Raw genomic sequence first — 59741 nt, 5'->3', positions numbered from 1 at the left:
CGTTGCATCCGTAGCACCGCGTCCTCTACTCTCCGTAAGCGTGCATATGTGGCGTGGTCTAAACGCACAGCGCGATAGGTGCGCGGTGCATGTTGCGGCACCCGTGGCTGACATTAAAATGATAATTAAACGTTAATATTTAGACGAAACAAATAAATGTAAACGAGCTATAAAAGTAACCTGAACCTGCTCCATTCCATCCGCCGCCTCATCCTCCCCCTCCCCTCTGTCGTCTTCCCCCGATTGCTCTTCGTGGTTGTCGTCGACGTGCACTTCCGGAGCAATCAATGGTGGAGGCTCGACTAATGGCACCGGTATGTACGGTGGTTTGTTGAAGTCCGTAACAAGACGGTCTACTCTTCTCCCGTCGGGGTCCTTAAACTTGAGAACAATACGCATGCCCTGGGCGCTACCACGGGCGAGCTCGCGGGGGGATAATGTCGGGATCGTAAGGGTAGCTAGTTGTGTTTGAAGTCCCAAATGATGCGCGATGCGCGTCACGTAGGGGCCACCGAGCAACGATCCTCGTCCCTGCTTGTGCGGGTATGTGGCGATGTAGTAGGCGAAGCCATGGGCGAGGTTTCAATGGATCCCCGTCAGAAGGCACCGCAGAAAAAACAAGTCTGAGAGTTTGCAGTGGTCAGCACCCTGATGTCGACCTTGTGCTGACGAGGCTATCAGCCTGTGTAGGTACCTGCACAACGAAATATAATATAAGGTAAATATAATATAATGTAACGTAATATATTACAATGTAACGTAATGTAAAGTAACATAGGTTCACGTACCTGTACAACGGGTCAATGATGTAGGAGGCTTTTTCTTGGCTACCGGATGGGAAAGGCTTACTCGCAATCGCGCGCCACCAAACGCACAGATAATCGTCGGCGGCCCTGCGGACGCTCGTGGTGTAGATCGGCTGCCGGACCTCCTCCTCGGTGTAAAAGCCGATCGCCACGGCGAACTCCTCCAATGAAAAGTACCGGTCGACCCCAAACATCTTGAACGAAACCTCCCACGCCCGACCCTCTGGGTTCTGATCTCTCATCTGCACCTATGGCCTCCCCGCCTCCCGTGGCCTGAAATAAAATAAACAATTTGTTTTGAATATATTAAAGGAATGTGTAGGCGGTAAACAAAGTTAAAGTAAAAAAGAAAAACACCTGAAACGGAATGTCGAATAAACCTCTAGCGTAAGCTCCCGGTGTGCGGGGTAGTTCATCGTAAACATCCTCATCCACGGCGTGTCGTTGCCGACATACTCTAACATCCTTTTGACCGCGCCAACTGACTCCATAAAACCGAGGCTTAAAATGGTATTCGGCATAGGGTTCATCAATCGGAGCTGTATGTACCGGTCGTGCTCGAGTGTCCCGAGAACAAACTACGTGTGTGGGTAACCCACCAACACATCATCCCCTTCAATAGGTTTTGGCGGATGTTCTCTCCGCCGCCTCCGTCGTGGCCGCTGCTCAGCCTCCTCCTCCTCATCCTGCTGGTAGATGATATCTCCTCTTCGATGTCCATCTGTTTATCATATATATATTAAAAGCCACATTTTAGTTTTCTCAAGAAACACAAATGTTGATGGATATTTTAAACAAATAAGATTACGGTTTCAAATTTTCAAACCGACCGTATAAAACCGTACCGGACGAAAGATTTAATCGTATATATTAACTGTTTAATATTTCATAATATATAGTATTTCTTTAAGTTTATTAAAAAAAGGTGCATTGTATAAACCCCAAACCGTGAAAACAAACCGGAACCAAACCGTTATTAACGGTTCGGTTTGGTTCGGTTTTAAATCTCAACGGTTCGGTTATTAGTTTTGGATAATGCCAAACCGTTTTGGTTCGGTTTGACCCGAAAACCGTCAAAACCGGGCCTTGAACACCCCGAGTTGAGTCGTCTAACTAGGTCAACACAGTCATGATTATCAAACCTATATAACCTGATTATCAAACCCTTAAATAACCCGCTCAAGTAAACCTATATAACTTGATTATCAAACCCTAACCCGATTAAATACTCTAATATATACGAGAGTGAACCCATACAAACTTCAACATAATCATTTAACAAACTTCAACATAATCATTCTTACTAATTGTAAATTTAGTAAACAAAAAAATAATAATTGAACCAAAACATTAAAACATACCTTATTGGTGAAGACTGGAGTGAAGGAGAGATGGATAATATGGATTGAAAGGAAGGCTGCGGACGGTGTGGTTGAAAGAGAGACGGTCGGCGGTGGACTGCGGCGGTGGTGGGGGTTAGGGTTTAACCTGGAGTTGTGGTTGGGAAGAGAAGTTGTGTGATGTTTTTGTTATTTATCGCTGGGTAAAAATAAATAACCTAACTTGCTGGGTAAAAAAAAGGAAAAAACTGGAAATAAAAAAAATAAGGCGCTGCAGATGAGAGTCGAACCCGGGTTGACAGGAGGGTTGGCTTGATTAAAGGGAGGAATATAACCACCAGACCAGAGTTCCAGATTGTATATGGGTCCACTCTCAAAATATTTATGGGTTAACTCTCACATATATGAAACAAATTTTGAGATGAACTTCCTTTGTATATTAATTATGGAAACCGATTCTTTATGCACGTCGCCTTATTGCCTGCTGGTTAACACTTGAAGCTTTGTGGGTAGAGGTCTCGGGTTCGACCCCTGTGCACCCCGTTTTTGTTGGAAAGTTATGTTTTTATTTCCTTTAAGCCACAATTAATCATATTAATAATAATAATGACTAAATATGAATTATTTCACTAAAACCCGACTTTGTGCCACAATTAATCATATTAATCATCATCATAACATCATCATTATCTTATCATCATCATCATCATAATATTAGTTTCATATCATCATCATCATCATAATATTAGTTTCATATCATCATCATCATATCATCATCATCGTTATCATAATATTAGTTTCATATCATCATCATCATCATCATCATCATGAAATCATTATCATATTGTCAACATATCATCATCATCATTATCATATCATCATAATATCATCATCATCATCATGATATCATTATCATATTGTCATCATATCATCATCATCATCATAACATCATCATCATCATCATAACATCATCATCATGATATCATTATCATATTGTCATCATATCATCATCATCATAACATCATCATGATATCATTATCATATTGTCATCATATCATCATCATCATAACATCATCTTCATCATCATATCATCATCATCATCATGATATCATTATCATATTGTCATTATATCATCATCATCATCATCATGATATCATTATCATATTGTCATTATATCATCATCATCATCATATCATCATATCATCATCATCAACATCATCATAATATTAGTTTCATATCATCAACATCATCATATCATCCACTACAATTGAGAATGACCGACATTATTTATGCAACATTTGTCATTATACCCCACGTTAAAGTTTATACGCGACGATTGGTGTGTACCACATTATTATTGAATGAAAAAAATGTGGTAAGCCGATTTCGAAATTGGAGTAGTGGCCGTTGTCAATAGTACTGTTTAGATGTTATTGTTATTTTTATAATTTTTAGACTATCTTCATTCACAAACCAACCAAACCACAATTTTTATTATAAAACTAATATCTCTCTTTTCCACCAATTTAATCCAACAAAACCAAACTTCATTATTTTTTATTAAATAAATATAACTTATAAATATTTTTATTATTAATTGTTGTGTTTTTTTTTAAAAAAAAGTGTTTAAAATAGGTTAAACTAATTTCTTCATTTAAAAATAAACAATATATATTTAATATAAAATTAATTTAAAAAAATATTTATATTACTTAGTACAATTAAACGAACAATTTCATTATCAACATCATCATCATCCTACGCCGCGGTAAACGCTTACCGGGGCGGTGAACACGCTTCTCTTGTAGTGGTTGACAGCCTTTTACAGCTTTATGGGATTTCGAGTAACCTTGATAAGCACCGTTAAGGTTGAACCGCGGCGTGTAGAAGACCACAGAAACCACTATATAAAAACGCGATATCTATAGGCTCCATACAACAAAAAATTGTTAATCCCCCACCCATATATCACCGTAATACTTTGGAAAATAATAAGAATGGAGCCCGAAAATAGCATCTACACAGCCATGAAAATTTCGATCTGAAATAAACAAGAAAATTGTGGCTGTGTGAATGCTATTTTGGGGTCCATTATTATTAGTATAGAAAACGGTCTCATCGGTCTACGATTTAAGTCTGCTCATCAATATATTACCCTGGAAATTAATAACGATAAAGCCCGAAAATAGCATATACACAGCCACGATAAATTCGGTCTGAAATTAAGAAGATAATTGGGGTTGTGTGAATGCTATTTTGGAGTCCATTATTATTAATATAGAATACAGTCTCGTCGGTCAGTTTAACGTGGTTGGTCGAGCGGATATTGGTGGCTGTGTAGATGCTATTTTGGAGTGTTTATTAAAATCAATATAAAACGAGGGGGTGAACGTGCCTAGAGGCCCCCCTTCATGAATCCCAACAGTCCCGAAATCCCAAAAGGTTTAAGGGATTTTGGAATTCGGTCAGCTAGGAGTAATGACTGGTGTGCGTCATTACTGTTAATCGATGAACAAAAGGTTGCAGGCGGATTTTGACAATTGAAGCAATTGTCGTTAATGTTCTTGTTGTGTAGATGCTATTTTAAAAATCTTAGGACTAGTTTATAATTACTCGCTCGTTCGTTCTAATGTAATCGCAACTTGTGTAACACTATTATTATATTTCGTATTTTAAAGATTACATTATCATTGTATATTACGTAAAAGACGAAACGTTTGAAACAAGGACATATTCATCGCCATTTAATATTAGTATACTTTGTATATATATATTTTATATCGAAAATGAGACGATATTATTGTAACAACTCGTAAACATCCCCTTCATTGTATCCGTAACCCGACCCATTTTGATTTTCTCAGAGAATTTAATCAATGAAAAACCGCGTTTATCGAGTAAATTAACTATTTATTTAATTAATTATATAAAACATATTTATAAACTTTTAAATCTTGGCATTTTTGACCAAAACATAAACTACTACCCCAATTTACTTCCATCTCTATATTCAAAGGACCAAACTGCAATATTATGCCTTTTGATCCATAAACCCTTACCCGTTTACCCGTATCCATTTGACAACCCGCGACCCGTTTTGTTATCTTGGACCTTAATTCTCGCCTCAATTTTGGAATCAAATCATTCATCATAACATACATTCCTAATTCGGCCTTACCGACAATCGAATTTTGGAAACCATGATCAATATTATGCTTATTGCGTATATAAACGATCTGACCTAGCATGTTTATCAATCCATAACATATATATATATATATATATATATATATATATATATATATATATATATATATATATATATATATATATATATCGTATGATATACAGTTTGTCTTAAATTAATTAATACAAGTTGTATTTATATGTGTACACAACATCAAATATGTTAGAAGTGTTTGGTTTGTTGTGATAGGGGGTTCAGGGTTTTATACACAATTTTCCACGTGACCTATATACGCAATTTTAATATTATATGTTAAAATAAATATAAAACGAGGGGATGAAATAGAATTACAAAATAACACATACACGACAACTATCTGGCACAGTGATATCATCTTATTAAATAGAATTAGGTCATAACATTACAATCCGTACGTCGCTGCGTGTTTTATAAAAGAAATCACCCAACATATATCCCACTTGTAAGATGGTAGCATTCCATGTGAAAACACTTCATGCTTGTATTTTTGAGGTGGCACCGAATTCATTAAAAGCCTCGGTCCATCTTCGTGAAGTAGTAGGTAGTTTGAGCTGGTCCGTGCGTGGTGTTCCTCGCTCCAAGGTAGAATGGAGTTTAATGTGCCTGTAATCGGCACTGATGGGATATATGAAGGTGGACTAATTAAGAGTTCCACTTTGCCACGGCTACCCCTACGACTACATGTCACCACAAAATAGCGTCTACACAACCACTATATGGTTTTAAGCATATTGGCTTGAATAATATAAATAGGGTCGATGATTTTTGAATAAATTGTAGGTCGAGAAGGAAATATCGTTGGTAAGAAACATTTTTGAGGGGGATATGGTAGACTAAAGTGTTTGTGTAAATGGTTGACGGTAGTCATTTTTATAGTCAAAAGTTAGGCGCTGCGTTAAGGGCTTTAGGGGACGGTAAGTGTTACCGATGATATCATTATATGCCACGGTTGTGACTTAACACAAAGGTTATCACCGACATTATTTTTGCATGCTTTGCAGACTTTTTAGAGTTGTTTCAGTCGTTACAGGCTTTACAGGCTTTTCAGGCCTTAAACGCCGCGGTCATGCCTAAACGAATCGGTAAGAGCCACTTTAATTTTGCATGCTTTGCAGAGAGGTTGAATACACTTCACACACTTTGTAGATTTCCATGTTACCCATATACGCCTAGGTGAGATCTTAACGCAGAGGTTAACACCCCTAGAAACCATCTATAAAATATATAACAAACTACAAGGTAGGTGCAAAACTAGTCAATCCCATACATCACCACACCCATACAACACGATTTAATTCCTTATCCTAGACATAATACCATGCCAAAAATAATATAGAATATGGTTTCGTTGCTCAATATAACTCGGTTGGTCTAGCGGATATTGGTGGTTGTGTAGATGTTATTTTGGAGCCTTTCTTCAAACACGGAAATGATGAACATGTTTATTCGTCATTGATATCCCCGAGAGTGAGATAGAAGGGATGTTTAAAAAATATCTCGATCAACGAGGAGCGACGATTGGTGTGTACCACGTTACTATTAAAGGAAAATATCTGGTACGCCAATTTCGATATTGGAGCAGTGGTCGTAACACTTTTATTGTATTTGTAATTTAAAGATTAAATTATGATTATAATACATTACATGATGATTGGTTTCGAATAAGTAAATGTAATTGATAGTCCTAAGAGTGAGATTAAAGGCATGTTGATAACATTCTCAGTCAACGAGGATCGAGGATTGATGTGTACCACATTACTATTAATTTAAAGATTAAATTATGATTAAATTTACTTTTTCATTTAGTTGTTTACTGTAACACCTTTATTATATTTTGTAATTTAAAGATTAAATTATAATTATAACACATTACATGATGATAGGTTTCGAATACATAACTGTAAGTTTAAATTATTAATAACACCCTACCAATATTATATTAAAAAAATTTCTAAAATTGTTGTTGACATCTACGAAAGGTTCTTCTATCCTTTCGGGTGGTTCTTTAGAATGTCGTGTGGATGACGCCTGGCACGACCGAGGAGAAGAAGTATGACAGACAGGTCTCCTCCGTTGATCCGTCTGTTGGAACACAAGTAGCTGACGGCTGGCACGACCGAGGAGGAGAAGTACGATAGACAAGTCTCCTTCGTTGGTAGCATTACTAGTTGAGATCTACGATGACCTCAACTTGGCTGCTACATCGGGCCTCGACAACCCTCACCACCACATGTTACCCCAAAATAGCGTCTACACGGCCAACATGTGGCTTTAATAGTAACTGACTTCGTGAGTAAAACAGGAAGGTGTTATTAACAATTTGGGGGTGCTGAGATAAATGTTGTATAGAGCAAACATGGAGGAGGGTTTTATGATAAACATGGAGTAGTGTGTGTTTTATGTTCAAGTTTTGTGTTAGAAAAAATTGTGAATCGGAGGGTGTGTTTGTAGACAAAAAAGTTTAGTGTTTGAAATAATGGTGAATGCTAGTGGGGTTTTGTAGACAAAAATTTCGGTTCACTAAACGCCGCGTTAACAGAATAACGTTACGTATATATGCGCTGTAAGTTTGCAGGATCTCAGATTATTTGTCATTCCAATACTTTGTACTAAATCAATATAATTTTTTAATTGTTTTTTTATTAATAATAGTTGTTTTAGTTATTTAAAGTGTTTAGTAATATAAAAAATAACTTCTTTATTTAAAAATAAACACACTTAACTAAAGTTAACATATGTATTTACATATGTATAATAAATACATAAAAAATAACTATATTAAACATATGTATTTACATATGTATAATAAATATATACAATAGTTAGGCGCAGTGTTAAGGGCTTTAAGGGACGGTTAGTTTTACCGACGTTATCATTCTACGCCGTGGTTATGAGTTACCGCAGCGGTTGTCAACGACATTATTTTTGCAGGCTTTGCAGACTCTTTGCAGTTGTTTCAGGCTTTTCAGGCCGTAAACACCGCGGTCATGCCTAAACGCATCGCTAACAGCCACTTTAATTTTGCATGCTTTGGAGAGAGGTGTAGATGTTGTTTTGAAGTCGTTAATTCTCATTTAGTTGTTTACTGTAACACTTTTATTATATTTTGTAATTTAAAGATTAGATCTGTACTGTTTAATTTTATATAAAGAAATTATTTTTTATATTTTTAAACACTCTTAATAAAAAACACAACAATTATTAATAAAAAACAAATAAACACTTTTATAACTGAAGATTGGTTTAGGGTTGGTTTATGAATAGGGGTGGTAAACATATGTCAATAAAATGTTAACATAATACTACAATCAAATACAACGCCATCTATAAAGTTGGTTTGCCATGTGATGACGGTATCTAACACAAGCCTCTTCAACGTCGTCTTCTATCAGCAGAGATTTGTTTCTAACAAGGTTTTCCATCATCATGCAAACAAGAACCCCTGCAGTAAAAACATTACCGTTATCCTGAGGAACATCTACCTCAACCAAACCAACAGACATTTCATACTTCATGTGGTGAGTAGACCTGGTCCAATAGTGAATAGCATCAAGAAACCACGTGAAAAACAAAGTTATCATCTCAATGTAGTACGCAACATAACGTCGTTTTTCATTCCTCCACCTCGTGTCGGTCCAATATTGGGTAATTACCATGGTCTGCATATCAATACGAACAAGGAGCCAGTCCGATTGTTGAATCCATAATGGGAGATAAACGTAATCAACCTCCCAAAATGGAGGGTATGGTTCTTTATCACCGGCCATCTCCCTAGCGGCTAACGAGTTCGCATCTTTCATATGAACGTAGAAATCAGGAGGCAACACCGTCCAATGTTGTTCTTCGCTTGGATATTTTAATAGCCTTGATTGTCTAACACGCTTCATTCTAAGTGTCCACGCTTCAACATGCTGTACAATTTCGTGACATAAAAATAATACGTAACAATAATACATGGTCTATATAATTTGTTGTAATATAATTTAAATTTAAATAGTCACTCACAACAAATGACAAACACCTGTTGGAATCGAAACCTAGCAGGGCACCACAAAATTTACGATCTAAAGGTTTGGTGATGAAACGAGTATGGCAAAAAACGGTGCATCCCCGTTGTTATAAAAATCAACGGCATCCTTCGACCAACTCCTAGACTCTTCAACTTCAACCGCAAATATCTTTGTTTGTTGGGGGCGTTCTACAGGATCTACATCTTCTGGACCTCCCGAATGAGTACTTGACGACGTGTCTGAAATGTCTACGATAGATGGCCTCCTAACACGCCTCCAATTTTTGTCCGCCATTCTTGCAGATTTTGGAGCCGGTTGAGAACGGAAAAACCCGTCGTTATTTTTCTCCATATTTTGCGTAATTTTTGGTGTGTTGGATGTAATGGTCATGTTGGTATATGTTGTCCACCTAAACCCATACCTTAATCTTTATCGGGACAAATAAGATCCGATAATAATATTACTTAGTGGTTTACACAATTAAGACCCGCTTATTTTCAGCTTTTACCGGACCAGACCACCCCAACTTGACTTAAACCTCAAAGTTAGCAGATTTAAAACTTTGTTGCTCAATATTTATGAATAGTTAAGACGATCAAGGGTATTGTTTATCCACCTAAGCTTAAGCATCAAAGTCTACCAAGCAGCCATTAGATACGATTAAGGTTCAATTTATTAATAGCTAGTGTTCCCCACAACATGACATAACCCCGTTATCAAGCAATACCCCAAATCCATCACCATAGGTGAGTATGCAAAATTTCATCTGTAGGGCTTACATGTAGCGTGTCCCTTGTGGTCCGTTTCTTAATGGTAATGAGACGCGAGCAAGGGGACCCCACATGGCTAACAGCGTGGATGATCAAGTCTGTAGTGTATTTGTACTTTTGTACTTTTTATGATCATGTTTATAGACTTATAAGGGTTTGCACTTTGGCTTTATTTTAAATATCCACAACCCCACTTAGGAATTGTGAATACCCAAATGAATAGATTGCATACAGACCCATGGTCTCCGGACCCGAAGCATCCCATCAATACAGGATTTAAGGTTATAAAACCATACGCCAATGAGGTGCAAAACACTAAACTAGCAGTTTAAGATTTATATCATAGGCTACACGGCATACTCTAACGTTAAACCTACCCAAGCATCATATGATAACGTATTCATATTTTTAAAAACTCACGATACTTCTACTTTTTCATACCAAAATTTGAGGCTTGAGTATGGCCCGACCTTTCATTGCTTCTTTTCCATGGACAAAACGCTTTACCCACAAAAGATTTCCGTTTTAACCGTTTTATCAAATTTGCCCTTTCATTTTCAAGGCTGAGCCTACCGACACATCCCAAGTTAAGTGCGTTTTATTTTATTTATCTCATATTATTAGTAGTTTGAAAAACCGATTTCCGATAAATTTCATCATCTCCCACTTTAATGCAAAAGAAACTAAAAACAAGGGATATTTTTTTTAAACAACGTACGAAAACGAAAAACAAGTGAAAACTTTTTATTTATTTTTTTTTCAACAACTAAGTAAAATAAATTCTCATCCCCACACTTAGAACGAAATCGTCCTCGATAAGAACAAGGAAAAGAAATAAAATAAAAATAAAACGTAAATCATAAAATTAAAACTTGAAAGAACAGAAATTAAAATAGAGAACAGGTTACTCCCCTGGTTTAGATGCGGATTCTTCATCAGCTGTGTATGACTCGAACGAACGACCGTATAGCATTTCATTTGCCCGCAACCTCGGGCGAACCAGTTCCAAAACGCCATCAGAGCTACCATGCGCATAATAATACCTGTAAAAACTCAAACTCGCTCGCATGTAGCGGCGTACAAAATAGAAAACAAAAACATAAGAAATAAACATATTTTTGTGTTTTTGAATTTTTTTAATTTTTATTAAATATTTAATTTTTTTTTGTATTTTCTATTTTTAAATAACAAAAATAAAAATAAAAAAAACAAAACTCTAAATCTCGGGCTGCCTCCAGAGAGCGCTTAGTTTAACGGGTCCTCAGCCTGACCCCAAATCTCAATTTCAATCAGGTTTCTTTATCCGTTTCCCACTCGACCCGTTTCGTTTTATTTGTCTACTATTAGTTGGGAAAAACTTACCAGAAAAATTTATAGAAATTTTGAAAAACTGAAACGGGTCGGACCACCAAGACTTATACTTACCCGGACCAAACTTTATACGAGTCGTGTAATGAAGGAGGATGTCATCTTTGCTGTGTGTCAACTTTTTATTTTGTTTCATATGTCGTATCCCCACTTTCAAGTTCGTTTGATCCAAGTATACATGTTCCCTCTTCTGTGATGTCTCCCTGAAAATTAATCTTCCTATTCCTTCAATGTCACTTCCCGGGTCAAATTGCGTATCATCTACTTCCATAGAGGTATCCTCCACAAGCTCTTCATGACAACCCTCGATATCCAAGATAACCACATTCGCCTTCTTAACCTCCGTCAAAGTAGATGCAATGATAGCCGGCAGCTTCCTCTCTTCATCTAAAAACGCATACTCAAGGTGGGCAGGCGAATCCTTAATCTCTAAGGAAGAAGGAGGAATCTCGACCGAAGGTCGGTCCATCGGATCGTCTCGTACGATCTTAGCAGACACGCCAGATTCAGAGGTATGCGACTCGGTATCGTCATCTAAGGACTGTTTAGTTATGGCAACCATCTCAATCTCTGGAATCTCCCTATCGAGAATCTGGGTGTCGGAGGCAGATCCTCCACAGATTTCGCTGAGAAACTCCCCGACATGCTCCATGATGGTATCAATGAAGTATAAGGAGTCATCAGCAGACTTAGGGTGTTTCATTGACTGTCGAACGTCAAAAGTAACGTTCTCATCCCCAACTCTTAAGATCAACTTACCCTCGCAGACGTCGATCAACGCCTGTGCAGTGGCAAGGAATGGTCGGCCCAAGATAAGTGGGACACTATCATCATCGTTCATGTCCAGGATGACAAAGTCCACCGGGAAGATGAACTTGTCGACACGAACAAGCATGTTCTCGACCACCCCTCGGGGGTATTTCACAGAACGATCAGCAAGCTGGATACTCATACGAGTAGGCCTCGGTTCGCCTAGACCCAACTTGCGATACACGGAATATGGAATGAGATTAATACTGGCACCAAGATCCGCCAGCGCATGGACGACCGTATTATCACTCAAGATGCAGGGAATTGTGAAACTCCCAGGATCGGACATCTTTTCTGGTAACTTTCTCTGCAAGACTGTAGAGCAACCAGCACTCAGAGGAATGGAAGAGACTTTGGCTAACTTCTCTTTGTTCGAAAGAATATCCTTAAGAAACTTTGCGTATTTGGGCATTTGCGTAAGTGCCTCAAGGAAAGGAATATTAAGATGAAGTTGCTTCAGAAGATCAAGAAATTTGGAGTTCTGCTCCTTGTCTCTATCCCTACGGATTCTCCCAGGATACGGGAGTCTAAGTTTGTAGACTCTCGGTGGTGTGCTGGGTAGTGGCTGGTTCTCGGCTTGTGCTGTACTTCCTAGGTTGTGCCTCTGATGCACCCTGGCCGGTGGAGACTCCAACCGAATATCCTCGTCTACCTTCTCCTCTACATCTACCGCGGGCTCATTAACGACTCCTCTCGTCGCCTCTTGAATCACGGGCTCGCTACGTGCCCCTGCACCGCTCCTTGTCGTCACAGCCTTCGCGAACGCCTTCGGATTTTGTTCAGTGTTACTTGGAAGTGTACCTGGCGACCTCTTATTTAGACGACTTTCTATCTCTCCCATCTGACGCTCAAGATTTTGAATCGACGCTCCTTGATTTCTCATGAATGACTCGTGCTCCCGAAATTTCTCATGAGTCTCTTTGTGACGGCCCCGAGTCATATACTGCGACAGCATCTGTGTCTGATATGCCATCATCTCCTCTAATGTGGGCTTCTTCTCCCCACTACTCGTTCCCTCACCGGAATCCTGGAATAGGCTCTGACGTTGCTGGAAGCCGGACTGATTTCCGTTCCTCCAGTTGGAATTTTGGTTACCTCTCCACCCCGAATTATAAGAATTGAAAGAATGTTGATTTCGGTTTGGATTATTAACGAAGTCGAATGCCTCCTCCTGGAAACCTACGGGGCATTGAACAGTATTATGTCCCCCTCTACAGATCTCGCATAACTTACTTTTCACCTGCAAGTCCTTCACGATCTTTGCTAACGCTTCAACTTGTGCCGCAAGTGCGGTGCTCGTGTCGACCGAATGCATGCCGCGTGATAGGGAATCAACGGTTTTGGTACTCTTAACTGGTGGTCGCTGGTATCCACTCATGGCTAAACCGTTAAACAAGGCAATGCACTCATCCGTATCCTTCGTTGTCAGTAGGTTACCTCCTGCAGCTGTGTCGAGCATACTCTGAGTTGCGTACGTCACTACGTTGTAGAACTTCTCAACAACCGCCTAGTCTTGTAGGCCGTGGTTTGGACATAACGCAAGTAGATTTTTGAACCTTTCCCACGCCTCGTAGAAGCTCTCGGTGTCCTCCATCTGGAAAGAATGAATTTGGTTACGCAAACGAGCGACCTTAGCCGGAGGATCGTATTTTTCAAGAAATTGGGTCTGCATGGCAGCCCAAGTAGCAATGGATCCCTGTGGGAGGGACTCAAGCCACAGACTCGCATGATCAACGAGGGAGAATGGAAAGATTCGGAGTTTGATGGCGTCTTCGGATACGCGGGAAAGATGAAACGTGTCGCAAATTCGTGTGATGCGAGTGATATGAGCATGTGGGTTCTCATGGAGTAACCCGTGAAATTGAGCAGAATGAGCAATCGTGTTCAGAAAATTAGATGGAATCTGCCAAGTCGTTTGAACTCCTATAGCTGGTGGAGCAATGCTATATCTCGCGCCAGCATCGACCGGACGGGCCCGATCTGCAACTGTCCTCCTCGGTGGTGGATTCGCGTCGCCCATAATCCTATCCCTAATGACGGGTTCAGAAAAAGTAGGAGAAGAGAACGTATTACCGACGGATGTAGATGAACTGGAAGACGGTTTTGTACGACGTCTCTCAAAAAGCTCTCTCTCTGGTTCGGGAAATCCTTCAATTTTTGTGGTCCTAGAGATCGAGTACGTCGCATACAACTATTAAAATAAATAAAAGAAACTATAATTAGCTAAACTATTTTAAACTAACAAACAAAACAAATAAGAAAGACAAGTAGTAAACAAGGCAAGTCCTAACTCGAGTCGTTATTAATACGCCTCAAACCGTGTCCCCGGCAACGGCGTCAAAAACTTGATGTGTGAAAATATATATATATATATATAAATAAAACACAAGTCGCAACTAAGCTTTAAAAACCAAACAATCTATCCTAGTTCACACAAACGGCAAGTGTACCGGTCGCGTATAGCACAGATAAGGAAAGTCCGGATATCGAACTCGAAGACACGTGAAAACGTTTATAATCACTAAACTCTAACCAAGACTCACCAAAATATTTAATTGATTTTTTTTAGATTTAATTTAACTACTTAACTTAACTAAATGAAAACTTTTGACAAAACTTCGGAAACTTTGACTGCAGTGATAAAAACGTCTACCTATGTAAGAATCATATTGAAGGAGATGACAAGACAATGGATTGAAAACTCTCACGACACCGGTTCTAAAGGATGACACAACTAAGGTTCGCTCAAGAAGTTCAGATCACCTCTCGGTCTCACTAACAAACTCTAACTTATCTTAGTTGATTTTAAGAACAAACCGGAAAAACAAATTATTAACGTGTTCTAATGCCGACTCTCCTCTCGGTCTCACCGACACACTAGCCTAATGGAAACGAATACTACGCAACCAAGGATAGAGGAACAATTCAACTTAACTTAAACTAGACCAACTAATCGCTCACACCCAAACCCGACAAGAACAAAACCCGCTCTCGCGCGATCTTAATTCTAACAAGTAAAAGTAATGAGACGAGTTTACTTCTTATCACCTCTCGGTCTCTAAGAAGGTGTTTCACAACTGATTTTATCTAATTAATTTACCCACTTATCCCTACGGTTGTACTTCCCGCAAATAAACCCTGAACACAAAGTAAAGAGCCTTAAACATGCAACAACTAATCAAAACCGATTCAATTAATTAAAGCACAAGGTTATTAGGTATAATCAAACAAAACACAGCCACTTAACACAATCTAATTTACTGTTAAATCAAACTTTACATTAACAATTTAAGCCATGATCATTAACAATCCATATTACTAGTCAAAACCTAACAATATTCATCAAACCTAGGTAGAACAAACAAGATTAGCTACTCATTAAGTTTGGATAGCCATTAACATTCAAGTAAAACATCATAAACATCAACATAAACATAATCAAACTCATTCAAAATCCAAGAATAACTAAATCAAAGTCAAACAATCAATTACTTGCAAAACAATCCAAAGAAAAAGATCAATTCAACTAGTTAGGGTTCTTGAACAAAAAGTAAAGTTTATGAATGATTACTTAGGGTTATATGGCTGAGATTATAAATGTATTTGATGCCTAGCAGCTGCACAAGACTCTCCTTGGTGTTCTTCTTCCTCTCCAGCCGTCACAACAGCCACCACAGCCGCCACAAGTTCTTTTTTTCTCTTCCTTTGCTGCTGCCGATCGCAACCTTGGCAGGAGTTAGGGTTCTTTTTTAATTCGGGATTTAGGGCTGGATAATGGCAGAAAATTAAGTTAATTAACTTAATATAATATCATGTAAGGCTTCTAACTTGTGGGCTTGGGTCGGGCCTTGAGTTGTAGTTTTGAAACTTGACCAAAAAGGCCCCTAGAATCTTCCAACTTAACTCTTTTTTCACCATCTTTTATAAACCTACAATTAATATTTAAACTTTGTAAATTATTGCACTTAACCCCCAATACTTTCATAAAATAAACAATTAAGCATAAAAACCATGATAAAATCATAAGGAAAGTAAGTGTGTTTTACAACACATCAGTATATATGTTACACACAAAAGTCGGGGTGCATAAAGTATGTTAACATACTGTACGTCGCGTTAAAAACTTACCGTGAGGTTAAACGTACATCAGACAGGCTTTGAGTACTGGAAGATTCCTGACATGTCGTAGACAAGTTGACCAAATATACGCAGCGTTATGTTTTATACGTAACGGTTAAATGTATTTTGTCCCTAAATGTAAATCAACATCTCAACATATAAACATATATGCAACTCGAAAAAGTTGCTAGTCCCTAACGAAAAAATGTGGTACGTCGATTTCGAAGTTCGAGCATTGTTGATGCTATTTCAACATATAAACATATATGCAACTCGATATCTTGTCAACAAATTTGTGTTGATGCTATTTTGAAGTTGTTAATTCTCATTTAGTTGTTTATCATAACACTTTTATTATATCTTGTAATTTAAATATTTTAAATATTAGATCATGATCATAACACATTACACAAGAACACAATAATATTTTCTTATCAAACGCAATTCTTTCGTACATATTTTGAAAGTGAAGTCAAAATATCATCGTCTTCACTATCATCAATTCTCAGTTATAAAGGTACAGGACCTTAGAAACACTCTTAATTTAGAACACACTACAAATATTACATTCAAAAAATAGCATTTACACAATATAGTATTACATTTATAGATGTTGTTGACATATACGAAAATGTTCTTTTAAAGGAATTCACTCATCTTTACGGCGCCTCTCGGGTGGTTCTTTTAGATGTTCATTGGAACCCGTCTGTCGAAATGCCTAAACTCTTCCCTCCATCATTTAATGGCGGCCACAGTGCCTGTAAACGGCACTGTTGAGATTTTCGACGAGGGAAACCTAACATTCTGATCGGGCCACGACAACCCCACCCCTGCATGTCACTCCAAAATAACATCTACACAGCCAACAATAAGTTTTAATAGTAACCGACCCCCATGAAACAATGTGAAAGGCTTAATTGAAAACATGAATGAGGGTGTGGTTGAACGAATGGTAATTCGGAGAGGCTTTTGTAGACAAAATTTGGAGGTCGTATACGTCACGTTAGGTACGAAACCTGGCGGTTTAGGACGACAGGTTACTACATGTTGGCAGATTTTATATGTACTTTGTTATCTTTATACGCCACTTTGAGGACTATACGCGCCTTTGTTTCACAAAAAATTCCATTATAAATTAACCCCGAAACCTCACTAACCCTCTATCCATCCAATACATAGATAATTATTATGATCACCCCAACTCTAATTTCAATGATTAAGAGGAAAATAAGTGTCAACTGAAAGAGATAACGTTGGCCGTGTAGATGTTATTTTGGTCTAGTTATTATTCTTTGGGATAGAACCTGTCATTAAGATCAACAGTGGAGTGTTGGCATTAAGTTGTTGGAATAACAACAAGAAAAGAAGAACAGAGAGAGTGTAATGCCACGACCCCGTAATTGGCGTGCCATTAGATTATCAACAAAAAAAGGTGGCGAGACGAAGATGCGTAGATGCTATTTTAAACTACAATATGTTTTAATATCTTGTTGTACTAGTTTTATCTATTGTAATCGTTTGTAAATTTTAAGCAAGGATTATGATGTTTTTTCATGCCGGTATGATATATAAATTTTTAACAATAGTATTTTCTAATGTAATCGTTTAGAAATTTAAAACAAATGTTTTTGCCGAGCCGGTTTTATTCAATATTGGAGTAAGCGTTATACGCCGCGTTAATAGCTTACCGCTGCCCATAAGAAGCTCCTGCTGCAGCCTTTTCAGACTTTGTCGATTTCAAGTTACCCTCATACGTCACGTCAAGGCCTTTACGTGTCAGATAAGGGACTCAGAGACCAACTATATAACAACCGATAATCTATGGCTCAATACCACAATAAATCGTTAGTCCTCAACACCACTCCAACCATTCAACACGATAATAACATGCAAAATAATAACAATGTAGCCCGAAAATAGCTTCTACGCAGCCATAGAAATTTCGGCGTGCAATAAACGATAAAATTGTGGCTGTGTGAATGCTATTTTGGAGTACGTTATTATTAATATATAATACGGTCTCGTCGGTCAACTTTACGGCGGTTGTCCAGCGGATATCGGTAGTTGTGTAGATGCTATTTTGGAGTCTTTATTAACGTTAATATACTACTAGGGGATGAAGATGCCTAGATGCCCCCCTATATAATACACAAAAGTGCCCCAAAAACCCAAAAAGAAAATCAAAGGAGGGTATCTAACATCCAAGCCCAGCTAGGAGTAAAGACTGGTGTCTGATATTACTATTACTTGTTGACTAGAAATTTGCAGGCGATTTCGAAATTTAAGCAATTGTAGTTTGTCTCCGTCATGTGTAGATGCTATTTTGTTACTGCAATGTCTATCTCAATGTTTAATTTGTTTGAAAACTAGTTTGCACCACCTACCCGTTTGCTTCAATTTCATTGTTTTTTAAATTTTTTTTTTCAAATAGTGAAACAAACTACTCAAAGTTTGCTAATGGGAGTAGTCTAAAGATTACAGTATCGTTATATACTACGTAAAGGTGGCATCTTGAAACGAGGTCATGTTTATCGGCATTTATTATTGGAATACAATGTGTATATATATTGTATTAACAATGAACGATATCGATAAAAATACCCAACAAATATCATATTCGAAATAATATGTTGTCATACACTGTCATCAAATCTGAACTACAAATTTAGAGGAATATCTTTCTTTGCAACTTTTTCTAAGGGTCAAAAATTTTATTATCATTTCACCCCGCGTTTATGTCTATACGTGACGGTTAAGACCTACATTATTTTCCGTATGCAAACACAGGGTTTCTCTTCAAAGTGAATAGGTGAGTTACAAGCTTTTCAGAGTTTGTAGATTTGCCCCTTACCAACATACGCGACGTTAAGTTCTTAATGTAGCGGTTACAGATATTTAGACAATCAATATACGCAAAGGTAAGTGTTATACGCAGAGCTAAAGGCCGACAATATTTTTTGCATGCAAAGGCTTTTCCAGGCTTATCACAGTTTCTAGAGATCCACGTTACCATTATACGCTACTTGAAGATATTACCGTGGCGGTTAACACTTAAAAACCCTAGCATTCCTATTAGTTTTAGTTTATTATAACTCTATTATTATATTTTATATTTTGAACATTACATTACCATTATATTACCTTATACAAGAACTTTATATGATGGGTTTAAAATTTAAGATTACTTAAAACACAATAACAATATTACATTGAAAAAATAACATTTACACAGCAAAATATTACATTTAAAATTGTTTTTGGCAACGACAAAATATTGTTCTGAAATAATTCATCTTTATGGGGCTTCTCGGCTGGCTCTTTTGGAACCCATATGTCGAACGGCAAGCTAGTAGCCAAGCATATCGGTTTGTAAGAAGAACGAGGCGTAATTCCAATCACGTCCTCCTCCGCTAATAGCATTTAAGGTTCCGAAGTTTTATAACCATGGATAACTTGGGTGTACCTTCGGGCCAACACAACCGCCACCCCTGCATGTAACTCCAAAATAGCGTCTACACAACCAAACGTTGGTTTTAATAGTAACCGATTACATGACTAAAACATGTTGGTGTTTTGAGCAATTTGGGCGGCGTTAGAGAACCGACATCTAGACGAAACATGGTGGAGGGGTGTAATAGACTAGGTGTGTTTTATGATAAACTTTGGTGTTATCAAAAAAGGTATAACGGATTGGCTTTTTGTAGACAAAAACTAGGGTTTCTCAAACGCCACGTTCAGCACTTAACATGTCGTTATTGACACGGTATTTTATTAAAAACTAAGTTCTCCTTTTTATTACAAAACTAATTTCTCACTATTCAACCTATACAATTCAATCTAACTCAAATTTTCATACTCATTCACAAACTAACTCAACTAATTATTTTTTATTATACCTATATGTAATATGATTAGTTTTTATCTCATATAAGAAATATAAAACAAAACTGTATATTCAGATTTTTTAGAAAAGTTAAATATTATAAATTATTGACAAAATATCAATTTATAGGTGAAATATTATAAATTATTGCCAAAAAATTAATTTTGATTTTTTTTAATTACAGGTGTCAACCAAACTAGTAAAAGGTTTGAATGAGAATGGTCTTATAAATGACCTCTGTAGCAACAACATCCATCCTTATTTTCATCAACGCAATAGATTCAACATAGAAATGATTAGACAATAGCATTTGTCACGTGGATTAAAAGACAAAAAATCATTATTAATTAAAAATTAGAAATTCATTTTTTCTCACGGCCACTTCGTTTCACTATACCCTGTTTGCAAACGGTTGATGATTATTTAATATAAAAACAATACCTAGAAAATCATACAAACATTACAACACATTTAATCATGTCAAATTTAAGTAACACATTACATACATAAAGCATCACAAACCAAGTACAATACTACTTCCAATGACAATCATCGTTTGACCAGTCAGAATCCCACACCGGATCATTTTCATACGGATCGTGATAGTAATCTTCCTCCGGCTCACTGGTGTAGTCGAAAGCTGCTTTCAAAACCTCATGGTCATAATCATCACCCGGATCTATTTCATGCTCTTCACTTGGTCTAAATAATTCATCCTCTTGCACCAAATAAGCAATCAACTCATCTTCTCCCAATTGACATTCTTTGTCTTCCATTTGACTTGCTTCATTGTCAAACTGAGCTACATTAACAACATTCTCAACATTCTCAATTTGATCCTTCTCATTTTCATCATGGATGCAACATGACTGATAATGTGGAAAGTAAATAGATGAAACATGAAACTCTAAACATTAAAAAACAACAACAAAGATTACAGTATCCCATACTACAAATAAGATGTTATCAGCTAGTCAATAAACACAAACATAAACAAAGAACAAAAACCAACTAATTGCTAGCAAGATCTTCAAGCTTGTTACTTCTTTGGTTTTCATTCTTGCAAACTCATCTTTCTTGTTCATCATATTCACCATTGCTTAAATTACCTTTTCACAACTAGGGCATGTGGGATCATCGGCCCATTTTAGCCATCCACAACTCCCCTTTTGTAATGGACTAAATATATCAACAAACAAAAACCCCTAATTCGATTAACAGACTAAGAACACTAACACCTAAATTTGACCTAAGCCAAATTAAAGGAATCATCGTCAATTAACAGACATAAACACACTTAAATTCGTTAGTAATTAAAGACTTACACAGCACAGGAATCGACGACCAGGGTTTGCATCGGTCCTGGATATCCGGTAACATGTGGAGGCTCCACATGGGCATCTCACACAAAGGTCATCTGCACGGGAAGGCTTGGAAGATGACCCAGAGGAGTGTTGACTAGACTTGGATTGAGACATCCGTCAAACAGTCGTCGGAAGATGGAATAATACGGGGAAGAGGGGAGTCGGTCGCCTGAACAAGAAATATAGACTGAAAGAGGGGGAAACAATATTTGGCAGGCTAAAAATAGTGGAACACTACCGCCACGTCAAGGACTATACGTGGGGTTATTGGTACTGCAAGATTCATGACATGTCGGAAAACAATGGGACAAAACCGTCACGTATACCTCTTAACGTGGCGGATATAGATTTTTTTTCCAGTATGCAAAGCCAATACATTTAAAGCATCTGAACAACCTCCCCACCCCCCCCCCCACCTCAAAAACCATATATCACCAAAAACAACAGCGTATGACACCTCTCTCCCAAACTCATTCACCAAGTTTCACCAAAACAAAATAACAAACATTTTCAAATAAACTAGGTGTGGATGTTACAAGAATATTGCACCCGTTGAACATTCTAAAACGGGTGCGAAGACTACTAATGGTGGACGTGTGGATGCTATTTTGGACAACTATGTCATCGTGTTCGATTGTTCTTCATATTTAATGATATTCGATTAGTACATAAAATTACATATTTTTATGTTAACTTAATCGCACAGTGCGTATAATATGTGGCTATGATACATCGAATTAAATATCCAATCAAGCGGTTAAATCAACTGTATCACATTCGACTCGCCAACTTGACATGATTCTAATGTACTCGTTTATACGATTTTCATACAAGGCCCTCCAGCCGTAAGCCTCTTCTTTTGCAAATCTCGCCCAAGTATAAACCGGCAAAGGCACCGGGAAATCCCCTTCAAGTTGTATATATAGCCAATGAGTATCTGTAACATTAGCAATGGCCAGTACCGGATGACCACGAAACTGATCTGGTCCCTCTCTCAATGGGAAAAAGGTCTGGCTGCTATGCGGCTCTAGAAGAATCAGAACGCAATTAAATGCTTGAGCAACGACGTATCCATGGGCGGATAACTGAAACCAACGGTTGCGGGGCGCATCTTGAACCGTTTCAAAAAAATCTAACTGGCTACGGGTCCTCTCAAAAAACTCCGATTGCTCCGTATTTAATCTTACCCTCCACCAATCTGGGTTCCTATCCATCTCATTCTTCATGGCAACCCTAACCTCCCTCCAACTATTTTGACCCATTCCTAAACCCTTTGCAATTGCCCGAAAACCGCAGTTATCGTCAGGCTTTACGTCTATGATCCTTGAGATGTAAGGGTAACTCCAGCTTGGAACAAGGCCCTTATATCGATTTACCGCTACAACATCTTCTGGATAAACCACTAAAGGAAAACCTATGGCAGCTCCAGTCTCCTTTTTCTTAGACGACCGCTTTGAAGGTTTAGGAGGGGGCATCTTAAGCTATGAATGGGACCGCGACCGCAAACGCTCCAAGAATGAGGGGGTTTGGTCAGTGTTCTGTGAGGACGAAGTGGGGTACGAGGAAGGGATATACGAGCTGTGCTTCGCGGCCTCGACCTTTTTTGTTTGCTGGTTTAGGTTTGGGCGCCCGCGAGGGTCCTCCCGTTTCTCTAGCTCTTTTTTATTTGAGTTGCCGGGAAGAACGGACCAAATCTTCGATAAAAGACTTCTTTTCTGTTTTCGATCTTTACGTATCAAGACCGTCTGTTTAAGCTCATCCATTTCTGCCTCGAAGTCTTCTTCTTCTACCTGTGCGACCACTGGATCGAAGTCAAGCTTCCTCCAGAACGGGTCTATCGATTTTAGTGGAATAGGTACCAATGTATTAACGTGACGCTCCACCTCACAAGCACACGGCAACCCCATAGACGTTCGCAACTGGTGTCGGCACGTATGTCCCGACTCGATCATCTTTTCAAGCTTTCCGTACTCCTTTTCTAGTACGTAAGAACCTTAATCGACACTTTATAGTGTAGTCTGTAAACCTGAAGGTTATGGTCTCTCTTCAACGTAATCCGGGATTTTTCAAATGTTGCTCCGATTTCAACCTTCTGGGCTTCTATAAGCTCAAGGGCATAAGCCGCAAGTGCGTGGAGGGTGTTGTTGGCCCCGTTAAGGTGCCTTTTCATGTTCGCGTGCTGACTCTCGACTCGGTTTGTTGTAGTCTCGCCGAAGTTTAACCGATCGGTCATCCAGCAAGATACAAACTTTTCCTTGTCTCGTAACAGCCAGCTATGATGGATATAGTCCCATACCTCTGAAAACGAAACAAAAATAAACTTATGAAATGTACTACTAGATTAACGCTTATTGTATATTAATAATAAGAACAACTTACTTTCTTTCCCAATTTTGCATAACATTTCTTGCAACTTTAAGCAGTTATATTCGTATTCATCGAACGTGGGAGACTCACACAAGACCGACCATAATAGAGCGAAATCTTCTCTTGCCTCGCTGTCATACATACCCTTCCACTTTTTCTTTATATTCTCATGTATGTGCCACCGGCATAGGTTTCTGGTAGCATTCGGGAATACTTGTTTACAAGAATTCATCAGGGCGGAGTCTCTGTCCGTGACTATGACGCGCGGCTCAATAGAATCCTCGAGCATACCTTTGAGGTGCCCGAGAGCCCATGTGAAATCCGTCTGGTGTTCCCTAAGTAGAACCGCGTGCGCGATACAGAACGACTTCGACGTCGACGTCACGCCAATATACTGAACAAACGGCCACTTGTACATGTTTGTGTTGTACGTGGTGTCAATCAGCAGCAAATGGGGGAACGCACGCCACATTTTATGCGACGTGTCATGACAAAAGAATACGTCCTCTACGCGGTTTGTGGCAGGGTTCTCCCGTGTGTGATAAACGAACCCGTTATTAATCAGGAAGCTTTCAAATACCTGCAACCGGTTTTATTTGACGTTAATATATATTTTTTTAACATCCATTGCAACAAATCAAATTCAAAAACGTGAACCGGCATTGGGGTATCGCCAACTGTATTTTCTCTTCTCCACTTCTCTGTAAGATTGTGTATGCCCTTGTCAATAACGCAGGCTCCGGGAAACTATCTGCGTAACAGTGGAGCTATTTTTGATGCCTTCAAGCCATCCGCGTGTAACCTCGCAACCATATCAACCATCTCGTCGGTCATTCTCCTTAGATACGCGTGACCCTCCTTAAAGACAAACGGGTCGTGGTTGTGCGTCTCGTTTACGACCTCAAGCTTCCAAAAATTACCAACACGGTTGTGCCTTCCTTTTAGCTTAAACGGACAACCCTTCTTTATACCGCCTGTACGCCTGATTGTGGCAGTGAGTTTTGGTTTGCCGCCGCGATTGCATCCAAGATCCACGGCTTTTGGCCTAGACCGCTGGACAACAACAACACACCCATGCTCCCGACCTCTTTTCTTCGCCCACTCCTCCAGCTCCTCACGGGAAGAAAATAACTGAAACAGTATTAACGTCAAATTTAAAACAAGTTCAAGCCAACTACTAATTACAAAATATTTTTATTAGACAAAACATATGGTCTCATACGATATCCGTTTTATATGACACCCTAGTCTCGCGAATGCAATTATCACCATCGTCGTCAGAATTATGTCTGCCGTAATCTTCATCAACAGTCTCGTGGGGGGTTTCAAGAATATGGTCTGGTTCTGGTTGTGACCGATACACATCACCTACTGGTAATGGGTACGAACGTTGACTACATGAATACGGCTCCTCGGTATTAAAATGGTACGAAGGCTGGGCAACGTAATGCGGGTCTCCTGATAAATGGTATGACGGCTGACCGTAATCATGTTCAGGCTGTGACAAGTACGAACTGCTACTAGACGCCAAATACCAATCCGGTTGGTCGTGCACAAAATATTCCTAACAAAATATATTGTTAACAAATCTAATTTCAGAAATTAATGACGACGGGTAACCAAATAAACATGTGACGATACCTGGTTCAAATTCGGTAACGCTGCCCCCCCCCCCCCCCCCCCCGTTCATAATCTACAAACCCCGGCGACGCCAGATTCAAATCCGGAATACTTGCCTCGTCGTTTGTCCTCGGCGGGCTCGGAAAATAACCGTCGAACATCCACGACATTTTCTTGAGTTGGGAATTTGGACACTTTGTATGTATCCAAAATTATTGAGAGGACTAAATAATTGAGAGGACAAAATAACTTCAACACTTTGCATGCTAATGTATACCACCACAAGTCTGGGAATCAACCTAAATAATTGAGGGGACTAAACGCACCGTTATGGTCTATACGCGGCGTAATTGCGGTCAACGACAGCCTTCGCCAATCAAGTCATCCGTCGAAGTCGAGGTCGGCGATCAAATCAGTCACGTCGAATAAACCGCCACGGTAAGGGCTATACGCGGCGTCTGGTGCGGTGTGCGGTGTGGTTAGGAAGACCCTATTTAAAACTAATAACTCTACTAAGAAGGTTTATTTTAATTATTAATTAGTCCATGTAGAAGGAGAACATGGAAGGCATGACCAACATTCCCACCCTGTCAAATACCCCACTAGTACCGCCAGTCTGCCATTTCCTTTGCCAACAAATACCTTATTGTCAATCTTTTTTCCTCGTTAAACGTCGCCGTTGCATTCTTTACTAATCAAATAAGACACACACCAACCCTTCAACTAAAATACTAATAATAGATTATTCTCAATCATTCCCGCAGTATATATTCTGCATATATTCTTTTTATAGATGTTATTATATAAATTATTTAATCATAGTTTTTATTTGTTTTAATTTAATTACTTATAGGTCTGCATATATTCTTTTTATAGATGTTATTGTATAAAATTTACATTTTCAGATGCTATCAAGAGATTACTATTTTTTTCTTTTAAAAAGTAAATACATATTTTAGACATCAAGTTGTAGTAGATATAATAAATTGAGTAAAGGGTTGTTTATCGTAATTATTTATACATATTATTTAAAATGTAATACATAACGGTTATGTAATGTCTTAAACCAATGTGTTTTCCGAAAATATACAAGTAAATTATAAGTTTCCGAAAACATTTTATTTTAAAATTGGTTTAATTTATTTTTAACAATATTTGTTTTCTTTCTTTTTTGAACGACCAAGAAGTTGCTTAAGAAAATTATAGTACAAAAACAAAAGAAACATGTCCGAAAATGATCAATTACAATCAACACCAAATTAATTACTACAAAACAACATAAAAAAGATCTGCATGTCTTGACACCACCTTTCCCAGCTGATTGTCATCCATTTTGAGAATGTATTTCCAAATAGTTTTTTTGAAGGGTGAATCAATAATAATCATTTAAATGTAAATTATTATTCTATATATATATATATATATATATATATATATTCAGGATTCATATAATAAATGATTCATTTTTGCTTTTTTAGAATATATAGTTTCCCTATATATATTTTAATAAATATCGTTAATTACATTTTAAATGATATATATTTTTTAAAACGGACAATATAGTGATCTAATGGTATGAAGTTTGCACATTTATAACTGAGGTGGTGATTTCAAATCTTTACAAATACAAAATTAGAGCGAAAACAAAAGTGCCCTTAAAACAAATTAAAGTTTACTATCAATATGAAATTTAATAAAATTATTAACTAATCATAATGACGAATAATATCATCGACTAAAATTATAAAGCTGAATATAAAAATTAATAATCACAGTAAAGTATTAATTAGACTGACTATGATTTAGAAAATTTTTTAAGACATGTTTTATATCAGAAGTTATTTTAGGTATCAAATTATTACTAAGCTTTTTAAAAATATATATCACATAAAATTTAATGCTTTGCTTTTATCTAAAATGTAAAATAATAATAAAAGCCTATTAATAAATGTTTTATATTTTGTGCTTGCTTAAATATACCTGGTAAAGGTTATTAAGTGATTTTTAAATAACAAGAATAATATAATTGGTAATTATCTTTATGAATGGCAAATATAATTGGTATTTAGCTACTACATATAATGGCCATCACTACTTTAGTTCTGGTGTTCATGAAGGTTTTTTTAAAAGATTTTCTCTAGAGAGTTATCAAGTATATTTATTGTGTTGATAAAAGAAAAAGAGTTAGAATAAATGAAAGTCTAAGAAAAACTTTGTTAATTTAAACCCTTTCTATTCAACTATGTTAATTTAATTTATAGACGGCATACATATACATTTGAAATATGATATTTTTTTTAACAATTTTGTTTAATTTAAAAACACTTACTATATTTATTTGTAATTTGTTATATCTTTTTACATCATATATTATATTGCTAACATAAATTATGTAGGTATTATTATTCAAAACAATTTTTTCCTTATCATTTGAAACTCGAATCCAATACCTTTAAACGTTTAAGATACGTAATAGGGCACCAACCTAATAACAAATATAATAGTAGTAACCAAAAAAATGTATTTATCGAACTTATTTTGATTGAAGTATATCCCAAAACATGATTTGGGAGGCTATGACAATGGTAAGGACAAAATACAAAGATATTCTCGATTTTGTTAAAAAAAACTTGTATGAAACTATGAATTATGAAACTTGCCATTAAAAATTAATTACTTAGCTGTCAAATGACGAGACTAAAAATTAAAGTCCATAAATAATACTGAAAGTTTAATAATCCAATAATCACTTCTGAATAAACCCTTGAAAAACAAAATCGGTTTGACCATTTAATATTTTTCTTCCAATCATAATCATACGTAAAATTAAATTGGGAGTAAAATACGGTTTTGTTCACGTGGTTTGTCTAAATATGTGATTTTAGTCTAATAGTTTTAAATTTGGGACTTTCGTTTATGTGGTTTAATTTTGTTTGCAATCAAACCCGACCCCTCTAACCCCGTTAAGTCTAGTCGTTAAAACCATCGATCAGTGTGCCCCTCACGTGAAGGGCAGTTTTTGTCCTTTTTCTCCTCAAATAAACCTCAATCGTATTTCGCAAGCCCTCTCACGTGAGGGGCTGCACGGGGGCTGGTGTGTATTTGGGGAAAAAAAGACAAAATTACCCCTCACGTAAGAGGCACGCTGATAGGTAACAAACATACTTAATAGGGTTAGTGGAGCCGAGTTTAATTGCAACTGAAATGAAAAAATAGAGACGAAAATCGCATGTTTGGATAAAATAGAGACGAAAAACTAGGTTATTCACTCTTAAAATAACGAATAATTAAGTTTTATTTTATTTTTTAATTAAGTTTTAACGAAGTATAAAATCATTTCCTTGTCATATATTAACGTCGGCTTATTCCAAACCTCTTTCACCATTGTTTCAAACCTCACTTTCATCCCAGACGACACATTCTCACTTTCTTTCCGATTTCATAGGTAACGTCTCTCTTTACTCGTCAATTCAACACGTTTTCCGTGTTTGATCATGTTTTCCGTACTGATTTGAGTTGATTAATTTGTGATTTAGCTCTTAATCAAAATATCAAAACTAGTTTGATTCGATCTGCTTAGATCCGTGTATGTATGTATGTTTATTAATTCGATTGAATTTTGATTTTGTGGGTATAGGTTTGTTATGGCTAATAGAGTTGATAATGAGTACGATTACTTGTTCAAGATCGTGTTGATTGGTGATTCAGGTGTTGGTAAATCCAATATTCTCTCCAGGTTTACCAGGAATGAGTTCTGTTTGGAGTCTAAATCCACCATTGGAGTTGAATTTGCTACTCGTACTCTTCAGGTCAGATTATTATTATTATTATTAAAATAATTTAAATCCGTATGATCTGAATTAGGGTTTTTGTTAATTTTGTCTTCTGATTGGTTATCTTGATTTCTAGATGTCATGTGTTTTAAGGGTAAAGTTTTAAAGTCTGATTGAAGTTGTGTCAAATTATGCACACCAAGTGTTTGATAATATGTCTCGGGTATGGAATATTTGAAATTGTTAAGCAAAATCTATGGTTTGTGTTTATGGTGAAACTCTGTTTTATGTTTTTGATAATTGGCCTTCGAATTTCCATGATGATTGGAATGATTTGTTGTTTTTTTGTGGTTTTTTAAGGAAGTATTGAGTACGAGTAGTGACGGAATTAGGATATTGGATTCGAACAAAAGAAAGTTCCTTAATTTCTTCGTTTATTTCATAAAGTTGTAACAGTTTTTTTTCTTTTTATGAAGTTTTAAGATTAATCATTGACATCATTAAAAATTTATAAAATCCAAAGGAATTCATTCTGGCCGAGAACGAGTAGTGACGGAATTAGGATATTCAATTCGAACAAAAGAAAGTTCCGTAATTTCTTCATTAAGTTTATAAAGTTGTAACAGTTTTTTTTCTTTTTATGAAGTTTTAAGATTAATCATTGACATCATGAGAAATTAATAAAGTCAAAAAGGAATTCATTTTGGTCAACAAGACAACAAGATTCTCCATGTTCATCCTACTAAAGGCTATTTTAATACATTTGACTAATAAACAAGCATATCAATTAATGGTTTACCTATTTCTTTAATTAGTGTTTGAGCATGTTATATAAGTTATTAACCAGTTATTCTATGTTTATTATTATTATATAAAAGATTAGCCATTCTTGATCCCTTAAATATGGACTAGCTGATTTGAGTTATTTGATATATATTATGTTGAACATGTAACGGATGTGTATTTTTTATTTTTTTTTGCCAATAACACATTGATTATATTTTAAAAGTTAACATTCTTATATACAGGTTGATGGGAAGACAATAAAGGCTCAAATTTGGGACACAGCAGGGCAAGAAAGATACAGAGCAATCACGAGTGCATACTATAGAGGTGCGGTTGGGGCCCTTCTGGTGTATGACATCACCAAAAGTCAAACTTTTGACAATGTCCAAAGGTGGTTACGTGAGCTAAGAGACCACGCAGACTCAAACATTGTGATCATGATGGCTGGAAACAAGTCAGATTTGAGCCATCTTAGAGCATTGGCTGAAGAAGATGGTCAATCTTTGGCTGAAAAAGAAGGCCTTTCGTTTCTCGAAACGTCAGCGCTCGAAGCATATAATGTTGAGAAAGCGTTTCAAACCGTGTTGACACAAATATATCATGTTATTAGCAAGAAAGCGTTGGCGGCACAAGAGGCAAATGGCGGTGGTGGTACTGCTTTACCTGGTCAAGGCACCACCATTAATGTCGGTGATTCGTCTGCGAAAACAAAGAAAGGTTGTTGTTCAACTTGAGTTGGAGATTTGGTAAGAAAAGTGTATTTCATCATTTTTTTTTTCTTTCCCTTTTTGTTTTGTAATCGAGAAACACTTTTGTTTGACCTTGTAGAATACCATCTTTACTTGAGAACAAATATTGTGAAAGTTGAAACATGATTTAGTATTTATCCGCTATTCCAATATGTGATACTATTTTATGTCATGTTCTGTGTGTGTAGGTGTAGTGTCTGGTGACATTGATTCGTTGTTGACTTTTTTGTTTTAACTTTGCTTATTATATCTGCGCCTTGACTTATTTCTTCTATTTGACTATGTTCATTCGGATCTACACTTAGTCGGTATTAATGCTATTATTTACTCGATTTAAGTTCATCATTCTTATTATGCGACTTGATTGGAAAATTGAAAGTCAAGTTTGCCTAGTTTTTTGTTGGGATCATAAAATGCTGTGTTCTTGACACTTTAACTACTGCAGGGTTGAATATGGATGTTGCAGTAGGTTTGGCCTTTTGGGTCATTTAGAGTTAAGTAAAAACTATTACACCCATAATAATTGCCATTTACTAATCACACAAATTATGCCATTTACCCTAATATTTTATTTATAGTAGATTGTTATTTTTGCCCATGTGGTGGTGTGGTATATAGCTCCAATAACCCGTTTAAAAAAAAACCCAATTTTTGAGCAAGTAAACCTTTGATGTTTAATTTACTTAGCGGTTTTGACCCCTAAACAAGATGTCGTCCATTCGGTATGTTAGTAATTGCTCCTCACACGAGGGGCAAAATGGTAATTTAACCTAATGTCATGTAACTGAACAAAAACCGAAGGTGCGATCAATTGGCAAAAACTAAACCCAACAATGTTCTAAATTGATCGATAAGCCCTCTACTTAATCGATCGGCCAAAATCCCAAGGTTTGATCAAACCGTTTAAAGACAAAAAATGACGATGGTGATATGCAAATGAGGTTCCGAAATGAATATATATCTAAAGCGCACTTAATTTTATATAAATGTCACAACTTAAAAATTAAACTAAGTGTAGTGGTTTAACTAAAAGGTGAAAACGAGATTGCCACGTAGGAGTGTATCCCTCTCACTAACTTTTTTCCATCGACACATTTGGCTCCCTAGCTCCCGAGGCGTTTCGCTTTTCGGAGCGGGTGCAGAAGGTGGTCCACAGTGACTCGCAGAGCCCGAGGAACCAAGGATTGATATTTAGTAGAATAGGTTTGGCAATTCAAAAGGGGATATCAGCGTAACTTGTTGCTCGCTTACACATTATCCAGATTTAGTTTGTTTTGTGTTTATATGTGTAAGAATTGTTTAAAGACTGAACTCATAAAAACATATATCAAAACGTTTAACTAATAACATAATTATTATTTATTTATTTTTTATATGAAAATATGAAAGGTTGAATTTGATTTGTTGGAAAAAACAGTAGTCTCACGCTCCAAGTCCCTCCGCTCATTAACCGACGAGCACCAAGGGGGCTTCTTTTCATTTTGGCGCCCATTTGAAATACAAATACTTACGAAAAACGATGGTCCCCAAACTCCAAGTCTCTCTGCTTGTCATAGACGCTATATGTTAAAAAACTAATTAAGAAAGTATTTAGGATTGCTTAATTTCATCAACTTATAACTTATTAACTTTTTAAAAATAAATAAAATGTTTGGGATTGTTTTTTATATGAAAGAAAAATGTTAATAAGTTACACTTTTGTAACTTAGAGAGGATGAGACACCAGTATAAATAGGATGCATAACTTTCAAACCACGTTACCACCCCGTCAGATCATGTGGATGGGGTGTTTAATTTCTTTATATGAAAAAGGTAAAAGATTAGACACTTAAAATTGATAATCACCCTAATTATTTAAAACATGTAACGCTTTAATTCAAAAATAGGCCTAAAATAAAAGGCAACAGTATAAAAAAGGGGATTTGGGGAACAAATAACAACCCACCATCAAAATTCCGAGCAAATCAAAACCCTAGATTTCAAATGTCATGAAATCCCCAAATTCAATCAATCAATCAATCAATCAATCAATCATACCCAGTAAAATCCCACTGACAGCAAAGCTATAAGTAGGGTCTGGGGAGGGTGGGATGTAGGCACACCGTACCTCTGTCCAAAGGAATAAAGAGGTGGCTTCCAGAGATACCCTCGGCTCTAAGTACATGTGTATGAAGCAAAATAAAGGAAATCAAAGTTTAACAGTTATATAAAAACTACTACTAATTAAAATAATATTAATAATAAGATCACAGTTTAACAGCTATATAAAAGCTAATAATAATTATAATAATAATAATATATGTAAGGGAAATACCATTATGGTATGTGACCTAAATAAGTTAATTATAAGCCCTAAGGTATTCAATTCTCTCTAAAAATCCTTAACTTTAATTCTACTTCTCCACGAATTCCTATCCTCAACCATGTCCTCGGAGAGGTTTAGGTCTATCAAATCATGTCTAATCCTCTCATCCCAAGTCAATTTCGGTCGTCCTCTACCCCTCCTCCCCTCTATAGTAATGTTTTCTACGGATCTAATAGGATTCGTCGTCTGTCTTCTCTTTACATGTCCAAACCATCTCAATCTCCACTCTCTTATCTTGTCTGCTATGTTCGCCACCCCTAATCTCTCGCGAAACTCAACGTTTCTTATTCGATCTAGCCTTGTGTGCCCACACATCCAACGTAGCATTCTCATTTCTGCTACCTCCATCTTCCGCACTTGTGCCTTCTTGATGGCCCAACAATCTGTTCCATATAGCATTGCAGGTCTAACTGCCACCCTATAGAATTTTCCCTTTAGTTTAGTCGGGAAACTCTTGTCGCACAATATACCTGTGGCTGCTTTCCATCTACACCATCCTACCTGAACTCGGTGGGTCACATCACTGTCTAATTCCCCATCGCTCTGTACAAATGATCCTAAATACTTGAACTTCGTTACCTGCGGGACCACCTGACCTTCAATTGTGATCTGTGCGTCTTCATTGTCGTTTATCCCACCAAAATCACAGTGGAGGTACTCCGTCTTAGATCGGCTAATCTTTAAACCTTTTGTCTCTAAGGTTGTTCGCCACTCCTCAAGCCTCATGTTTAGATCTTGTTTTTTCTTAGCAAGTAACACAATATCGTCTGCGAACATCATGCATCACGGGAGAGTCCCCTGAATCGACTTTGACAACTCATCCAAGACTACTGCAAAAAGAAACGGGCTCAACGCTGACCCCTGGTGAAGACCTACCTCTACAGGAAAGAAATCAGTATCCCCCACTGGCGCACGGACACTTGTTTCACTCCTGGTATACATATCCATAATTATCTCTATGTATTTCCTGGGCACTCTTCTACCCTCCAAGCACTCCCAGAGCACCTGTCGTGGCACACTGTCGTAGGCCTTTTCTAGGTCAATAAACACCATATGTAGATCACGCTTCTTCTCCCTATACTTTTCCATTAATCTTCTTATAAGGTGTATTGCCTCTGTGGTGGAACGGCCCGGCATGAAGCCAAATTGGTTGACCGTAACATGAGTTTCTCGTCTAAGTCTACCCTCAATCACTCTTTCCCATAGCTTCATAGTATGACTTAGTAGTTTGATTCATCGGTAGTTACCACAACATTGGGCGTCTCCTTTGTTCTTATAGATAGGAACTACAACGCTGCTCCTCCACTGGTCTGGCATCTTACCTGATTTGAGAATACTATTGAACAGAGTAGTTAACCACATGACTCCTTCCTCCCCCAGACACTTCCACACCTCGATGGGTATGTTGTCTGGGCCAACCGCCTTAGACCTTCCCATCCTCCTAAGTGCATCCTTCACCTCTTCTCGTGTGATCCGTCGGCAGTAGCAGTTATTCGATTGTTGTCTTTGAAAGTTTGTGTTGTCATGTTCTTCTTGGAAAGCTCTCCCATTGTTAAAAAGATTGTGGAAGTAGGTTTGCCATCTTAGCTTGATGTCCTGCTCCTTGACCAGTACATGCCCATCTGTATCCTTTATGAACTTCACCGGTCCTAGATCTTGCCTTCTACGCTCCCTGGCTTTGGCAATCTTAAACATAGCATGTTCCCCCTCTTTTGTTTCTAGACTTTCATACATCCGTTTAAAGGCCGCCTTCTTTGCTTCCGCCACTGCCTTCTTCGCCTCTATCTTGGCCGTTTTGTAGTTGTCCCTCAATTCCCCTCGCTCCTCCTCATCCGTGCACCTCATTAGCTCCCTAAAACATCCTTGTTTGTCCCTTATCTTGTCTTGCACCGCGTCATTCCACCACCAAGCCTCCTTATGCCCACTTGTCTTTCCTGTTGTGACCCCGAGAGTCTCTTTTGCTACTTGGATGATCTTTGTCTCCATAGCTTCCCATATATGAGTTGAGTCCCCATTTAGTCGAGCCCGCGTATGCAGCATGAGTTTATCCTTAAACAGTAGGAGATTTTCGTCCTTCAAATTTCCCCATCGAATTCTCGGTGTACCTTTCTTCTCTCGAACAGTCAGCTTATTTCTGAAGGCTATATCTGTCACTAGTAGTCGATGTTGAGTCACAACTGCCTCCCCATGTATGACTTTGCAGTCCTTCCACCAACGTCGGTCTCCTTGCCTCATCAAAAGGTAGTCAATTTGCGTGTCGCGTCCGCCACTGCTAAAAGTGATTAAATGCGAATCTTGTTTCCTAAAATAAGAATTTATAATACCTAGGTCATGTGCCACCGCAAACTCTAGAAGACCTGTTCCGGTCTCATTCCTATCACCAAAACCGAAACCCCCATGAACGGCTTGAAAACCATCGTTAGCCTTACCAATGTGTCCATTAAAATCTCCTCCTATGCAAATCCTCTCCCCCTAGGTATGCCCCCTACCACTGCGTCTAGGCAATCCCAAAATTCTCTCTTTTCCTGATCCCCTAGGCCTACATGAGGCGCATAGGCGGAGACTACTGCCACTACTTCCTCTCCTAGTACTGATTTCAACACCATAATCCTGTCATTACGTCTTATCACCTCTTCAAAATTATTATTATTACCACCAAACTTCGATCATCAAATTTAAAACCACAAACCGCTACAAACCTATCGTTATCTGTTCGGCACCCTCCGTCCGCCAGCTTGCCGTTAACGATTCGTCCATGTTTTTTGTCAATCGCTATGTCTCCATCAAACACATCACGCACGTGACCACAATCTCCAAAACGCAACACAATGCCCTAACAACAACACGCTAATAATACTAATAATAATCGCTTAATATCTGTTTTACGAGTTAGGGTTTAGAGATATTAATATATCGATGGCTCAGAATGGTCAGGGGATAGACGGTGCCGTTTTGGATGATATTATTAAGCGCCTTTTGGAGTTCTGGGAAGCCCGGACGGTTCGGCAGGTTCAGCTTTCCGAGGCGGAGATTCGCCAGCTTTGCGCGGCTTCTCGAGAGATATTTCTTCAGCAGCCTTGTCTTTTGGAGCTTGAGGCTCCTATTAAGATTTGTGGTAATGGTTTATAACCTAATTTTGTTATAATTGTCGTTTTATTCGTGTAGAATTTGTGTTGTTAATTGTTGGATATGAATAATATGATATAGAATTGGTTTTGTTAAGTGGTATTGAATAGACGTGGTATCGTACTTGATGTCCTGAATTGGTCTTGATCTATAGAAGTCGGATTCATGACGTCGGGATTGTGCCCGGTTGGCCCACGGTGCTTCGACTACAATGTAAGATTGTGGAGATGGTGCGTTGTGATCACGGTTAGATGTGAGATGTCATCAGCAAAGCAGTTATCACCGTGATGGTGATGACATATCCCATCTGATGCGTGGTCGTAACATGCACTCCACACAGCTTGTGATGTAGAGCGAAGTACCAGGGGCGGATCTGACACAATCCGGATCTCAGAATTGACTTCTACGGGTCGAATCGATCCGGGACATCGGGTTTGGTACCGTGTTTCTTCGGTTACTATTTGTTGAATTAGACTATTGATTCTTTGATGAGTTGATGGTACCCGTAGTAGTTGCAAAATTCTTAACAATCATGAATATATGGATTGAATTCCCTCTCTATGAATGATACAAATGATAATGATGTTTTTTGAATATAATACTTATACGTAGTTGCATATTCCAAAAATGAAAATAAATAAAACAAGGGTAAACGACCGGTTCCACATTCCAATCTATCATCAAACTGCAAAAATCAAACGGCATAAATTTTAAACCGACTTGTTTCAGTTTGGTAGGTTTCAACGTTTTTTAAGCACCTCTAATTGTATGTGTTATTTGGGGATATCAAATGAACTTAGACATTGATTGTGAGAAGTTAACTGGTATCTATATGTACATTTGGCTAATAGTGGAATGGAATATGTATTTTGACATAGTGGCTGCGTGATATTTCTAGTAGTTAATAATAATTTTGCTCACAATGCTACATATAATTGTTCATATGGTTAAGCTTTTGTTTCTTTAAAAACCAGGTGATATTCACGGGCAATATGGTGATCTATTAAGGCTATTTGAATACGGGGGCTTTCCTCCCGAATCAAACTACTTATTCCTTGGTGATTATGTGGACCGTGGCAAACATAGTTTGGAAACTATATGTCTTTTACTTGCCTACAAAATCAAATACCCCGAAAACTTCTTCATTTTAAGAGGCAATCACGAGTGTGCTCCATTAACCGAATCTACGGTTTCTATGATGAATGTAAACGCCGATTCAATGTTAGAATTTGGAAAACTTTTACCGATTGTTTCAATTGTTTTCCTGTTGCGGCTCTCATTGATGACAAAATACTATGTATGCACGGTGGTTTTCTCCTGACCTAACAAATCTAGACCAAATTAGAAGCTTGCCTCGTCCATGTGATGTTCCCGATACGGGTTTGCTTTGTGATTTGCTTTGGTCGGATCCTGATAGAGACGTCAAAGGTTGGGGGATGAATGATAGGGGAGTTTCTTATACTTTTGGTGCAGATAAAGTAGCAGAGTTTTTAATGCAGCATGATATGGACCTAATTTGCCGTGCCCATCAGGTTATTTGATATTATTATTTGAAGTCTTTTATTTTGATGTTAGAGGTGGTAAACGAGGTGGGCCGGACAGGTTGGGTAATAAGTCGAAACATATGTGGGCCAGACGACTATTTTTTTTAATGCGAGTCAAAACTGGCTGTGTTGTTGAATTTAACAGCGTTTATGTATTACAAATTTACATATGATTGCAAAAACTATATTAATAAAATTCTTTTTTTATTAATACCATTAATCTATTTTTTTTTTGAGTAATGTGATTTAAGAGGTTCTGAACATTTAACACCCTTGCATCACTTTGGAGTAACGTTGTTCACAAGCCGAACCGAGCCAAATCGAGCAACAGTCTGCTCGAACTTGGCTTGTTTACAAACCTAGCGGTTTGGCTCAGATCAAATTACAAAATCGAGCTAGATATTAAGACTCGAACTTTTTGTCTTGTAAACGAGCACCTCGGTTTCAACTTAAAATTTGGTACAAAATTCTCAATTTTAAATGTCAACAGTGCTAAATTGTCATTCACTCAAGAGTTCCAACTCAAACCCGACAATTTAACAAAAACACACATAATACAAGTTTTTTACAAAATGCAAATTTAAAACACAAATTAAATGATAACTCAAAGTCAAATATTAAAGGTTCTCATTTTCAGAAGATCATATTGGCTAGTAGTTATATAGTATAGACTATAGATAACTAGGTAGTGGGTCAATATAGTGGTATTTATAATTGTAAGTGTGTGTGTATATATATATATGTATATAACATGCATTACAAGATAATTTGAGCCAAACCAGCGAGTGCTCGTCTGTGTACACGCAGAACTGAGCTGCTCGGCTCGTTTACAACTGATTTGAAATCGAACAACATTTTCTGAGCTTTTCCCTTTCTATTTGAACAGCCTTACTTTGGAGACTCCCCATTCTATCTTTTAACCTCAAATATTTGTGTCCCATTTTTCTTGAATTTTATAAATAAGTGATGTGTTTAAGATAATTACAGAAACAATATATTGAAGTTCATCTTTTGACCTATTAGATTCAAATGTAAACTGGGTCAACTTATTATCAGTAAATGGGTTGAAATTGATATATATTTGAGGTTTTGACGTAGCGTGAGACTTTGTTTCTGCAGGTTGTAGAAGATGGGTACGAATTCTTTGCGGATAGACAGCTTGTGACTGTATTCTCGGCCCCGAATTATTGTGGCGAGTTTGATAATGCTGGTGCGATGATGAGTGTCGATGAGAGCTTGATGTGCTCTTTCCAAATCTTGAAGCCAATTGATAAAAAACCTAGATTTGTATGACTCGGTGACCGGAATTGGTGACCTTTAAGACAATTAAGGTTAGTATCAAGTTTATTCATATGCTACATACATACTAGTAATTATAATTTTATGTGTAACATTATATATATTATTTAGTTAATTGTATCATAACTATATATGCAAAGTTATTTTTATTATGCAACATACATTTTCTATGCTAACCAAAAGTTATCATATTTGTAAAATAATAGGCTCTTGAGTCTAACTGAGCTCGGTATATGAAGCTCATGCTCGTTTATTCAACGGGCTTGTTTTTAGGCTCGAGCTTGTTTATGCTCGGCTCAATTTGAGCCATTTTTGAGCTGGTCTTGAGTATCCCATGATCAACTCAACCGATATACACCCTAATATTATATTATGTATGGGAATCTTCTTGTATGTGTGAATTGTGATGATTGCTTTCAGATATTGGAATGCTGAAGATGGAGGATAGCAACATTGAACATTGCTGACTTGGAGCATCCTTAAATGTTTGCTGTTGAGCTGGCTTTGTGTCAAGAACATGTTGGAAGACCTTTTTTTTTGTTTGTTTTTTTGTTTTGGTTTTAGATTTGGTGTTTAAGGTAAGGGTGGTTCTAGAATATCAGAATGTTAGTTTTTCTCTTTAAAAAAAGTATTAATTCTTGTTTCTGATCTGTTAAGGCAGTTATTTATGACAATGTACATACATTTGAATCTAAAAGCTACTTGCGGGCACCTCCAAGTAGCTACTCTTGCTGATTGTTTTGACAAAAAGAAAATCGTCATTTTGTGCAAAATATATCTTATGTTAATAGCGTAAGGCGAATTAAGCACGGGTTATGTTTGTTAGTGTTAGAATTTAAGGGATTTGGTATCGTATTCCATTCCTAGTATATTTAGTTCGAAAATGAGATCCACAAGATATGCAGATTCATGGGTATGCAAATGAGTTGATTGCTTGAATGGATCTAAATTAAACTTGAACTCAATTCAATAACATGAGTTTCTTTGATGTAGGCTGTGGTAGTCTAGAGGTGGACAACAAAACCGGTTCCTGGAACCGGTTCGGTGGAACCAAACCGGAACCGAACCGGTTTCTACCCGTTTTTCGTAGGAACCGGTTCGGTTCCGTTTCAACCCGGCGATCCGGGACCGGTTTGACATTTTTGGAGGTGGACCGGGTAGGAACCGGAACCGAACCGGAACCGGTTCTGGAACCGGTTCGACCGGAACCGGTTCGGAACCGGTTCTAGCCGTTGGAGTAGTTCTAGCCGTTGGGAAACGGTTTTATGGCCGTTTTTTGACCGTTGGGGTCAAAAATGGCCGTTTTTTGGCTCCCCAAACACCCCACTACTAGTATAAATAGGTATTTGGTGTAATGGGTTCATCACAACACTCAAAACGCAAACCCGAACGCAAAAAAATACAAAAAAACGCTATTACAACGTTCTGAGTTCTCTAATCTCTTGTTTTCTCTTCTTCTATATTCATATTTGTTGTTATGGCTGCCTCACAATCATCAGTTGGTCAAGGTTCCACCGCCGGACCAAGTTTCGTTCGTATTGTACCTCATAATCGTAATCAAGAGATTTGGTGCAATTGGGATTTGGTTGAATTGAGTGACCATTCATTGAATGCTCGGTGCAAGTTTTATGGGATTTATTTAAACCCACTTTCGAATTCAAATTTGAAGAAACACATCGAAAGACCGTATTGCAGGGCGTTGAAACAGAACGTCGAGTCGCAACAAACGCAAATGGATAGTGAAGGCGGAATATTTACATACCAAATTGATCGAGTTCAAGATCGTATGGCGAAGTTTGTGATTCAAGAAGCTTTGCCGTTTAGCCACTTCGACAACCCTCGCTTAACCGCCATGATTCGAGATACGCTTCAACCACAATACACTCACGTAAGTCGTCATACTCTTAAACGTTATTGTTTAAAATTGTGGAAGAAGGCCAAAGAGGTACTAATTGCATATTTTGAAAATATAAATACGGGAATAAACTTAACTAGTGATGTTTGGTCGGCTCCACATGGTCTACCCGAATCTTATCTTTGTGTCACCGCTCATTGGGTAGACCCGTCATCGTGGGAAATGATGAAACGCACCATTGCTTTCGAACTCTTTGAGTATCCACATACGGGAGATAATTTGTTTGAAATTTTAGATTATGTTATAAAAACTTATAAACTAGAAAATAAAATATTTTCAATTGCATTTGATAACGCGTCGAATAATACATCGGCGTTTGATAAATTAAAATTAAAATATACGCCGATTTGCAATGGTGTATTTTTTCACTCAAGGTGTGTTGCACATATCATTAATTTAATCGTGCAAGACGGACTTGCTTCGGATGAGGTTACATCGGTTATAAACGATTTTAGAGTAATGCTACATGAAGTTTTTAAGAAAAGTAAAAAAAGAAAAATGGATTATAGAAAATTTTGTAAAGATACGGGAAGAAAAGCTTTGGGAGCTAATTGGGATGTACCTCATTGATGGAATTCCACTTGCATAATGTTTCAAAGTGCTTTGAAACAAAGATAAACTTTACAAATGTTTCATTCTAGTCTTGCCGATAATGATTTGGCAATCCCCTTTTCAAATGAGAAATGGGAAATTATCAATGACTTATCGACTTTTCTTGAAGTTTTTAAAACATCAACTACGAAACTATCGGGAACGTATTATCCGACAAGTCCCTTGGTTCTTTCGGAGTTATTTTTAATCGTTAACAATCTTAAAGAATTTGAAAATAAAAGTCCAATGTTTTCAAACATCATATTACCAATGAAGTTTAAATTAAAAAAATACTTTCTTGAATTGCCACCGATTTTTACTTGCGCCGCCGCTTTAAACCCAATGTTAAATGTTACGGGGGTTGAATGTGTGATAGACAAAATTTTTTCAGCCTTAGATATGCATGAAGTTGACCCAAACTTTTCAACAGAGGCACAAAATGATTTTAATTTGAATTTTAAATTTATGCATGACTTTTATATAAATAAATATGGGTCAAACATACACATGCCTACGCTGGGGGGTCTTCATCAAGTTCAAGTGCTACTAGAGTACGAGACCCCATGATTAGCCTTATGAACACCGTTCGCAACGTAACGGCTAAAAAACAAAGGGGTAACACCCCTTCAAGCGAACTAGGAAGGTATAGTGCATATGATTTCTCTACCGGTTTATCCGAAGAGGAATATGGCACTTTTGATGTTTTGGCTTGGTGGAAGGTAAAGGAAACCGAGTTTCCGATTCTTGCCACCATGGCCCGTGATTTACTAACCGCCCAAGCTTCTACGGTAGCTTCGGAATCTGCTTTTTCTCTTAGTGGCAGGGTAATATCGGTGAGAAGAACAAGACTGAATTCGGAGTCGGTGGAGATGTGCATTTGCTTGAAGGATCACTTGGACTCAATCGATCGTGTTCAACACGTAACCACTCTGGAAGACGAAACACCACTTGATGTTCGAGTGCACGACGAACAAGAAGGCGTTTCTACAAGTAATTCTGATGAATAAGTCGCCACTCAATAATTACGACGAACAAGAAGGCTTTTCTAGAAATAATATGTCACAACTTTATATTTATAAGTTTAATGTTTTGTTAGTTTGTTTTTGAATATTTTAAAACATGTAACCTTTTTTTTTTGAACTTCTTAAAGTAAATAAAATGAATTTTATGTTAATTGTTTTTTTTATTTAACATGTTATACAAATACGAATCGTATAACACCGCTCTTGATTATAATTCAGCATTTGACTTGCGTAAGCCAAAAGACTATAATACATAGCAAACTCAACAAATGTAACACGATACAGACTTAAGTTCACCATTACACGATACACGATACAGACTAATCAATTCAAACACGCTGACACTCTCATAGCATTAAGTTCAATATGTTGTTTACCATTGCTCTGTGGGTGAACAACAAAAGTAGCATGAGCCTCTTCAGAAATCAGAAGAACACAAATCATCACCTACACAAGCAGCGGAAACGAAAAACGAAAAAAAAAATAATATTTTACACTGTAACCGGTTGGAACCGGTTACAGTGTAAGAACCGGTTTAGGAACCGGTCAGAACCGGTTCCACCGGTTCCGGGTCCGAGGGTTGGGGAACCGGTTCGGTTCCCTAACCGGTTCGACCATGGAACCGGTTTAAACAGTGATGTTGACTAATGGAACCGGTTCTGAACCGGTTCCGGTTCCTTTGACCAACCCGATTTGATCACCTATATGTGGTACTGGTAGCTGTTGGCTTTCACTTATCATAATATTTAGTCATAAAATTTCTTTAAACCATTTAACATATATATATATATATATATATATATATATATATATATATATATATATCTATACTATATATAAAGCATGAGCGAGGAACCTCTTAATTTTTAAGTGGTATCAAACTCATTGCTTTAGATACAATCTTCAATGCATAATATTAAGACACTTTAGGAGTAATTTTGTCTTTTGACAATTTTGTCTTTTAGCAAAAGTAAAATCATGTTACGGTTTATTAATGTATTCTAAAATAATTACAAGTATGGTCCTTTAACTTTAATCACATTTTGTTAATTTATATAATAGTTACATATATATCCCTTATTTTAAACCAACTACCCGACGACGTTTAAACGTTAATAGCTTTTTCACACACCAATATTTTTAAAAAATATATATACCATAAAAACGATAATTTTATTCTCTTTAATTTGAGTATGGTATTGCTATACTTTTTTCACTTTAAAAACTTAACGTGTTACGTGATTACCATTAAAGACCGGCAAACGAATCCGGGGGAGGGGGGGTCGGCCGTTCGGGTTATGGGTCTAAAAGGTCAAGGTTGGAATGAGTCGATACATAAAGGTTAATTTGGTTTGGGTCGGGACGGGTTTGGGTTGAAAGGGGTCAAGTCATAACGAATTTCGGTTCAGAACATTGTCAAGCGGAATGGGTTGTGGGTCAAAACGAGTTCAATGTATCCTTACGTGCACACCAACACCTGACTAAGCGTGCACAGTTGTCGTGTGACCTGCTTACTAACACTGGTTAAAATCCCAGTGCCGCAATACGAGCATACTATCGTCGGGTTATGCATGTACTGTTGTGAAGTCACGCACATACAGAGACAGTAACACCGGTTACGCGTCCGATGTCATGTTTGCGTGCATACCTCGCCGCATCGCGTGGGCACGCAGCTAGTGAAACAGTAAACATATCATGTAATAGTAATAACTAGGGATGATAGCTGGACGGTGTTTGGGACGGGTGTTAGTAATCCCAATCCTGAAGCTGACTGAAAAACCATGTGTTATATCTTTCTAATACATGGGTATCGGGTATCTCTTTAGTCTTTGTTATTATATAGTTTGATTACCTGTGAAAGTTAGAAAAATAAAAAAATAAATATTAATGGATTAGTAGATTATTTTTGTATTACCAAAGTCCAGAGGCAATACTTATCGTTTTGGTTTGAGCGGAGTGTCATCTAATATCTTACATGTGAAATGTTATAAAACAAATTCCACACCGGGTTCCATATCCAAATAGTCATCCTATTATCAGTCTTGATTTTTTATGTTCCAGATTTGCTCATCGGGTTCTGATTTGTTTATAGTTAGTACTTAGTAATAAACTAATAACTATAATAAACTTAATCGAGTGAGAGTCTTTTGAGGAGTAAGCATATACAAAACATTCTTACTAGTTCATCATATATGAGTGTGATGCTAATCCTCTGCATCAATCTCATGAAAAAAACATAGATTTCATAGATTTCAGAACTGAAATCGGATTCATATTCACGCGTCAAAACTGTTTCACGTAGTTGATTTTTTGCTTAATTAAGAAACGGAGATTATATTAATATCAAATTTTCCCCCCAACCAACAATCACATGGTTGACTGGGTGGTGTAGTCGGTTATCACGCTAGTCTCACACACTAGAGGTCCCTGGTTTGAACCCGGGCTCAGACAATTATTTATTTTTTTTAATATTTTATTTCTGAATTTTATCAAAAGTTTGAAATGTTATTCAAACCCGGGCTCAGACAATTACTTATTTTTTTTTTAATATTTTATTTCTGAATTTTATCAAAAGTTTGAAATGTTATTCAAAGAGATTAATAAACGTCATGCTAATTTTCATAATTTTATGAAAAGTTAATCTGAGTTGTTAAAATTATGATATAATGATGTACATAACTTAGTGATAATTTAAGCGATCCAACTACCAACGGGGTTGGTGGTCCATTGAAAAAGACAAAACCCTTAAAACACCAAGGGTTTTGGATGCCTTGAGTTCAATTCTTCCAAACGACAGAAATTCGTCGTTCAGAAAAAATGGGCGATCCAACCTTGACACAAGATCCGGTATCTTACAAACTGAGCCAATTTCACACAAAATTTAAAATACAAGTTGTTTAGATCACTTTCTATTGACACACATATAAATAAAGTATTTAGTTAAATTTAAAGTTCAATGAGTAATAATATAGTTCTAAGTTTAACTAACAATATATAAAGTGGACCAAGTGACAGTAAATAACTAGTATGATGGTTGGTGTACAATAGGTATGATTATGCTTATGACGTTGATGGAGATTGGAGAATGTGGACCAAGTGAGTGACCATTGCTATAAAGCTTGGGGTCGTACTTTTAGCCAAATGACATGACATTGTGTTGAATTCCAGTTATTTCCACCTGAACTGGGTACATTTTTTTGCATAAAAATTATTTTTCAAGAAAACATGAATTAAACTATTTTGCATTATATAGCCTTCAATAGAACCCTATCATAACCACAAAGGGATGTGATTAAAAGATTGTATGTTTTTATATAAGATCATAAAGTAACAAAAGTTGGGGTTTATCTAACTTTCATGGGTATTGCAAACCGAAAACATGCATTTCAACGGGTACTTGCTATGGTGGCGGTGGTGGTTATCACTACCGAGGGGTGGGGTACCCGCCCCGAAGACCCCCCTACCCACGAATAGTGAGACTGAGAGCCAAAACAAGGGGTATAGTGAACAAAATTATAATGAATAGTTAGGCTTAAGAGATTGAATGTCTTTCATTTGGGGTTAATTTAAGCGTGCCAAATGAGCGAGCCTTCCTTGACACGAGCTTTGCTCCTTTATAAACTGAGCGAAATTCAAACGAGTTTCGAAGCACGAACTATTTAGATATTCGTAGTAATTTTTTTATAAGTATATGTTCTTTTTCATTCTAGTTGAAGGTGTTTGTAATAACGGAGATAGTGTTCTATTTTTTTTTTCTTTAATGAACATAGAACATAGATAGGGTTGAGCGTTATAGAGAAACGTCCACCCTTTAACCTCTGGTCATGATCTAGACTCCATAAGGGTGGTGTTCCCATTCTCTGCATTTCCACTTATCGCACCTGCATTATTCTTTTCTTTTTAGTGTTATCTTAATAGTTTAAATAACATTTCTAAGCTTTAACCAATAGACAAGCTATATGTATATAAAAAAAATTGAACATTGCAATCTTCTAAATAAGAGAAAAATCATAAATATACTTATTTTCATTAATATAATTTATTTCTACAGTTTTAAAGACACAAATATAACTTACAGTCATCAAAATCGTTTAAAATCATATTAAAATTTTCATTATACACCAACGTCCTTTTCGAAAGATGTTTCGTATTTTAGTTAAAAGTAATATGCTATATTAAGAACAGCTATAGAGAACATTAACAAATCAAGAGAAAACTAAAGGGATGTTTGGGATTCCTTATTTTACTTTCTTATAATTTTCATTAAGTTAATAAGTTATAAAAATGTAACTTATGAAACTTTTCCTCTCACAATATGGGTAATCCAAAAAACCTTATTTCTTTTCAAAAAATTTATAATTATAAGTTGGTGAAAATAAGCAATCTCAAACACCCCTTAAATTGTATGTTGTAACAATTTTTGTAGCAATTCTCAACAGTAATGAGGTTAATGATATAATTTATGAATAATTTCCCTACCCTTTTCATGTGGTTGTACAAAGCCATTACATTACATATCACTAAGTTTGTTAATTTTCCTTTATAAAGAAAAGGCCCATTCACATTTTAATAACACAATCAAGACATAATTATGAAATAATGAAAATGATAATCACGTTTTACATATCTGTTTTAACCAACCAACAAAAATATCTATCTATATCACTTATATATCAACTTTTTTCAACTAATAATGACTTTATTCAGGCATATAACTATTTGTTTTCCTTTTTTTAGATTAGCGGATTAAAAGCAGATAATAATGACTTAAAACTAATATGAACATATGATACACTATAACCATGTATCCTATCCTATAGATTCATGTATATATTACAAATCCGGTATAGAACTAATTTTTTTGTCAGATTATTGGATTAAAAGCAGATACCAATTAAAGATCGCAAACAACATAATAATAAATACATATTATCTATACTATATATAATATACCAAACAAGGCCAAATTATGACATCAATTTTTAAGTAATTTACAACACTTAAAGCATGAGGTACATGTGTTAGTAAAGATAAACTTGTCTTTTAAACACAATCCATTCAACTTACAAGTTTGGTTCCTCATCTTTAACCATATTATGTTTTTAATTTAAGTTGTAAACTAACTTCTTACCCATTATTTTTAAACGACTATAGCTTTTTCAAACGTTAATATTTTTATAAAAAAATTACTCCATAAAAACGAGTATTTTATTATTGTTATAAATTTTTTCATTTTAAATAAATTAATATGTTACGTAGGGGTGTTCGGTGTCGGTTTTGATGGTTTTTAAGTTAAACTTGTGAGTCCAACCGTTAATACTGTTTTTTTGTCGTCCAAAACCAAACTCAACCATTGAAAGTTGAAACCAAATCATTACTAACGGTCTGGTTCCAGTTTAGTTTCATAGTTATAATAAATTTAGTTTAAAATAGTTATTAATTTAAATATACCATCAATTTTAACTAAACACCAACATAATATGATACTTGAGAGGATCATAAATAAAAAATGATAATTTTAGCCACATAAATAGTAAATATTAATGGTAGATTTAGGAGGCGAAATAATAACAACAAAGATCACAAAATGAATCATACTGCCATTAGGTTAATTTGAAGTTGTATAGCTAAGTTATTTGTAATAAAAATATTATCCTTAATTAAATGTTAACTATATCTAATATATATTACAAAACATATCTAATAATTAATTATAAAAAACATTAAAATGCATTCAACATTTACAGTCTGGTCTGGTTTCTTATGGCCGGTTGCCAGTATAGACCGCGAACCAATCATTCACTATGTGTTGAAAATTTTGAAACCGACCAACAAACCGAAAGTAAAAAAAGAAAAAAAGAAGTCAAACCAATGACCGATTTAAACGATTTCAAGGTTTTAATCGAACCATAAACACTTATATTTGTTACGTGATTAACATGTTAAAACACCCGCTGTATCGCGCGGACACCCGTCTAGTTTAAATAATAGAGCATTCAAGAGAAAAAATAAAAATAAAAATCTACGAGAAGAATACACACCATCCATGATGTATCGAAAGCGTACACCTTGTAATGCACAAAGTACAACTCCAGCTCATACAATATAAGCCTGTCCATGAAATACACCAAAACTTGTACACTGTTATCCTGGGGAGTGAGTGAGAGTTAGGCATTCATTCATGAATAATATATAAATAAATCCAACTATCATTAATATTATTATATTCTAATTAATAATTATTATTTAATAATAACAAGTACAACTGTACAAGTAGAGACAGTGTGTGCACGAGTAGCTCAGATTCATTCATTCCGGCAATCTGCTGGTCTCAGTTCATTCATTCTCGCCGGATTCCATGGCTTCCGTCGTCGAATCTGCTTGGACGGTACCTCTCATTCACTTTTCCGTTCATATTATTATTCATTTGCCCTAGATTTGATCTCATTCACTGATAATTTGTATGAACGGTTGTTATTGGATTTGAATCCGTAGTATATATCGATCGCATTACTATTATTCAATTGCGCATGCATGACATTGATGAACTCTGAATTTGAAATGCTATAGATGCTGAGTGATTTGGTTATTGTTTGATCTTCAAGTTATGATTAGGTTTACATGGAAGCTCTGTTGATAGTTAGGGCTGCAAACGATCCGAACCGAACACCGTCTTGTTCATGTTCGTGCGTTAAACTTTTATCAGACATGGAAATGAACTTGTTTGTGAACGGTTCACGAACATAAACGAAATGTTTTATAATTAATTTGCTTGGGCTAATCGAGAATGGTCAGTGTCAACAGTTCGGTTCGGTCCAGCAACCAAGTTTGTGTTGGTGTGTTTTTTACATTCATATTCATATGTTAATTTTACATATAAATTAATCATTTAATGCTCGTATATATTTTTTGTTTTATAGTTAATAATTTTACTTAAAACTATCTAATAAGATTAGAAAAGTCATTAGAAAGTATTAAAAAAATTAACAAACATTAACAAACATAAACGGAAAAAGCACATTGTCAAACGTTCACGAACACAATTGGACGAGGACGGATTCTTTTCGTGTTCGTTCAATTAGTTAATTGAATGATATCCCTGCGCGTGTTCGTACATTTATTAAACGACCGCACATAAACGAACTTCTTGATAATGCATCATTACCGCTTAATTCATTTCTGAGGAATAATAACAGCTTGCTTTCCAGTCATACCTGTGTTACGTAAAATAAACGGATAATATACTTCTATGTTTCTTGCTCTTGTTATTTAAGAACACAATATTCGTGTAATAAAACTTGTAGATTCTTGTGGTTTGACCTTGACACCAAGATGAGAGCTTATTGCTGATTCTGCTTCTTAACTTTTGTTTTTTTTGCAGTATTTGATCACCAATTTCAGTGACTTTCAGTTAGCATGCCTTGGAAGTTTTTTGCTTCATGAATCGGTCTTCTTCTTATCTGGACTTCCTTTCATTTACTTAGAAAGGGCTGGATGGCTCAGCAAGTACAAAATTCAGGTCTGTTAATACCTTTTATTAGCATTGAGCTGCTTTAACCGTTTCAACCTAATCTAATATGTGTGCTGTTACCCATAATCTGAATCTGAACCTATATGAGATGAGTGCTGCTCAAAGAGTGAATTTAGCATAGTTTTAAAATGGACATGAATGCTGAAAAAGGATATGAGATAATCATAACTAATAATTGGAAATCTGAACCTTTGTGGTGCATTTGAGAAGGCTCGATGAAAGTGACGATTAAATTGTAACATTTGGTATCACATTTTGATGGTCAATGCAACCCAACTATGTTTGTATAATATTTTTTAATTTATAAGATTTTATTACGCAGACGAAGAATAACACAACTGAAGCTCAAGATAAATGCATTACTCGTCTACTACTGTATCATTTTTGTGTCAATCTGCCTGTTATGATTGCTTCTTATCCTGTTTTTAGATTCATGGGAATGCGAAGTAGTCTCCCATTACCATCCTGGTATTTTCCGGTTCCCTTTCTTTTATAATAACAATAATAATAATTTATCTTTTCTTTTGATAATTTAATCCATCTTTATCTTATTATTCTTGATACATTACAAGTCTTTTACTTTTATTAGTTTATATTGTGCAGGAAAGTAATGTCAACACAGATACTATTCTACTTCATAGTGGAAGATTTTATATTTTACTGGGGACACAGAATCTTGCATACTAAATGGCTGTACAAGCATGTCCACAGTGTCCATCATGAGTAAGTAGAGGGGGCTAAGGGTGGCAGGTTTGTGCCAAAATGAGTGATTTTCAGCAAGAGTTGGAAAGGGTCGGGCCGGTAAAGATGTACATGAAACCGAAAAAACCGATCCGAGACCCAAAAAACTGAAACCAAACAAAAACAGACGAGTTGGTTTTATGTTTTTTCTAAAACCCAACTTTCTGTTCGGTTTTGGTTTTGCATGTAATTAAAAGTTAAATCCGAAAATTTTGACCTGAGCCGAATTTATGTATTTTCAGTTTTGAATTTGAAGTTATATAAAAAATTAATAAATAGCGTACCTGAATATTTTAGCCCAAATGTATAATAATAAAAATATTTAGGACGAATAGTTTTCGGCCCAAATGGCAAAACTGGATAATCTGAATTCTGAACCGAACCCAAACCCAACGTTTTTTCAGAAACTCAAAAACTGGAATTTTGGTTTTTGGTTCGGTTTGAGCCCAAAACCAACCCATGCACACCCCTACGGGTCGGGTTGACCGGCAAACACTTTTTTGTACATTTTTTCTTTATTCTTTTTAACCGTTACAAATCTATATTATTAACGCCCTGCTTGCGGTGCGCACATATAATGTATATATGTGTGAACCCTTGGGTGGGCAAAAGTAAAATTGCACTAATTTTGACGTTATTTTACTAATCACGTGAAAATAACGTTAAAAGTGGCGGAAGGTTAATCAGGCATCATGTGGTGGCGTTGATAGCCGAAAGACAAGGGCACATGCACCAATCAGCCGGTGTCCCGATGATTGAGTGTTATGTGTCTTATGTCCAAGGCTTGATTCAAAACTACTATCGAGCCGGGGGTCTCACCGGAAGCAGCCTCTCTATCCCTATGGGATAGAGGTAAGGCTGTCTACATCTTACCCTCCTCAGACCCTACCATAGCATTGCTATTGGTGGGATATACTGAGTACGATGATGATGATGATGAAATCTATATTATTACATTAATAGCCTAGTTTTCTTTAATAAAATTCTTTAGAAGGTTGTATAGATTAAAAATACAATGCTGAGAACCTTCCAAGTTTCAATCCGTTCAACCTGTTTCCTGTTGATCTACTTTATCTGATCTGACCTGTTATAAATGAATGGGTTAAAATATTTTCCAATTTAATACTAAATGCATTTAAATGTCACTATATATGTTATATTCGATACGAGACAGGTACGCAACACCTTTCGGATTGACTTCAGAATACGCTCACCCTGCTGAAATCTTATTCCTCGGTTTCGCCACGATTTTCGGGCCAGCCATCACGGGCCCACATTTGATAACGCTTTGGTTGTGGATGGTAGTTAGAGTTTTGGAGACGGTTGAAGCACACTGCGGTTATCATTTCCCATGGAGCCCCTCAAATTTTCTTCCTTTATATGGCGGGTTAGTGTATTATGCATAAAACTTATTATCTGGCTTGTAAACTAAAATGAACATGAATGGAGTATGTTCGTGTTCGTTTGTAAAACTTTTAACGAACAGACGATCGAACACGAACAATTAAACGAACGAGGTTTTCTTGTTTGTGTTTGTCTATGTTTATTCAGGTAAAAACAAACGGTTGACGAACATAACTGAACATAGATGAACAAACAATTAAACATAATTGCGCTAACACCAATTTAAAGTAAACGTGAACAACGTGTTGGGCTCAGAACACGAACAATTAAACGAACGAGGTTTTCTTGTTTGTGTTTGTCTATGTTTGTTCAGGTAAAAACAAACGGTTGACGAACATAACTGAACATAGATGAACAAACAATCAAACATAATTGCGCTAACACCAATTTAAAGTAAATGTGAACAACGTGTTGGGCTCAGAAAGTTATTAAAACTAGACTATGTTGTAACGAGCCTAAAAAATGTTAATTATCATATTAACAAAACGTAAATTTACGAACATAAATTAACATTCACGAACATGGATGAACATCCAAGACATGTGTTCATGTTCGTTCGGTTAACTTTAAACAAACAATTGAACACGAATAATTAACCAAACGGGTTTTTCTTGTGGATGTTCATTTGTTAAGAAAAGGAGCATGCTCGTGTTTGTTCATGTTCATTTGTTAACAGTATAAATGAGAGGTTGACGAACTTAATTGAGCTAAAACCAGTTTAAAGTAAATGTGCACAACAATGTATTTGGCTTAAAAAATTAAAACTAAACTATATTGTAATGAGCCTAGAAAATGTAATTGAATTTGTTAACGAATGTAAACGAAGACATGTGTTTTTGTTCGTTCGTTCAACTAAATGAACAAAAAGTTTCGTTTGTTTAATAAACAAACTTTCTGCCGAAAGGTTTACTGAGTGTTCAGTTCATTTACAACTTGTTATTTGTCATTATCTTCAGATTCACTAAATATCGTTTTTTTTCTATAAAATTATCAGTTCCGATTTTCATGATTATCATCACCGTCTTATCTACACCAAATCTGGCAACTATTCCTCAACTTTTGTCTACATGGACTGGTAAGATCCAGAATAATATTTTTTACTGGTTAATCTAATTATAAAACATAACCTCAATCAACCCGTTTATAATATTGACATCCTTTTGTCAGGCTATTTGGTACTGACACCGGGTACAGAAAACTGAAGGCGTTAAAGAGTGAAGAGGAAGATAAGTATAAAGAGAATTAACGCGCCCAAAAAGTAGATTTTGGAATGTTTTCACCATGCATCGTGACAAAGGTCTCGTCTTTTCTTGATTGTGAATTCATTTATTGTTGCATTTTTCGTCTTGTATGATCATCTCAGTAACAAAATGAAGGTACTTGATCCTTTATGTCTCATCATGTTTGTAGTACACCATTTAAAGACACTTTGGACCCATGCTCCCCGGACACTTTGGACCGGGTTCAAAATGGGTCAAAACAACCACAGTTTATCTATTGGTTCTGGTAAAATGAGCGGGCTTGGCAGGTTTAAAACGGCTTCTTTTTTATATAAATAGTTAATGTGTTAAATATGATTACGTAACTATTTTTCTAACAATAATAATTGAAAAGAATGTTAGAAAACAGTTTATAAACCAGTTTGCCGAACACTAAAATTTTTTCTCAGTTCATTTATCCTTTTATATAATATATAATTTGATTTAATCTGTTTGTATATTAATGGGCTGTTAACATAATTTATCTATTTTGTGACGCTTTTTAGCAGAGTATTATTTTAAATGTCAATCTACTATTTCTGAAAATGATATTTCAAGATTAAAATGAGAAACTTAATAATAAATATTGCATACGGTAATGTGTTTCAAGTTGTGAGGGTACAAGTCCGGTGATTATTAAAAATATGTGTAATGTATTTGAGAATGTGTGAGTTGTCGATCTAAAAAAATAATAAGCATAAAAATTTACAAGTAACTGCATAAATATGTTTAGTGTTGTACATCAAATAAAATGAAACTTATCTTGCATTTAGAAAATAAGAAAAAAGGAATGTTTTGTTTTATGACTTTATAATAGGAAAATTAAGTTTTTATAACGGTTATTTAAATCACTTACATGCCACTGTCTCAACCGGCCATTTGAACCCTCTATTCTTTTTATCAATCTTTTCTGTCACAAGTGCATATATACTTCAAAATAGAAAATCATCGCTTTTTACAAATATGAAATATGGGGCAAGATACGGAATCAATTAAGGATGGTTGCAAGTTACTTTTCCGTGCATGGTACTTAGATGATGGTACGATTATAGGAGACGTCATTGAAGTGGCTAAAGCCTTGGATATTATTAGATCCAAGGGGCCAAGCCTGGGGCTTGAGCTTAATATTAAAAAGACCGAAGTATATTGGCCGTCGTGCAATGGGATAAAGGCAAAAGTAGGTTTATTTCCTATCGGGATTGGGAGACCGGAGTTAGGGGTAAAACTCCTTGGAGGTGCGGTTAGCCGAGACACGGGGTTTATCAGTAGTTTGGCCAGTGTCAGAGCTTCAAGAGCTGTGGAACTAATGAGATGTCTTACTCGCCTGCGTGACCCTCGATGTGAGCTTCTCTTGCTTCGCTCATGTATGGGGGTGGCTAAGTTGTTCGGACTTCGAACATGTCAGCCTATGTTTGTTAAGGAAGTTGTCTCTGTTTTTGACAAAGGGCTTCGAGCGGCGATTGAGGATATTGTGGTATGTGGGGGTCCGTTTTTTGGGGATTTTCAATGGAGACTGACCTCTCTCCCTATCCATTTCGGTGGTTTAGGGTTATATTCAGCTGAGGATGTTTCCACCTATGCTTTCGTAGCCTTGAGAGCACAATCTTGGAAGTTACAGGACCACATTTTGCGTGATTGTGGTGTTGATGGGTAAGATTCCGATTTTGGGTGTGCAATGGATTATTTGCATAACTTTATTCCCGATTTTTATCTTGGCGGGTTCGCTAATAAGGACACCCCTCCTAAAGCCCAAAATGCTTTGGCGAGTGCCCTTTATAGTAAAACCGTCCAAAGTTTGGGAGAAAAGTTTGGCATGTCCTCTCGTCAGAGAGCGGTATTAGAATGTCTTCAGGCTCCTCATGCTCAAGACTTTTTGACTGTCACCCCTATCGAAGGGTTAGGCCAACACATGTCAGCAGTGGAGTACCGAGCCATTCTTAAATATCGGTTAATGATCCCCCTGTTCCCAGTTGATGAGCCCTACCCGGTTTGTCGTAAGGCGTGTTTAGACAATTTTGGTGAACATGTGGTTCATTGCAAAGAACTCCCAGGATTTAAATATAGACATGATTTGGTCAGGGATGTCCTTTTTGATGTGTTAAAACGAGCAGGAATCTCAGCAAGAAAAGAGGCTCCTGTGAATTTCTTGTCGGATCCGCGTGAAGGAAGGTCTACTCTCCGACCAGCGGACATTCTTGTATTTGGATGGGCTGGGGGGGAAGCATGCTTGTGTGGACCTTATTGGGGTGTCCCCTCTTGCCGGGCTTAGGGACACCGGGTTTGTTGCTAGGCAGGCCGTGTTAAAGGCAGAAGCAGGAAAAATTGTTAAACATGAGAAAGCGTGTGTGGAGAATCAACACGCCTTTATTCCTTTTGCTTTTGATACATTTGGGTCTCTTGCTCCCGATGCTGCTACGTTTCTAAAAAGAGTTCAGCGGGTCGTGCACAGTAACTCAACGACGCCAAAAAACGATAATTTTATTTTCAGTAGGATCTGCCATTCAAAAAGGGGTGGCGGCGCAACTTGTTGCCCGCTTACCTGCACGCCGCTTACCTGCATCTTTATTGTAATTGGATCCTGTCGAAGCACGAAATGGAATCTGACCTGACCCATGACGGAGCTTCCACGGATTTCGAGATGAATGAACTGCATCCTGGTCTGCTGATCCTCTCCTCCGGCTGCTCGCGATCTGCAGTGGCGTTTTGGGGGTGTGGAGGTGACCGCTAAGATGATCTTGAAGATCTCTTATTCACAGACACAAAAACTGGTGGTGGCACCTACTGAGCATGACCCCATGATAAGGAGGTGAAGACCTCCTTATATAGAGTCTCATGGCCACCATCATGATACCCTAATGGGCCTAGCCCAATTAGGGCTACCTCCACAAACCTCCTCAGCCCAATAACAAATGTATTAGCCCATATAATAAAACAAACCAAATATAATAAATTTAGGATTGTAAACCGGGTTTAATACCATACCCCTACAAGCCCCCCCAAGTCCAGCGTTGCTCCTGGGCGCGCAAGCGCTTAGGTGGAGCGTTGGACTTTATAAGGTGTTAGGGCGGTTTTTTCCCTTTTATTCGGCCTTATCTTTATTGTCTTGAGTCTGGGAGATTTTCTCCATGATGGTGACGCGTTGTGATCCTTAAGATAATGGTGGTGTCGAGTTATAAGGATAATAAAGCTTGCGCACGAGAGGCGTCTTACGAGCTGAGAAATAAAGCCTGCGCGCGAGAGGCGTCTTACGAGCTGAGAAATAAAGCCTGCGCGCGAGAGGCGTCTTACAAGCTGGGTAATAAAGCATGCGCGCGAGTGGCGTCTTACAAGCTGAGCAATGAAGCCTGCGCGAGTGGCGTCTTACGAGCTAAAAATAATAAAGCCTGCGCGCGAGAGGCGTCTTACGAGCTGAAAATAATAAAGCCTGCGCGCGAGAGGCGTCTTACGAGCTGAAAATAATAAAGCCTGCGCGCGAGAGGCGTCTTACGAGCTGAAAATAATAAAGCCTGCGCGCGAGAGGCGTCTTACGAGCTAAGAGTAATAACTGAGCTGGCGCGTGAGGCGACTTACGAGCTGTAATAATAACTGAGCTGGCGCGTGAGGCGACTTACAAGCTGTAATAATAACAGTAGCCTGCGCGCGAAGCGTCTTACGGCTGTAATAATAATGTAAACCTGCGCGCGGGGCGTCTTACGGGCTGTAATAATAATGGAAACCTGCGCGCGGGGCGTCTTACGGGCTGTTAATAATAATAGTAGCCTTTGCGCGAAGCGTCTTACGGGCTGTAATAATAATGGAAACCTGCGCGCGGGGCGTCTTACGGGCTGTTAATAATAATAGTAGCCTGCGCGCGAAGCGTCTTACGGGCTGTAATAATAATGTAAACCTGCGCGCGGGGCGTCTTACGGGCTGTAATAATAATGGAAACCTGCGCGCGGGGCGTCTTACGGGCAATGAAAGTAATGATAATAAAAGCTGGCGCGTGGCCGACGGGTTTATGAGGATTCCCAACCTTCAAGTATGGCGGGGAGCCGTATGGGAAATTGAGGATTCCCAACCTTTAAGTATGGCGCGGAGCCGTATGGGAAATTGTGAGGATTCCCAGCCTATGGCGCGGAGCCGTATGGGAAATTGTGAGGATTCCCAGCCTATGGCGCGGAGCCGTATGGGATATTATGAGGGTCCCCAACCCTTAAGTTTGGCGCGTAGCCATACGGGATATTATGAGGATTCCCAACCTTTAAGTTTGAGCTAAAGCTCATATTTTTGGGCTAAGGCCCTGACGTTTTAGAGTTAAGACTCGTCAACGCGTTTGAGCTTGGAGCTCACGCATGTATGTTTTACTTCGCTTTCTTTTTAATTTGATGTCAATATAATGTTGTCATATTGCTCAAATTAGTAAAAGGAAGTGCGAAACATGTATGCGAAAACTTGTATGCGGTGGCGCGAATGCAAAACTGCTGTGGCGAAGTGATCGCCGGGAGCGCGCATGCGGAACCCGAAGTTGATAAGCGGTGGGACGCGTAATCTAAAGATTTTGAATGCGTGAGCATCTGTGATGTGTGAGCATGCGTTACGCGTGAGCATGCGATATGCGTGAGCGTACTTGATGCTTGAGCATGCTTGATGCTTGAGCTTGCTTGCTGCTTGAGCATGCTTATTGCTTGAGCATGCTTGATGCTTGAGCATGCTTGATGCTTGGGCATGCTTGATGCTTGAGCATGCTTGCTGCTGGAGCATGCTTATTGCTTGAGCATGCTTGATGCTTGAGCATGCTTATTGCTTGGGCATGCTTATTGCTTGAGCATGCTTGAGCATGCTTGCTGCTTGAGCATGCTTATTGCTTGAGCATGCTTGCTGCTTGAGCATGCTTATTGCTTGAGCATGCTTGCTGCTTGAGCATGCTTATTGCTTGAGCATGCTTGATGCTTGAGCATGCTTGCTGCTTGAGCATGCTTATTGCTTGAGCATGCTCTGCCTTCATGTCTGGGCGCGCGCAGCGCGACCCGCCGAGGCGCAGAGTAATCGCCTGGGCGCGCGCGCGCGCCAACCGTCCGAGGCGCAGAGTAATCGCCTGGGCGCGCGCGCGCGCGACCCGTCGAGGCGCAGAGTAATCGCCTGGGCGCGCGCGCGACCCGCCGAGGCGCAGAGTAATCGCCTGGGCGCGCGCGCGCGACCCGCCGAGGCGCAGAGTAATCGCCTGGGCGCGCGCGCGACCCGCCGAGGAGCAGAGTAATCGCCTGGGCGCGCGCGCGACCCAAAGGTTTTGAATATCCACATCAGGTATGTTTTATGTAAAACCAACAGATCTGATAGGGTTTATAAACCTATGAATATGAGGTGTGGCTGCTGCTCGGACGAACCCAGATCTGAAAACCCAGATCTGAGGGTTTTCCCCAAAAGCTCGTTGTTTTCTTCCTGTTTCTTCCAGATCTGGAAGTATTTTCCAGATCTAAAAACACAGATCTAAGGATTTCCCCCAAAAGCTTGGTGGTTTCCTCCTGCATCTTCCAGATCTGGAAGTATTTTCCAGATCTGAAAACATAGATCTAAGGGTTTCCCCCAAAAGCTTGGTGGTTCTTCCTGAGATTTTGATGAACGGATCGGAGGGCCGAGAAGAGAGGCCAGTGTGGTTCATTGCCGTCCCACGGATGGCGCCAATGTCGAAGCACGAAATGGAATCTGACCTGACCCATGACGGAGCTTCCACGGATTTCGAGATGAATGAACTGCATCCTGGTCTGCTGATCCTCTCCTCCGGCTGCTCGCGATCTGCAGTGGCGTTTTGGGGGTGTGGAGGTGACCGCTAAGATGATCTTGAAGATCTCTTGTTCACAGACACAAAAACTGGTGGTGGCACCTACTGAGCATGACCCCATGATAAGGAGGTGAAGACCTCCTTATATAGAGTCTCATGGCCACCATCATGATACCCTAATGGGCCTAGCCCAAT

General features: G+C 37.6%; 3 protein-coding genes, 1 non-coding gene and 1 pseudogene across 5 annotated transcripts; 4 read left to right on the top strand and 1 right to left on the bottom strand.

Annotated features, from left to right (window-relative positions):
- Nucleotides 1–22445: 22445 nt before the first annotated feature.
- Nucleotides 22446–23171, bottom strand: LOC143572991 (uncharacterized). Its single transcript, XM_077057999.1, has one exon. The coding sequence runs from the start codon at nucleotides 23169–23171 to the stop codon at nucleotides 22446–22448; it is 726 nt and encodes a 241-aa protein (XP_076914114.1).
- Nucleotides 23172–29035: 5864 nt separating this feature from the next.
- Nucleotides 29036–31156, top strand: LOC143572984 (ras-related protein Rab2BV-like). Its single transcript, XM_077057992.1, has 3 exons — nucleotides 29036–29128; nucleotides 29321–29492; nucleotides 30485–31156. The coding sequence occupies exons 2-3, from the start codon at nucleotides 29328–29330 to the stop codon at nucleotides 30974–30976; spliced, it is 657 nt and encodes a 218-aa protein (XP_076914107.1). The 5' UTR covers nucleotides 29036–29128; nucleotides 29321–29327; the 3' UTR covers nucleotides 30977–31156.
- A 5078-nt stretch (nucleotides 31157–36234) lies between these two features.
- LOC143572983 (serine/threonine-protein phosphatase PP1 isozyme 2-like) lies at nucleotides 36235–39844 on the top strand (annotated as a pseudogene). The gene is made up of 4 exons (XR_013142348.1): nucleotides 36235–36471; nucleotides 37457–38014; nucleotides 39146–39357; nucleotides 39746–39844. The product of XR_013142348.1 is annotated as a serine/threonine-protein phosphatase PP1 isozyme 2-like (transcript).
- A 5386-nt stretch (nucleotides 39845–45230) lies between these two features.
- On the top strand, nucleotides 45231–45304 carry TRNAV-CAC (transfer RNA valine (anticodon CAC)). The gene has a single exon. It is a non-coding gene; the product is annotated as a tRNA-Val (tRNA).
- A 3853-nt stretch (nucleotides 45305–49157) lies between these two features.
- On the top strand, nucleotides 49158–54160 carry LOC143572973 (methylsterol monooxygenase 2-2). Its single transcript, XM_077057979.1, has 7 exons — nucleotides 49158–49241; nucleotides 50235–50372; nucleotides 50707–50852; nucleotides 50988–51107; nucleotides 52300–52512; nucleotides 53524–53604; nucleotides 53697–54160. The coding sequence occupies exons 1-7, from the start codon at nucleotides 49212–49214 to the stop codon at nucleotides 53773–53775; spliced, it is 807 nt and encodes a 268-aa protein (XP_076914094.1). The 5' UTR covers nucleotides 49158–49211; the 3' UTR covers nucleotides 53776–54160.
- The last annotated feature ends 5581 nt before the right edge of the window (nucleotides 54161–59741 follow it).

The sequence above is a fragment of the Bidens hawaiensis genome, unplaced genomic scaffold, assembly GCF_021521415.1.
Source record: "Bidens hawaiensis isolate Kalapana, Puna unplaced genomic scaffold, B.hawaiensis_p1.1 tig00026182_1, whole genome shotgun sequence".
NCBI classification, from domain to species: domain Eukaryota; kingdom Viridiplantae; phylum Streptophyta; class Magnoliopsida; order Asterales; family Asteraceae; genus Bidens; species Bidens hawaiensis.
The sequence above is the reverse complement of the archived record's forward strand: the minus strand, read 5'-3'. Positions and strand labels throughout refer to the sequence as shown.

Bases quoted from the DNA above. Each gene is read 5' to 3' on its own strand.
- LOC143572984 (XM_077057992.1), top strand. From the start codon at position 29,328: ATGGCTAATAGAGTTGATAATGAGTACGATTACTTGTTCAAGATCGTG. The intron at 29,493-30,484 runs GTCAGATTATTA...TCTTATATACAG, and splicing joins TTGCTACTCGTACTCTTCAG to GTTGATGGGAAGACAATAAA.
- LOC143572991 (XM_077057999.1), bottom strand. From the start codon at position 23,171: ATGCCCCCTCCTAAACCTTCAAAGCGGTCGTCTAAGAAAAAGGAGACT.
- LOC143572973 (XM_077057979.1), top strand. From the start codon at position 49,212: ATGGCTTCCGTCGTCGAATCTGCTTGGACG. The intron at 50,373-50,706 runs GTCTGTTAATAC...TTTATTACGCAG, and splicing joins TCAGCAAGTACAAAATTCAG to ACGAAGAATAACACAACTGA. The intron at 50,853-50,987 runs GTATTTTCCGGT...TATATTGTGCAG, and splicing joins AGTCTCCCATTACCATCCTG to GAAAGTAATGTCAACACAGA.